The sequence below is a fragment of the Prenolepis imparis genome, unplaced genomic scaffold, assembly GCF_030444845.1.
Source record: "Prenolepis imparis isolate NDT839.2.m4 unplaced genomic scaffold, iyPreImpa1.0 SCAF_7, whole genome shotgun sequence".
Lineage (NCBI taxonomy): Eukaryota > Metazoa > Arthropoda > Insecta > Hymenoptera > Formicidae > Prenolepis > Prenolepis imparis.
Window position 1 is genome coordinate 15,944,417 of NW_028141165.1, and position 67,752 is coordinate 16,012,168.

Genomic DNA, 67,752 nt, shown 5'->3' on the forward strand with positions numbered 1-67,752 from the left:
AAGCAGTGGTATCAACGCAGAGTACTAAACGCGTTAAATGCAAAGCGCACGTTACTCGATGCGGATGACAATAGTCTGCGACGATGACAACAAGCAGTGGTATCAACGCAGAGTACTCAATCACGGCGTTGCCGAACGTGAACGCGTACATACATTACATGTGATAATAATATGTATAATTTTTAAGTTATTAAAAAAAACATATTATAACGTATTATAATACGTTGTTTTTCTTTTTTTTTTTTTTTTTAATAACAACATTATTTACTGTTTTGCCTTTTTTTCGCAAGCGAGACATAAGAAAAATTAATTTTAGGTTTTTGCGAACAAGATGTTCCACGTATGAATGTGTTGGTTGCTCTGAAAAGAGCGAGTTGTTTTTTGGCCGCTCTGAAAAGAGCGGAATTTTAGTTTCAAAAAAATTTATAATAAGTGCTCAAAATGACCACCATCGATTCTAACGCAAATATCGGATTTTTTAAAAGAAGTCTCCTATTAGTAATGGAGAACGTCCAAAGAAATCTATTAAAACGCCTGAGAGCTTGCGTTAGAATCGATGGTGGTCATTTTGAGCACTTATTATAAATTTTTTGAAACTAAAAATCCGCTCTTTTTAGAGCGACCAAAGTCAATCCGCTCTTTTCAGAGCGACCAAAAAACAACTGGCTCTTTTCATAGCGACCAACACATTCATACGTGTAACATCTTGTTCGCAAAAACATAAAATTAATTTTTCTCATGTCCCGCTTGCGAAAAATAGCAAAACAGTAGATAATGTTAAGTTATTAAAAAAAGAAGTATAACGTATAATACGTTATAATGTTTTTTTTAAATAACTTATAAATTATACATATTATTATCACATGTAATGTATGTACATGTACACGTTCACGTTCGGCAACGCCGTGATTGTTATCGTCGCGTCGCGTCGCGTCGCGTCATCGCGTCACGTCGCGTCACCGCAGTCTATTGTCATCGTCGCAGACTATTGTCATCCGCATCGAGTAATGTGCGCTTTGCATTTAACGCGTTTTTTGTGAGTGATTTTAATAATCAATCAGTAGTAACCGAGATTGTGATTAACTGTTACAATCGATAAATATATTCTTTATTTTCGATCAAGTGCGTGAGTGTATTCGTTCTAAATGTGGATACAATTTCTGAAAGAAGAAAAATTTGTTTATTATTCGGTGTGTCAGATGGGAATGTCTCTGTGGAAGTGTTAACAGTCGTGCAACAATTATTCATCAGAGTAAAAGTCATCAAACACCTCTACAAGGTAAGAATAAAAGTGAGTAAGTGAGAGAGAGAGAGAGAGAGAGAGAGAGAGAGAGAGAGAGAGAGAGAGAGAGAGTGTGTGTGTGTGTGTGTACGCACACACGCAAAACACAGACATACACACAAACACATCGCGTGTAGCAAACAGCTGATCGCAGCGAGCGCCTCACACAGTCGCCCGCGTCGGATAATGAGTTGCGCCGCTCCTGCCTACCGCCCGTACTCGTGCCGTAATTCGCTAAATATTTCTTTTAATAATTTGAAAACTAAGCTTCGGATCAAATTTTGGCAAAGGAAAAATTGTCTTAGAATTCAGTCAGGAATACGACATTTTAAGGACAAACGGTTGTTTTGAATCACCCTGTATAGTTCATAAATATTTTGGATTTTTATTTCAGATGAACTGTATGGCTGAAATGTTGTCAACGCGACCACCAACTTTTTTTTTGGAACGCTGACTTTCGAGCTCTGAACAATGAATATATGGGCTCCAAATTAATTAGAAAAGATTATTTCTATTTTTTAAATACATTTAATAAAATATTCAGAAAGTCACAGAAAGATTCGTTGTACAATTTCTTTGAAAAAAATTTCTAAAAACACCTTTACTTTTTGAGTGGTTACCCTGGTGTACCCTTCTTAATAGTGAGAAAATATTTTTTATTTCTTATTTGTTGTAATTAATAACCATCGATAATTTTTTTTTATTATTTATTGAATCATTAATCAATAATTTATATAGATTTATATAGACTATATATAGATTTGTAACTTTAATATAGTGAGAAAATATTATTTCTCATTTGCTTGTATTACTTTAAAGGCGCTCTTTCACACAATTATGTTATTATCATAGCATCATTATATTGCATTATTACTATAGCAAAGTTTTCTTCCTTTATTACGATTACGTATTTACCTTATCTATAATAGCCGTTTGAATATAAATTGTATCCAGGAAATCATGCCTGAAGGCCATCGCATTTTCGATATTTCTTTTATAAAATAAAATCTACAGAATATTTAATAATTATGCGCGAGGAATAGAGTGCAATTTAAAAATTGGAAACTCATAAAATCTCGTCAGCGTGAGTTAATGATTCAATTCTTCAAATTCCAAATGTGCAATTATGAAGCCAACATCTGATCAGGAGTGGAATTACGTGCACAATCGAATTCGATCAGTCGACTTCTAATGCGTTTCTGCTCTACAGTTTTCTTAGTTCATGCTTATTTATCATTGGATTTTTGACAAGAAAACTGTAGAGCAGAAACGCATTAGAAGTCGACTGTTCGAATTCGATTGTGCACGTAATTCCACTCCTAAATCTACAGAGCCGAAAACATTAAATATTAATAAGGCTGCTGTAACAGGAACTATTAAGGCCTGTGTCCACGATACTAGAAATCGGTCCGAGTTCTCGATTCAAGTTCTCGAATAGAAATAGTTATACTTTGACGACTCTAGATGGCTTATAGTCGAATATGTAAAAAAATAAAGAAAAAATTATTAAAAGTTATAAAAATTACATTTCTATTATCCAATGTCATGTTCACCAACATTTATTAGCTATTTATAAAGTAATAATGTTGACAACAAGAAATTAAATTGATATAAACCTAGCAACTAGTATGGAAAAATGGGACGCGACGCATTTTTTCATCCGAGCTTTCTATTCGAGTTTTGCATTCAAGTTCGGTGTGTCCACGATCCGAGTTTTAGTAACTTTTTCTCGGTCCGAGAACTCGGACCGAATTCTCGGATCGTGGACACAGGATTTTACAGTTGGAATTGGTTTTATCCTTCTGGAAGAGAGCTATGTCCCACATAACATCGAAGTCTTGTAGATATCTAAAAGATATCTTATTAAAGAAATCTTTATGATATTTCTAAAAGACATCTAGAAGACATCTTTTAGATGTCTAAAGAGATTTTGTTGAAGATGTCTTTGTAGAATTTCTAAAAGATATCTATACGTGTTCGAAAAGACGTCTTAAAAGATATCTTTAACATGTTTGTAATAGACCTATTAAAGATATCTAAATGATTTCTCTTAAAATATGTCTTGAAGACATTATTAAAAGATATCTATTATACATCTTAAAGATATCTCAAACATATTAAGATTTTTAAGAAACATGCATATATATATATATATATATATATATATTAATTAAAACCAATGTTTTAAAACAAGTGTTATATGTTATATAATTTAATAATTACACGGGATTACGTTTTCTAAAAGTATATTTTTCGACTCCAAAAGTTCGCATCTAACTTAATCTAACCTAACCTAACCTAACCTTGCGACCGACAGATGTTCGCAGCACGACTGAGCCGATTCCGACGCAAGGAACATCACCCGATGCACAGGAGTGAGACGACGGCTAATGACCAAGCCGATTCCGATGCAAGGACCATCACCCGAAGCACAGGAGTGAGACGACGGCTAACGACTAGCCTAACTAGATTGTACATAGTAGCATTAAGTTAGTAAATAAGTTGTATATAAAATAATGCGTAAGATATAAAAAGTATTAAACGACGTTTGGAAGAAATGATAATCGTAGCCGAAAACTAGCCGACGCGAGTGGCGAGATATAAAATAAACGACTAGGGTTAATTGGAATACTTTTCTTTTATATGTTTATTCCCGCTTCCAAGCCGACAGACAGCGAACCGATAATTTTTATTTCAGCGCAGAACCAGTTCACGCGGAGAGCGCAATTGCATCGGACAGCTGATTCACTTTTATTTTCCGAATTATATTAGATTCTACGTGCCGATAGTTGGCGAGTTATTTTATTTTATTCTATGTTAAAAGATTCGACCCGATCGAAATATTTATATTATATGAAAAGGAAAAATGTAAAGAAAAAAGATTTTGACACTTGTACAGATCCGAGAAAGATAAATTCAGTCAATTCACACATGGGTAGTTCAGATCGCGAAAGTCATCGTAAGGTGAGAAGCCTAAATCGCGAGAGAAAGCATAATATCCGCTGAAAATGAAAAACAGAGCATAACATATGTGAATTGATAGTTTATCTGAAGCGAGCGAGCGAGTTGAATAAGCGAGGGCCAGGGTCTAGAGCGCGGACCATAACGAGAGGCCCGACGCGCTATTGGTGCGCTGCAGCTACGCGCGCGGATTGGCTGACGGACACATGGTGGGGAGACATAGTATAAGTACCGACGCTTGGAGAGCTCGAGAGCTCTTTCGGCTGCAGATCTCGACGACGTAAAACCTGCGCAAGTCGAATAACGGATATATATATACACGTCAACTCACTGCGTATAACAAACTCGTCCGAACAAGTATCGTGACGCGACGCGAAAAAGTGAATGACTGTAATCCTGAACGATCGCATGTCCGAATAACCTCACACGAGGTCAATCACGCGAAACCACGCGAGAGCTCCGTCGAAACGCACGCGCGTAATAAAAACACGGTAAGGCAAGTTCCGCGAACCAACGCGAACGCGACCAATACTCGTGACGCGAGTTTCTGTGCACACGACGTAACGAATATTGAATAGTGTAAACTATCTCAATAAATATAATTCAGTGTCATTTGGAACATAGTGTTAATCACTTACCTATGTAAAATCCATCAATCCCTGCGAGTGATTCGTGATCCTGTTTTCTGACGACCCGACGGATGATCCAGAGGCGGCGAGCGGTGAACCCTAGCTGACCTTGTCTAACGGCGACCTGAAACATAAAAGGAGGATTAGTAAAGCAGAGGAGACACGTGATACGTTACTGGAGACGTACAACAACCACTAACCTTGGTATTTAAATAGGTTAAAATACCTGGCGACCTCGACAAAGGCGAAAGCGCAGCAACCTGTCTGATCGGTGAGTCTTGCATGCTTCCAGTGTGTGTTACGAGTTCGGTCACAACCTAACCTAACCTTTCTTTTTATTTCTCGCTGGCGGACACACAATATATGTCTAAGGTGTTGTGCTTTCCGATTCACGCATGATGCGTGAATAAATGACAAAAGTGTGTTATTATGTGGAAAAGTGATGTAATGTGTAAAACTGTGCGAGTGTTCACAATGTGCTAAGCTCGAGTAGGATATCTTCTAATTGTGCGGATCAATTATCTCTGCGAGGAACGACTTTCCTAAGATGAGTAGTGTGTGACTTCGATTGTTCCTTTTCTTTTAATTAAATTTTTATTGAATGCTACATGAAATTATAAAGAATATTTTTATAATATATTCATGTAATATTTATTACATACATAAAATAATTTATTTTAAACTACATTATTCTGTTACATATTTGAGGTTATGTAGTTGTAATATTTTCTTTTCAGTGATAAGAATGATGAGGAAACTAGGATATTCGACTTCTTCGAGTTATTATTTAGCACAACTGCCATTTGATCCAAAAACAGGTCATACTATTTATGCTACTTATAAGGGGCTGCACACAATAAAAGAAATAAGGAACAGAGTCTAAGAAACAGAAGACAAGAGCAGAGAATAAGGAACAATTCAATATGAAACATATGCAATGTAGTAACGCAGAAAAATTTTTTGGTCTATTTATTCCTGTTGCTTACTCCTTTTATTGTGCGCAGCCCCTAAAGACCACTCTTGTTATTACTATTTATTATACATATTATACATATTGTATAATATGTATAAACATAAAAAAATTTTAATAGGAAAAATGACTCTCTGGATAGCACTGTTTTCTTGCATCGAACCAATATTTGCTGCTCGTCATATTTAAAGATGTCTTTTATTATCCATCCTGGATGATATCCTAACATCGCTGTTACAAGGTATACATTTATTTCAATTCTTTTTATCTGTTTGAATTGTTTAAAATAATGTGATAATTTATGTTATTGTAATTTATTTAATTTATCTTATTTATTTGAATCCGTGGAAAAGACCTTGCACTTTCTCAAGTAGTTCTTTATATCTTCTCTCTATTCGCACCAAACAAGTTTGAACAGTATGTTATGGGTTATTCGTTCCAAATAGATTCAGATTTTAATAGTAACATAATGATTAAATTAGTTATTCTAATAATGATAATAATTAGAAAACTTATTTTTTCTAAAATACATCTTTAAGTTGATATACGTCAAGAATAACTTATATATGGTTTCACTTTAATATTAGATAAGAGATAAAATTAAGAGATGTTTTTCCTTTAAAAATTTTAATATAAAATTATAAATATAATGTGCAATAACAAACAACGTTAATATAAATTTTGCAGTTACATATAAAAAAATCTATTATACATTAATGTTTGTTGGTAGATTCAAAACATATTTACAATGTCATTTGATATTGACATGTCAGAGTTGATCGTTTTCATATTTTGTTGAGTCATTCGCTTTCGGTTACAGGATTTCCTTTGGATTAGAGGAACGGTACGACGAAAATCGTTCATTCTCAGTGCAATTATTCACATTTGCAGACTGTGAAGGAAATCTGCGATAGTATATTAATTAAAGCAAATATCAGCTGTAAATTCTGCGACGTAAGTATACGACGATATAAATATACAGTTTATATAGGATATTATAAGCCACTTTTTGAAGCATTTCTTACGTCTCTCAGATCACAATTTCTGTCACAAACAATGATAGCAAATTATTTGAACATCTTTAATCTTACTATTTGTTAGTTAATTAATATTATATTTATTGTTATCAAAACAATTTATTGTTATCAAAACAGTTACATATTTTAATTGAAATATTAATAATAATAATAATTTACATAAATTTTTCGATTATTTGATAACTCTTTAAAGAAGACATGGCTTATGATACATCCTGTATAATAAATATAAAATGTGTCTATTTTACAATGTGTGTCTATATTTACACTATATATTGTTATACTTATGTTTATATCTATATTTTTTCTATTTTCTTTTTTCTATTTTTTAAAAAGAATTTTTCCAATATTTTTTATATGCTATCATAACATAATAAAAGACACAAAAAATGTCCATCTTTCATGCTTTACTTAGAATAGCAATAAAATTTAGAATGTAACATCCGAAACTGTATTACTTATATTTAAACTAAAGTATTAAAAACACATTTTTTGTATCTCTTATTACATGTTATGATAGCAAATTTAAAAGTAAAAAATATTTAAAAAGTACTTTTTTTTACTTTTACGATATTTTATACTTTACTTGGTATTGCATAATAATAACGAATTATTTGTGCAAAGTAATATCGAATAATAACAATAATAATAAGAGTAATAATAATAATATATAATAATAATTATAATATAAACAATAAAATAGTAATAATAATAATAAAATAATAATTATAGTAAATAATAATAAAATATACTAAAAAATAATGAATAATAACAAATTATTTGTAAAAAGTAATTTTTGAAAATAAATAATTATAGATATAATAATTTTGGAAATAATGCCGAAAAGAAAAAGATACGAGGATTTGAGTCGGTTTCAACAATGGCGTCGGCGACAAGAAACAGATTGCACAATTAATATTACACATCCAAAAATTGAGATTCCTCAAGAAGGGCCCATTGACAACATTGTTTTTATAGAAAATAGTAATTCAAATAACAACGACGTGTCTGAAGATGTCGAAGAATATAGGACTGACTCTTATTCAAATTTTAAAGAACCTGATATAGAATTGGACAGAGAATTGACTGATAATAATCAATATTGTGAAGATGAAGAATCTGATATAGAATTGGACGAAGAATTGACTGACAATAATCAATATTATGAAGATTTGAATATTAATCCACAGAAAGAACTTCCATTACGAAACTTTCTACGGTCATGGAGTCTTGAGAATAATATTACTCATGTAGCTCTTACAAAATTGTTGAAAGGTCTCAGAGCTAATGGACATGAAAATCTTCCTTGTGATGCACGAACATTATTGGAAACTCCAATAACATCAATGATTAATCAATCTGGCACTTTTTATTATCATGGATTACAAAAAGCACTAAAAGATCATTTACAACAAACTAAACCTCTTTATAAACATCTTGAAAATCCAATTAAAATCAACTTAAGTATTGACGGATTACCCTTAGCAAAAAGTTCAAAATCACAATTTTGGCCACTTTTGGGACAAATTATTCACGCAGATTATCGGGAAAAACCATTTATTATTGGAGTATTCCATGGATACTGTAAACCAACCAACCCTGATGAAATTATTAATCAATTTATTGAAGAATATAATGACATTCAAGAAAAAGGATTTCAATATAGAAGAAACAAATACAAGGTTGTGGTAAATGCTATAATATGCGATGCTCCTGCTAAAGCATTCATGAAATTCATTAAAGGCCATACAGGATATTATGGATGTGACAAATGTGAAGAGGAAGGTGAGTGGAGGGATAATCGAATGTTATTTCTTAATGAAAATGCTCCATTACGCACGGATGAAAAATTTTTATTACGGTATAATGAAGACCATCATTTGAATGATTCACCTTTGGAAAAAATTGGATTGAAAATGATAACGCAGTTTCCCTTGGATTACATGCATCTCATTTGTCTCGGTGTCATGAAAAGACTTATAAAATTTTGGATCCATGGAATAAAGGGTATTAAATTACGTGCTTCTCAAATTCAGCAATTATCTGCAGATTTGAAACTGTTAATACCATACATACCCATGGAATTTTCCAGGAAACCAAGAGGTCTAGATGAATTGGATCGCTGGAAAGCGACGGAATTAAGATTATTTCTCTTATATACAGGTTTGGTCACTTTGTCGTCATATTTGCCAAATGATTATGTAAAACATTTTTATGTTCTACACTGTGCAATTTCCATTCTTTGCAATCCTGCCGATTGTATATATAATAATGAATATGCACATCAATTGCTAGTACATTTTGTACAAACATTTAAAATATTATACTCTGAATCTTACGTTACGTACAACATGCATAACTTGATTCACTTGCATGAGGATGTCAAGAATTATGGATGTTTAGATATGTTCAGTGCTTTCCCTTTTGAAAATTATTTTCAAGAATTGAAGCAAATGCTAAGAAAAAGTGCACAACCATTACAGCAGTTACACAGAAGATTAATGGAAAAATCTAAAAATGTAATAAATATTGAATATGAGGCTGAACAATATCCTATTTTTCAAAAAGCTAATAATGTTAAATTACCTTTTGGATGTACACATTTTCATCGAGTAGCAAAATTTAAGAATTTTACATTATCTTGTATAAAAGAAGCTGATTCTTATTGTTACATGGATGAAGATGTTCTTAAGATTGATTATATTGGCAAAAAAGATGGAGAACCAATTGTAATAGGAAAAATATTAAAAAATTCTAGCAATATTATTTCGTATCCATGTGATTCACAATATTTAAGAATTTATGTCGGAGATGAATGGTCTGACACTGAAATACATTCAATTAGCCAAATAAGTGCCAAGGCAATTCGACTTCCTTATAAAAACACATTTTGTATAATTCCTATTCTGCACACAAAAGATTAAAGTGTTATTACTATCGACATATAAAATTGACTATATTGATGGCAAATGGAATTGGAGCCATATGACTAAGGTAAAAAGTAGATCATATGAGGTCTCATTCTAATAGAGGCTGATTGGTAAATACTGCTAATTTTTTACCAACCAATTAGGCTTTATTAGAAATAGACGGAACTAACTTTATAGTATTTGCCTCTCACTCTATTCGTGCACTCCCCTCCCACTGCCATCAGTAGTTATATTTTATATAATTTTATAGACTTACTGTTTCCGATTATTCTTTTAAATACTTATCATAATTTAATCAATATTTATTATTTCAGATGTATAATATCATATTTTGGGACCACTATTGCCAGATCGTTCCTCACAATTGGGTGAGCTTAAAGGACAAAACATTTATATGTCCTGCATCAAAATGTAATATGACAAATGCAATAAAAAAAAAAATCAATCCTAGAAAGGACTGGAAACTTTATAAATATCGTAAAATATTGGGACCGTATGATACGTATGACACGGCTCGAGAAGTAGAAAAATCATGTATTGATATTTCTACTTCAGATGAAAATAAATTGGCCGCTTTAAACAAAGTTCAACAACTGCCTTCGAAACGTTTGATAACGCCGAAAACGTTTTATGATGATTCTGACGATTCTGACGCGCATAATGGTAAGTTTAGGATATCATTACAACAAATAAAAGTAATAGAAAATATATTAAAAGATATTTAAATAATAATATAGTGTAAAATAAATATATAAATTATTTTATAAATTAATTGATAAATCGTAAATTTATAAAATATAATTTTGTATTATATTGCAGCAAGTATTTCGAAAAAACGTAAACTTGAACGGCCTCCATCAAATTATAAAACGCATGACGATCAAGTTAAAAAGAGAAAATATTCTATTAAATCAGCAAATCCAGAGTCTGACATAAAGCATGTGAGTATTTTGAAAATTGAAAACGCTCAAAGATATTTTATTTAAATGTAATGTGCGTACATGTGGTATTAAGATCTATTTATATATATAAATTGATGTTTACTTTTAATCTTTCAGAAAAAGGAAACCTCATGCTTGCCAATAAAGCCATTTTTTAACAATATTCCTCCATCTCTAAAACATCATCCGTTTTCGATTGAAATTTTTCAAGATGAAAATAATGAAAGTGAGATAAATAATAATGCTCCTGATTTTAATGAAGGAATTGATAATGACAAAGAACATGAAAAATTTGACATTAACAAAAATGAAAAAATTTATGAGGAAAATGAAATCTGTGAGGAAAATGAGGAAATCAACGGGGAAAATGAGGAAATCAATGAGGAAAATGAGGAAATCAATGAGGAAAATGAGGAAATCAATGAGGAAAATGAAGACCTAAATAGAGGTTATATATAATAGTTTGTAAAGAAACTTTAAGGTTTCCTGAGTTGTCGTATGTTGAAATTGTGACATCAAAAGCGAAAAAAACACGCTGAAAATTCTTACGTCATTTCCAAATAAAAAGATATTAAAAATGTGTAAAATGTAAAAGATTTTAAAAGTGTATTAAAGCTCTCTAAAGTGATATTTTATCTTTTTATTTAGAAATGCTATAAGAATTTTCAACGCGTGCTTTCTCGCCTTTGATGTCACAATGTAACATAGCTGCGACAAATACCTAAGAGCCTTAATAAAAATTTAATAAAGAATTAAATAATTTTTGGATATATTTTTATTATTTGATATAGGAGCAGAGGTGAATGTAGAAATAAATAATGTGGACGAAAATATACATACAACTTTACGTAAGTGATATTTTTCTTTAAACATGATTAATATTAAAAAATTAAAACTGCAAATAATTTTAATAAGTAATATTTTTAATATTGTGGCATAATCTTTTTATATACTTATTATTACTTTCATAAAATATACTTATTATATAATATATTTATAACTTTCATAAAATATTTTTATTGTATAATTTATGAATTTATTATCTCTTTTTATTATAACATTAAAAATATAAAGCTTCATTTACAATAATTGGATAAAAAACTAATAAAATGAATATAAATAATTTTTTTATTTCAGATGCTTTACATGAAACAATAAATATTTTACGTGAAGACATTGAGCAATTTAAAACTGAAATGAGACGCGAAGCAAGTAGAAATAAAACAAAACTTCAAGAAATACTTACCATTTTAAGAGAACGATTTCCAAGAAATGAACAAAATGAAGAAATAACGATGGATTTAATGCCTGATTTTCCATTGACATCCGTTGAGGAATATATACAATTCGATGAAAGATTAAAAAATGATGAAGCAATTCGTAACTGCTTTGTAAGTATACTTTTTATATGTAAATGTTGAATCTGTTGAAATGAAATATCTTAGTCTATAATGTTTAAAAAAACTTGTAAAGTTTCAAGAAGTTTAAGATATTTTTGGAAATCCTTATAAATTTTATGAAATATATAAAATATTCTGGAAAATATAAGATGTGAGAATTTTTTTATAATAGAAATTACATTTAAATAAATAAATAATTAATGAAAAAAGGATAAGAAATAATAATACGAACAATAACGACAATTTTATAGCATATAATATATATATATCTATACTGAAAGTTAGTTTTCGCTGTTTTATTTATAATAAATAAATTTATAGTAAAATTAAAGTACAAGTGCAACAAATATTGAATAAATATGAATATAAATATACGTATATAAATAATAAATTTATGAAGATATCCAAGAAATATCTTAAATTTTTTAGACAAATTTTTTTTTAATTTATAGAATATAGAAGACTTATATTGAAAATAAGTTTATCACTAATAATATATGACAATATTCTTTGCAGTACAAGAAAATAAAGTATATTGGTGGTGATACGGTACAAAAAATGATTTCCAATATACTGACAACCTGCATTACATTTGAGGTAGGACACAAGTTATCTTGGACTGGTGCAAAAAATACTGTTGCAATTGAAAAGTCTACGTTTGCAAATACTATAGTTGGTAAGTGTACTTTAATACAAGATTATTTGTTTTTCAATTTTTATTTATTCGCATTATTTTGTTATTTATATTCTTTGTGATGTACGTGACACGTATAAAAATTATAACTTATTATTAACGATTTTTTAAATACTAATATTATATAAATATAGTGTATTTTACAATATATTTATTCACTAATATAAAAATGTGTATATATTATCCACAGGGGCTGTGATTAATATAAAAGAAAAAACACCTGATTGCTCCGTTGCATTGATTGTAAAACATATAAGAAATTGGTTGCAACATGCAGGTGATAAAATGCGATATCGGATGAAAAAGATGCAAGGAGAAGAAAGAAACAATGAAAATCAGCATTAATATTAGATAGTTTAAATATTAAGCCCCTTGCATAATATCAGGCAACAAGCAATAGGAACAGGAAATAAAAGATATTTACCATAAAGAGCAGAGAATAGATATTATTTTCTGCTCTTATTGGTGAATATCTTTTATTTCCTGTTCCTATTGCCTGTTATTGCCTGGCATTGTGCAAGGGGCTTTAGAGAGAGAAGGATATATATATATATAGACTTGTGTATTATATATATATATATACATATATATATATATAGATACACATATATATATATATAGATACACATATATATATTTCTATTAATAATATATATAATAATAATTAGTATTAATACGTAATAATATTTTGTATGTGTAATATTTCTATGTAGTTTTAAATATATATTTCCATGTTTTCACATTAAAATAGTGTTCAAGTTTTTTCAAGAAAACAATTTTAACATATATAGCATGACAATGTTAAGTTTATTAATTAAAAGTTGTTGCGAACAGTTATGCAGCAACTATTAATTAATAAACTTAACATTGTCATGCTATGTGTTATTTATTTTTCCAATATAAATTTAGATCTATTTAGATATCTTGAAGACATCTAGAAAATATTTTCCAAGACATCTAGAATATATCTTATAAGTTGTCTAAAACATAACTATTAGACTTCTTTTAGATATCTTGAAGACATCTATAGATATCTAAAAGATATCTGAAACTGTTGCATAAGACATCTTTTAGATTCCTAAAAGATATCTTTTGGTACAAAATGAAAGACATCTCAAGATATAGTAAGATATCTTTTAGGAATCTAAAAGATATCTTTTTGTCTATCTGGGGTGCAGCCATGAATATTCCATGCATGTCCGATAAACTTATATTAAATATCGAAAAAATTTAATCAATGGTTTTAAGAAAACAACCGTGGAAAATATAAAAATGACTAGCAAAGTTGAAAAGCAACTCGATCTCGAAAGAAAAGAAACAATAAACTGTATTCGGTATATAACTGTTGTAGCGGACAATAATTGGATGAAGACATCAACGCCTACGATTCTCTTTCCGGCGTTGATGTTACAATTGGTTACTGCACAAAAAAGATTCCTTCGTTGGTGTCCGCAATAAATTTTGCACGATATGTAATGTAGTGTAATGGAACAAAACTAAATCGAATCAAGAAATCATAAATGCTACAAAAATTTCAATCGTAACACAAGCTCCACAACATGGAGAGCGATACTATTATAAAAGGGTTTAAAAGTAACCTGGAAATGCATGGAATGATTTATAGAACTGCTATTAATGGTAATAGCAGCGTATATCAGACCATCGATGATAATAGAGACCATACCGCGAAGAAATGGTGACCGTGCAAATATTGAATATATCAATTACTTGTTTCGCAATCTATGCAAAAAGTTAAGACCCAGTAAGCAAAATATTAGCAGTATGTCGGCAGATTGGCAGCAAATTCAATCAGAGTATTGCGGCAGATTGACATCAACTGCGTCCGCATTGAGCTTGTGTTTTGTCAGCAGATTCTGCTAACCGAAGCTCCGCCCACCGCCGCTCTTTGTTCGCTGACGCAACGGTCCATGACAAAGAGATTCCGCGAAATATTAATTATATGCTTTCGCGAGTAACTAAAATAATAAAGATAACATAAATTATTTATTCTTAATATAATAAATTAATATTGCAAATATAATTAAATGCTAACATAAAATAAAGAAATACGCCTGTTGCGTGTCCTACGTCATCCCGGACGTCACAGTATAACTAAAATTATCGCAAATAACATAAAATAATAAAATACGCCGGTCGCGTGTCCTACGTCTTCCCGGACGTTACAGAATAAACTAATATTATCGCGAATAACATAAAATAACAAAATACGCCGGTTGCGTGTCCTACGTCTTCCCGGTCGTTATGGCATAAACTAAAATATCGCCCGCTGTGCGGAATGATAATTGTTGAGCGCGTTATAATTAAATAACATGTACTCGTCAAGAGTAAACTCTTGTAAATAATATCTTTTTCGCGAAACGCGAGTCCTGCGTTTGCACGGTTAGCTAAAATTAAGTTATATTTTACTCGGTGCTCGGAAACTATCGGTTTTGCACCTGCTACTACTAGAGAACTGAATATCGTTTGGGATAAAGTCCCCTTAAATATAATAATATCGTGAATCGCGATTCCTACGGTCATTATATATGTAAAAACAAAATTAAATATTGCTCCTTGAGCCAGAACTAAAAGAAATACTTGTGATTTCTCTGAAAGTGCACTAGGGTATAGCTTCTCAATATATAAGAAGTGTGGCGTATCTACACTTTCCGCTAGATTTGTTATTTTCTGCCTCGTTCGCGCTCTGGAATCTATTTGGATCGCGAAATAATCAATTACAGCCCATTATTACTAATTTCGCCGGTACTCGTTTTCCATGTTTTGCTGCTTGTATATTCGGAGTCCCCGTGTGCTCCGCCGAAGATTGGGCTGAAACCCCCGGTTTCAAGGTTATGCGTCGCCCTCCGATGCCTAGGATGGAACCGTGTGCAGACGAGCGTTGAAGGCGGAAACGCTGTGCAAGGGCTTCGGTAACCAGTGATACCTCAGAACCGGAATCGACTATCGCGCGCACCTGATGCATGGTTCCTTGACGGTCCAAGACATTGACGCGTGCGGTTGCTAGGAGCACTGTAGCTTCCTTCGTGTTGTGGCTTTGCACGTGGAAAGACGAGACGGTAGCGGACGATTTGGTTTCAGGCGCGTACGCGTCATGCGTCGACGAGTGGTGCCGCGCGTTGCATGCGACACAGGACTTCTTCGATTGGCAATCTGCGAGCTGATGTTTAACTAGGCAGTTGGGGTACAGATGATTGGATTCCACGAACGTCTTCTTTTCCGTCGGCTTCTTCCTTTGAAAGTCACTGCAGAACAGGATGTAGTGATCTCCTTGACAGAGAGGGCATCGACCTCCCTTCTTGATCGTCTTCTGCGTTACATGCGACCTTGCTGATTTCGTGGAAGCATTCGACTTGCTTCCGGATGCCTCGCTCGACTCGCCTTGTAGGATGCAACGCTTCCAGTGTGCGCATTCGATACTCGAGAAATGTCTTAAGTGTCTCGTACGACGGGGGATCGGATGTTTCGCCTATCGCAGTTTTCCAGTCCCGCCGCGAGCGCGAGTCGAGCATTTCGACTATGAGGTGCACGAGTAGATCCGTGCAATCCGTGATTGGGCGGTCGATGCTGCCTAGCGTTCCGACAGTATTCAACATCCAAAATACGTTTCAAGTCTCCAACTGATTCATTCTTCATTTTAGGTATTGCAAGGAAGGACGACAGACAGGACCTCACCAGAAGCCGTTTGTTTTCGTAGTGGTTGATCAACATGGACCACGCCCGGTCGAAATTTGCATCAGTCGTGGGTATGTTCCGGATCATCTTCTCGGCTTCCCCTTTCACACTGGATCTCAGGTAAAATAGCTGCTCCATGCTGGACACAGCTGGGTCGGTTACCACGAGCGATCGGAAAAGGTCGCGAAACGCCGGCCACTCCTCATACTTGCCGGAGAATGTTGGAAGCTGAATGCGAGGGAGCGTCCGCCGCGGAGGAGGAGGTGGATCTGGTCTCCGGCGGCGCCATTGCACTCTTGAGTGAGCTCAAACAGTCCCTGAGCGTGCCTCTTTGGACTGTAAATGCTTCTTCTACCAATCCGTAGTAGTCTGCTTTAATATAATCGCGCTTCGATACCAAATTCTAGTGAGTACTGCACAATTCCTCATGATTCTGTTCGAATTTGTTCCAATGCGCTTCCAAGGTTTGTAAGCGTGATTCGATCACTCCTACGGTGATTTTGGCAGTGCCTGACTTCTTCAAATATTCGTAGGCTCGGGCAATGCGACCATGGAGATCCTGTTGACTCCTCAACAAAGCGTCGGCATCCATGCTCATGGTGGACCGGCGACGCGACGGTGCAACCAACGGCGAAGCAACCGAACTGCAAGATGCACGCTCACGAGCACGTGAATGCACTGACTCCTATGAGAGCCCGTCGCGGAAGAGGACCGCTGGAGAATGGACACAACAGAAAAGATCCGGCTCGAAGGACCAGCAATGTTACATGAAGGGCAAGGTTGTTTGGACACCGCAAGTAAAGTATTGCACAATCTTGACACTACACGATATATTTCAGACAAAAAAGAAAGTACAAATATATATAATAAAAAAAGGACACAATTCGTATTATTAATAACTCGCAAATGCACCCGCGGTAGTTCGAAGTAAGCACCTTCGATTGAATATGAATATAATACGGCGCGACGACTTTCGATAGCGAATACGAAAACCAATCTGGCGCTGCTCTTTGCGCGCTCGTTGCTTTTATACGCGCGATTTTTCTAGACGTTTCTAGATAGGATTTAGCGCGATACGGTGAACGACGAGGTAACTTTTGGCATGTATTGTTGTTAAGATGCTAGATGTTTTGTTCGGTTTAATGACTCGAGTTGACAATTTTACTGTCGACAATTATTTACGACAGCCTTGAAGGTGACTGTCGAATCTAAACATGTGCGCAGGGCAATGCCGAATATTTTCATGTAACGATAATTGATTTTGTAATAATGCGCTCTCTTAGTTTCAAACATACAATCTGACAGCAATTTGCGAGCAGGACCTGCAGTTTCTTGTAATTTGAACATAAATATATTAATAAAATTGAATATTTTTTAATAAATATAACAGATGCATAAGATGTTATCAATTAATTATAATTTTCTTTTCATAAATATGACATTTAATGTATAACATATATGTTATATCGTAGTTATATCTCATATAACAAATGTTCAATTTAATTAAATTTTAATAATAAAATAAATTGTAAAAATAAATTAATTTTTAAAATTTAAGATATAATTATTTATATGAGAATTAAATTCTTGCTTTATGCTTTAAATGAATAGGAAATAAATCAATATAGGAAGTAAATGGATAATTTATCCTATTGATTCCAATCAGTTTAAAACTGATAGAAATGTACTTTTAATCCTTTAATAATAGGCCACGACTTTTGCAGACTTTATATGTATTTTTAACAGAAATTTGATTGCGAGAAAATACATCGCATAGCGGTAAGCGAAAGAACTATTAAATAACTGCAAAATGCAGATTCTGTTGTCAATTTGTCATCAGATTGTGCGCACGCAAACCTTGCTCGATTTCTGCCGCCAATCTGACATCAAACTACGTTGCGCAGATTCCCAACAGATCCTGCTCGGTTTCTGCCGCCAATCTGCTATGATAATTTTATACAAATCCTACTTGGTTTATGCTGCTGACTTGCTACCAAATTATGTCAGCAGGTTTTGTAACATTTCTGCCAACATTCTGCTATCATTATTTCATATAACAGATTTTGTATACAATCTGCAGTTTTTTTGCTAGCAAAAATATATAACAGACGTTTGGCAAAATCTGTTCAAACAGATATGGCTGTCTGGGGAGTTGTAGTATAGAGACAACTCAGCAAGAAATGCATAGAAAGCGTGATTTTGTCCAGCTACGAAATGTTGTAAAAAAACAATGTTTTGAAGATACAACAAGAAGTGATAAAAGTAATTCATTTACGAAAATAAGAAGAGCAATCTGACCATTATAAGGTTAGAAAATTACAAAAAGACATATTAAATATTCCTAATCATATATTTGATAAAAATAAACAATGTAAGAAACGCCGTCAAATATGTGATTATGATGAAACAAAAAACAATTATGTATTATTTCTCAAGTTGCAAAATATTTAGAAAAAGTATTATCGTAATGCAAAAACAGTGCTATTGTATATTTAAGCACTTATTCCGGTAGCTTGTTGCTAAAATTCACCAACAATCAGAGTCAACTCGATAAATTTCGCATTGTGTAATAGAAAATAAACATTTTGAGTTTGACATTGTCCGAACTAAATTACACGTTTCGTAAATATGTGCGTTGCGACATATCATATTAGTGCGTTGTATTAATGCTCTGTAAGTTATGTGTAAACGTGTTAGTGAGGAGAAAAAATGACAGCTCTCAAAAATTTAATATTTGAATGCGTAATTTTAGCCGCGAGTTTAGTGCTGATCATAAATGCTATTTTGTATTTATCGTAGCTGACGGAAAAAGGTCGCTTAATAATTACAATATTTCTACGAAATTAGCATGCTTGAGCCCCAATTTTTCACTCGGAATTTTATATAGATTGGGGCATTTCGGTGGTCTTGTTAAACATTGCCGCTGAAATAATACTTATGCGTGAAAGTTTCCAACACGATCATCGAAGGATATAGTTATTAGGTAATTATTTTATTCTATACTTTTGATGAGAAAATTGCAACCGTGATTATATTATAAAGTTAAATTTTCAATCGTTATTAATTATTCATAGCGAATAACACCCCTGTAAAACTGGCTTTCCTCACCCAAAGACGACAAGCGGAAGAAGAATCCAAGGCAGAATCTTCACGTAAGTTTACTCACAATAAAATTATATATTAATTATTTACAAAAAAATTGGAAATTCTTTATTCTCTCGTCGTCGATTTCAAAATTTCAAAACAAATTTCAAAATTAACTTTAACAAATTGTTTAATTTAGCAGCACCAAGTTTTTTTAAATTTTTTAATTTGTAATAATTTTTAATTTTTGTAAAAATTTTTAATTTTTCTATTAATTTTTAATTTTTTTGTGTTTGAATTATCCTTTTTTTTATTATTACGATTCTATATGGATTTGCAGTAGGTAATTTTTCATACAACTTTCAGCGTGAAGAGAAGTCTATATACGACTTTATATGGGTTTGCAACTTTAATTTTTCACTGGTACAAGTTTCTACTTTTACATGGCGCAATTTTTTTGATATTATTATTTTTCTTGTGCGATTCTACATGGGTTTGCAGTGGGTAATTTTTCATACGATTCTACATAGGTTTGCAATGAGTAATTTTTCGTACGATTCTACATGAGTTTGCAATGGGTAATTTTTCATTACTGGCGTGCCTATACTTGGCGTTTCTTTTTACCTTTTTTTAAAGGTAAATTTTTAGAAATTATATACAATACATCGCCCCGGTCAGTCGACCGGGTCAATTTTCATATCAGCTTTTTAACTCTTGACTTTGAGGAGCTTAGGCTCCCCTCATGCGTTTAATTGCATATAGTGTTCAGAGATGGGTTGGGGGGGGGGAGTGATTGTCCCCCGCTAATGAATTTATTTTTTATATTGCACCCCGGGGGCCTATCTCCCCAAGGAACATTAACTAATTTCAAAATTAACGACATACAATTAGGACATACGAAATTCATCGACAGTGTTAATTATATGCCGATGCGCTTATTCGAGTTACTGAAGACTTTCGGACTGGAGGATAAATCAGATAAAAATATTTTTTTCTTATTTATTTATTAGCACCGTCGAAAATAAATCATATTTGGACCATTACACGCCCTGCGTTATTATTCTCCTGAAAATATGAAGGCAGAAAAACGCGAACTTCATACTTGTACAATTTAATATCTGAGAAATCCGTCATTCCTTATCACTTTTTCTACATAAAATCTTTAATTTTTCTACGATTGTACCATTACATATCTGATTACTTTTAAAAATGCATCTAACTCATACAGAGAGAATTACTATATTCTTATGATGCGAGGGTATAATGATAAAATGAGATTCTACCAAGATGTCGCGAATCTCTTTAATAATACATCCTCATCGCGATCCAATTTCTAAAGTTGCTGTCTATCGAATAGTTTCGCGATTCGAAAGAACAAGTTCAGTTGCAGATGAAAGAAGATCCGGGAAATTAAAAACAGCAAGTAACGATGATGTAGCTTTGAAAGTTTTACAAAGTGTTATCGAAAATCCCCTTAAGCCTCCTTCGAAAATAGCTCAGTGCAATATAAGCCGAAAATCGGTCGCAGACATTTTGAAGAAACATGATTACCTCCCGTATAAAATGAGACTCGTTCAAGAACTGTCTGAGAATGATTTTGACAAAAGAATTAAATTTTGCGAGGAAATGATGAGACGATATGATGAGAACCATCAATTTTTTAATTGGATTTGTTTTTCTGACGAGGCCACCTTCGAGTTAAACGGATCTGTCAATCGTCAAAATTTAATATTGGGCTAACTATAATCCTCAATAGATGAGGGATTGTCACACTCAATATTCCCAGAAACTAAATGCTTGGGCTGAGATAATAGGTCATCATACATATTGTAGGGCCGTTTTTATTGAAGGGAATATAAATGCACACAATTACGTACACCTATTAAAAACCGAAGTCGTGCCACGTATGTCCAAAACATTACAGGAATTGCTTTTGAACATGTTTGGTTCCAGCAGGATGGGGCTCCAGCTCACTTTGCCGTAATGACTCGTGATTTTCTGAATGAAACATTTTCTAATAAATGAATTGGTAGAAGAGGTACAATCAAGTGGCTACCTAGATCACCAGACCTAACCCACTAGATTTATTGGGGATATTTGAAGAGCAAGATATACGAAACAAAACCTGCCAACATTGATGAATTATGAGCCAGAATATTAGACGTTTCGAATTTAATTGGACAGGAAATGCTAGAAAATGTACTGCAAAGAGTGCAAAGTATCTACATCCGTTTGGCACACTGTCAAGCAGTAAACAGACATCAATTTGAACACCTAATACATTAATTCTTTAATTACATCTAACACACACATACACACACACACACACACACACACACACACTCACACACACACACTCGTGCGCACAGAGAGGGTTTGGAGTCGTAAAATACCGGGGGACTGATGAACTTCGGGATTCTTATCTCTGGCTGTGCTGACACATACACATGCATGCGCGCGCGCACACACACACGCACACGCACACATACATACACGAGATGTAAATCCGACTGGGCAACCTCCACGTGATACATCTTGGGTAATGCGAATGTCGGCGGTACTGTAACTTTCAAGTTTTATAATTCAAAAAGTACTTAATAAAAAAATATTTTATTACAGCGTTTTGGAAACGTCTCGACTTCAATATATACAATAATCGCACAAGAGAAAGATCGAGAGTGGTAGATTGCAGATGCGAAATCTTTGCTGCGCGTGTCGAGTTGGAGCCGATGCACTGATTGTGAGATGTGTGGAGGGCTAAACTTCATGAGGCTTGTTTCGGAATTGTAGCGCCATTGTACTGAACTGCACGAAAAAAGTTATTATTCCTGGATGTAGGAATTTTATATTCCAATTGATGATAATGGAACATGTAGTTTATGTTACACTAATTTTAAATTAATTAAAGATTTATTTATTTAAAAACACATTTGAACCATGAGTACAAAGAAATTTCTACTTTAAATAATAATACGTGGAAAACAAATTTTCAAAAAATTAATAATACCAGAGCAGAATGCCTATTATGCAATAAAATTGTATGTGTTGTTTTAAAAATTTCTTCGTATGCTCAACAACATAGTAACTCTCACGGTGGACTAAAATAAAACCGCCGAACGGATAATGAGGAACAAGGATTACAGTGAGAAATTAAATCCCTACTTGGATCAACTGTCAAACTTGAACTGCCGAAATAATCAGTTGTCGATCGGAGCGATAGACCCTGGCCGGACCGAAGAGAATGGCGACTTTTGCAGCGGAAATCCCAGCGGTGACACGGCGAAACTTCTAGATATTGATTAAAACAGAAGCCTACGATGCAGTTTTGTGCATCAACCAATGCGAAACTATTTAGGAAAGGTATAACCAAAATCTAAACTTCTTTTATTTATATTTAATTAATCTTTTTCTTAAATTTATATTTTTGATTTATATTCTACATATATGCAATATATCCATAGGGACAATATTAGGCCTCAAAGGGGCATATGTAGAAGCTTGTGCAATCTTTCTCTTTCTCTCCTGAAAAACTAAAATTCAAACATTTTTTTAAATTCAATGCAACATTAGAAAATGTGAAATATGCATATTTTAAAGTATCAATTATTGCAAAAGCACTATTCGAGGAAGTTATAACAAAATCCTAATCTTCTTTTATTTAAATTTAATTAATCTTTTTTTAAATTGATCTTTTAATTAATTTAAAAAATTTTTTAAAATCTTTTTCCTAAATTGTATATATATTCTTGATTTATATTTTACATATATGCAAATTAAAAAAATGTGTGTATATGCATTGTGCGTACCATAGGAATATTGGGACTTATAATCAGAGGGACATGATTCACTAGAAACGGGTGAGAATCTGTCATATTTTGCCGATACTTTTGCCTTCGTTAAGATATAACGAATCAGATCCTTTTTTTGATGACGTAGACAACCAGCAGTTCCGAGGATAGTTAAATTAATGAGTTCTTTTGGTCAAATAGAATATCGAGAAATCTTCCAAAATCGAGAATATATATATTTCTATAGATATCATTACATCTCTTTCCTTTTTCACAAAAATGATTTCCAATGCAAATCTCAAAATGTATAATACGGACTCTGCATCATTATCAGGTATACCGCTTCAACAGCTCGAAATAGTAACTTTTTTGAAAAATCTTTCTTATAGTTAATCTACTTGTATATACACACATTATTATTTAATAATTTTAAAAAAAGATATTTTAACGGAGTACTGCAGTGAAATTATTTAATAGTAATTTTAAATTCATTAAAAAAAGGTACTTTGAAAAGAGCACAAAAAATTTCTGAGGCATTGAAATACCATGAGCCATCATGTAAAGATATATTTTGTCCGGATGTCCTTGGAAGGAACAGGAAGGAGCGACTAACAATTGCGGGCTATTTTGCGTGGAATACATCCGCAATTTAAATATTATACTATTAGAAGATTTATTTATAAAAAGAGAAAAAAAAATCCACAAATATAATTCTAATTCTGGTCGAGAAATTCTATAAAAATTCATAATTCTTTAGAAATACTTAAAAGTATCATTAAATAAACTCAATATTAGAGATCATATTGAGAAATAATTAAAAACCGTAACGAAAATATTGTATGTTGGTACATATGTATTAGAATCAGTTATATTAGCAATATATACAAAATTAACTTTAATTAGAAGAAAGCAGAAGCTTAACTCTTGTCGCAGAATGTTCTACAATTAAAGACAAATTAACTGCATTATGTGGCGAATTTAGACGTACAGCCTCATCTGAATATTATTTTTTTGAGTCTACATATCATCATAATGCAACTTCATTTGAACTTTTGGTAATGAATACAGAAGGAAAAGTAGTAAATAAATTATCATTAATAACAGATAGATCCATAAAATCTTGGTCGTGTAATACTTCAATTGTAAAATTTACAATTCGCTTTTAATTGACCATTATCAGAAGTTCCTCGAAACTGTAAATAGATGTACTTTAAAGAATGCACCAAAATTGATGTGTGCAAAGTATTCATACATATACTATAAAAACTTCAAATGCGAAATTGGATCATATGCGTAGCTGTCATATAGATTTAACATTTTGCAAAGGTATGTTTCTTTCAATTCAATTATTATATCGCCTCATTTTCCAAAAGTAAGATATATGAAGCGTTTAATTTATCAACTTACAGTTTTATTATCGAAAAACTGAATATTTAGACAAAGCATTAATTCATGCTGACATAAACACAATAAATAAAATTGTGACTTCTGCACAAGAAAAAGCAGATATATGTAAATATCAACAGACCAATACAATTTTGAGTAATAATGATATTATTTCTAAACATCATAAAGCATTTAAAGTCTCGACTAAACGCTCAGTAAACACACTACAACATATTTGCGAATCATGCGAGAGATTGTTATAAAAAAGATATTTCTAAAGTCAATAGTCTTCAAGAGCACAAATAGACATTCAAATTTGAAGAGATTTCATAACGTATGTACAACAATAAAAAGTTAATGCGTAATATATATGTAATTATTGTGTAAGCAACTTTTGAAAGGGCTTAATTTCTATATATTGCATCTCAAATAATCTTCTTAGATGAAGTGCACGAAGTAATATTATCTCTTAATACATTAAAAAAATTTTTATACGGAGAGTTAAAACATATGAAACTGTTTTTAAAATAAGAACTGTTATTAATAAGAAGTTGCCTCGAAAACAAATGGTTAAAGGTAAAAAAAGTTACAGGTAGAATATTTCATTTACCACATTTGTTACAGGAAATATTGAATAAATTATATCTTATATTGATCCATTAAATAATAATTATAAATTATGTGTATTAGTTAGAGGTATTTCGACAAAATAAAAAATTATTTGCGAAGGGACAATTAATGTTAAAAAAGTATTTGCCGTTTTAACGTAATTAAAGCACAACAATGATTTATTCTATCTTATATATTACATTGCCAAATGATCATAATAAATTATGTTTAGCAAAATTTAAAAAATTTAAATTTCCAATTGGAAGAAACAGAAAATAATACGGAAGCGATAGTAGCAGATGAACCTCAATTATTAAATAATTTGATAAAAAAAGACGAAAAATCCTTTTTTTAAAAAGATATGTAAAGTCGATTGCTCGAATATTTCGAAGTTTATTGTTGTCACTTTTCCGCGATGCTCATTGGCTGTCAAGATTCGCGTTGTGCGTTATATTCGTAGCATCGAGAGGCTGTTCGCGAGAATTAGCAGTTTGACAATTTGTTTAAAATTAAATCAAATAAAATAATATTAGTTTTAAATAATAGGTTATAATACTTTAAACTCAATTAATATTTTTGATAGTTATCAACTGATTTCTGTCAAAAAATATTAATCGCGGATAAAGTATTATAACATATTATTTCAAACATATTATTTTATTTTATTTTATTTTGAACAAACTGTTAAATTACTAACCCTCACGGTGACAGGCTCTCGATGTTACGAATGTAACGCACAATGCAAATCGAAACAGTCAATCAGTATCGCGGAAAAGATGCAACAATACTTGCGAGAATCGACTAAACATACACCTTTTTTAGAAAGGATGTTATAATATTTTAAATTCGATTAATATTTTTGACAATTATCAGTTGATTTTTGTCAAAAAATATTAATCGCGAATAAGATATTATAACATATTATTTGAAACATATTATTATTTTAATATTTTCAACATATTATATACATTCCCATTACCGCTATAGAAATGTTATAAAATAAACAATTTCTTACTCACCGATACGTACAATAGCAGAGTTGTAGTACACAGTACACATTGATCTGAAAATAAAATATTCAAATTATGTATATACATATGTGTGTATTATTTTAAAATTTAATTAGCAAATGAACGCTTTAACAGCTAATTTCCGTGAAAAAATATTAATCGAGTTTAAACAAACTTTACATTATTTTTCAAAAATATATATTTTTTTTAACATAAAACCGAAGAATTGCGTGCGCGCGTGTTGTTCTAGTGATAAAGAAGCTACATTGGAGGATCAACACAAGGCAATGTGTTTATCAGTAACAGGTTACTGACGAAGATTATGATTATTTCGAGCAATATACTATATATCCTTTATATGAAAAGAAAGCAAAATTACGACAATATTATATCAAATGTTAAAAATTAAGGATTTGCCTTTTTATACCTTTTATATCATTTATACCATTTATACCTTTTATACCATTTATATTATATGTATGTATATGTATCTATTTTATACCTAAAATAATTTTTAAAAAGAATTTCCTGTAAAAAATAATGTACCCCCAAAAAATGTAAAAATCAAAACTAAAATTAACCAACAACTAGCCAAGACATAGAAAATATTCAATTTCTAAAGCATTTTATAATTTTATAATAATATTTGTAATTTGAAATAATATTTGCAATTTGAAATTGTAATTTAAAATAATATTTCCCATAAAATCAATTTTGCTTATAAAAAACATTATGATAGATTCTTTTCAAAAAATTAAAATGCATTTTAAGGAAAAGAGGGAGAATTAACGAATATCACATGCCGATGAAAGAACCTTTAAACATGCGATAAATAGATCGTAAAGTGTGTGATATTAGGGAATTTTAAGGCGAATTTTATATGTAATATAATTACATACGAACATGATTTGTTGACATTTGCTACGCGAAAAACGCTTTGCTTGTCCACGGATTTTTTCGCATGTTAAAACATTACAGGAATTACACTCATTGTCAGTACTCATTGTCAGTATGAAAAATCTATCTATAATATACGTAACGTAAACTATAAATTTTCACTACTGGCAGTTTATATCGGAATGCCCATATATGCATGTACAATAAATTGTAATCAATTAAAGAATCATTTATGTTTATTTACTGAAAAAATAACTTTCCTGATTAATAAATCAAATTAATAAATTTGAAATTATAAATGTTATTAATTTAAAGCAAATTTCTTTACAACATATTTATTAATAACAATTAACAGAGTTATCATTAAAAATTAAAAATTAAATTAATTACCATAAAAAGCAATTTTGGGGTAAAAAGAGTGAATAAAAAAAATCTATTATATCTCCAATATAGCAATCGTAATAATTGCTTTATTTTTATTAAAATTATTAAATTATATTTTTCGAACTCAAATTATTTTTCTATACTATTAATTTACTACACAAAATAATTTGCTGCTATGATTAAATTTGATAATAAAAGAGTTTGTTCCATGAGCATACTGACACAATTGCTTTCATATATAACTTTCTGTCGAACAAATATCATATATAACTTTCTGTCCAACAAATCTGCTTAATTACTAATATTAAATTTAACTCACAAATAGCTTTGGTGAATCAACAATTTAATTTTTATGTTAATCGATGAATTTTTGTATAGAGCTTGTTCTCAAAGTAGAAAAATTAACAATTAATGACAAAAAAGCTGAAGGATTTGAAGAATATAAGTTGGTACAAAAATAATTTAAATAAAAATTGTACTTTAAAGAAAAATAATATAAAAAGCATCCAAAAAATAATAAACAAACATAATATATATTTTTTCCTAATAGTTTAAAATAAATTTTTGATAATTTATTTTCTCTTCTTTTCAGAAACTTACTTACAATTACTGTAATTATTGTACAGATAAGAGTTATAATTTAAAAAGATTTATGGAGACCATAAAAAAGACATGCAATAAAAAATAAATTAAACTTAAAATATTTAAAAAAAAATATTTTTGTACAAAATATTGAAATACACACAGATGATATATTTAATTATTTATCTTTTATATTTTATAATATAAGGAGCAATAATATCCTAAATAATTATCTCAAATAATATCTCTAAAATATGTTTTAATTGGAACACTGTATTAAGAGAATTATTTTTTTAAGGTAAACTTTCAAAATTTGAAAAACTACTTTTATTTCATTCAAACAAAACGCTATATTTCATTTTTACGTATATTAATTCTTCCAATTACATTCGACACATATTAAAATAGAACATTATCGAAAAATCAATAGTATTCTCAAGAGAGATTTTATTAGACAGATTTTATTTAATTTATACATTTGAAACAAAACCGTACTAATTTCTATTTACTTTTAAAAAATTTTATAATGATTTTATATTTAAAGCACATTTTTCTTTTTTCTATATATTAATAAATCTTTCCCATTGCTTATATACAAATGTTCTTTGTCATTATCGTAGTCAATTTAAGAGGATATAAAATATATAACAAATTAATATTATAACAATACAATTATGCTAATTGTTTAATAGCATAATATTATTTCTTCTTTTATCTTATTTTCTGATAAGAATTTGAATGATATTTTAGAATTATTTTCTTCTCACTTGAGAATTCTTCAGAGACATGCTAAAATTATTAACTATAATATATATTATCTCTGTACACCAAAATTTTATCAATATTAACATAAAATAACTTGATATTCTGATAAATAATATTTATCGAGTACTGACAGTATATACATAAAAATTACCAAAATCGTACAGAAATCATGAACATCATTCAGTATAATTTGCTAATATATTTGATTCTGCGATGAAGTTTTTTAACTAATTTTATTGCACTGTGATTTTCTATAGCCGCGCAAATAATTTAATTTTACTTCCCGCAAGTTCTACCAATAATCTTTGCGCCTAGAGTAAGTAAAAAACTTTTTTTATAAACATAATTTCATAGTTTATTGTATATAAATTTTATTGTAATTTATTGGTTACTCTTAAAAAAAACTTGAATTTATTATTAATTGAAGTGTTTTATAAATGAATATTCAAAATGTTCGATGATGTTCCGGAAATGTCCAAAGTTAACCGAAGATATTATCACGACGCAAAGTTGAAACCGATTTTATATGATAAAATACAGCTTACAATTTTTAAAATTTTGTGTATCTGTTCATAAATAATATGAACGCAAAAAAATGGTAGTTAAAGCAATTGAAAGGATGTTGTTCTTGTTTTATTCCATTCTGCAAAAAAAATCATAAAAATATACATGAAAAAATTTTCGTGGATGTCCCTTAAGACAAAACACGATAAAAATGGTTTCAATTCTACGACATGAATATAAGCTAACAAAATCAAAGTTATAATGTTGTCAAGATTATTTGAATGTAAGTGTATATGGAATAAGATATTAAACCTTTGAATACGACGCGCCACTAGTGGCTTTCCTCTAAACAATGTTTTGGGTCAAGACGTCACTACAATGACTTCCCTCTAAACGATTGTTTGGGACAAAACGTCACTAAAGTGGCTTCTTTTTATTATATATAATGTCGCTAAATATCTCATTATTGGAAACTTTACGTAAATTTTTGCTGTTATTATTATTATTATTATTATTGTTTAGTATTATTGTTATTATAAGTATTATTGTTATTATTATATTACTTAATATGCAAGATGAAAAAGTTCTCTATCAATATCTTTTTCCATTTCTGATTTGTATCGCTTATAATTTTTTAAAATTATATTTTGTCATCATAGAAATATTTTCATGTTTTATTTGTCTGCATTTGTTTTATAAAAAAAAAAAAAAAAAAAAAATATTCAACGACAGTATTAAGTATGATCGCCAAGAGTTCACAATTAAGATATACTTCCATTTCTTAATAGTATATTGATAAAATCTTTGAAGAAAATAATTATTTGTTTGTCGACTGTTTCGTCGTGGACGAAATTATATTCGCGCGTGGTGAGGAACGAGTGAAGCATAAATCGAAGGTGTAGTGAAAAGGAAAACACACGTTTATTAAAAAAAAAACACAAAAAAAATACAATCTGTAATTAGGCGCGATGACGCTTGAACCGAAGCGAGCGACTTCGGATCGAGTCGTCACCGGAAGTATTTCAGAGCGAGCGACTCTAAAAGATAGCGCGCGATAATTTTCACGATGAATTAGCGTTCTGTGAGCGACAGCAGGAATATCGGTTCTCTTGTCTAAAAGCGCGTCGTGTCCGTTTTCGGCAGAGGTATACAACGAACAGAACGAGGCCTTTTTCATCGTTCTTAACCGATCCCCTTTTTTCTATACGCGGCATGTTTACGTCAGCTGATTTGCTCTAGCACGGTTCTGTATCCGATTCTCTTTGGAGGACGCGTGGCCCTGTTTATCGCTTTCGTTTTATTTGTCTCTCGATATTGCTCGAATCGAATTACAAGGTTGACGCGGACAATACTAAACGCGAGTTGAGCTCATGATTTGACGAGACAGTTTTCCCGACAACTAAACCTGTAATGCGTGATTCCGCCTGAACATTCCGCCCGCCTCGTTTGGAACAATTCAAACGAAACTCGGGAAACGGAAAAAAAAACAAAATTACGATTGCAATGTAGCGAGAACGGGAGATGACTGACAATGAATTGAAATAACGAGACGCGACTTACGGAACATAAGACACTGATTTTACTCCAACCATGCAATTGACAGCGAGGTCTCATGCTTCGCATCCCTTGCTATCGTTGGGCTCGTGATCGTCATTCACCGGCAACGGAATGAGGCGGTTTACGGGTCGCGATAGGGTCGACGACGCGGTTCACACGGTCACGACGCGTACGTGGCCATCGTCTCCGGGGTGCGTAGCGGTGATGCGCGCCAATGGCCACTTGTTCGGCGGTGATGCTTCGTTTCGAAGCACGCAGAGTCGGCCGACCTTGAGAGCGGTGTCGGACTTCCACCACTTCGGACGGAAATTTAGCGAGTGCAGGTACTCTCGCGACCATCTTTCCCAGAAGTGCTCCCGCATCCTTTGCACCAACTGCCACCGCGTGAGTCTGTTCTCCGGGGTCGTCAAGAGTAACGGCTCCGGCACAGCGTTGAGTGCGGTCCCAATCAACAGGTGCCCCCGCCGGGGCGGTGATGTCGTCCGGGTCTTCGGACAATGCTGTGAGAAGCCGAGAGTTGAGGCATGCCTCCACTTGAGCGAGCAGCGTGGACATTTCCTCAAATGTCAAGGTTGTGTCGCCAAGCACCCGTCGAAGATGCCGTTTGAGCGCCTTGACTGCCGCCTCCCACAGTCCTCCGAAGTGCGGAGCTGCCGGGGGGTTGAACCGCCATCGAATGCGGTCGCTCGTCATCTCATTGGCGATGTGGCGTCCCTCCCTGTTGCTAGCGGTGAAGAGTGCTCGGAGTTGCCGGTCAGCCCCTACAAAATTCGTACCACAGTCGCTGTACATTGCTTCACAGAGCCCTCTGCGGGCGGTGAAACGGCGCAGCGCTGCGAGGAACGCGTCGGCCGTATAATCGGACGCCACGTCCAGGTGTACGGCCTTGGTACTCAGGCAGACAAACACTGCGATGAACGCCTTGTAACTCTTGTGCCCTCGCCCCTTGGTGGTCCTCAAGAATATCGGGCCAGCATAATCGATTCCGGTATGTTGGAAAGGTCTTGACGGAGTCACGCGAGGCCGGGGGAGATCACCCATCAGTGGCTGACTCGCTGCCGCCCGCCATCGAGTGCACGTCACGCAGCGATGGATGACCTCTTTGACTCGTGTCCTTCCCCTCGGAATCCAGAAGCGCTGGCGTAGTAGTCCTAGCGTCGACTGCACGCCTCCGTGCAGGGTCCAGTGATGGCTGGCCTTAATGACGAGCCTCGTCAGCTGAGACTCACTCGGCAGAATTGCTGGATGCTTCTCGTCATACGAGAGGCAGGCGTTCCTCAGCCGACCTCCTACCCTCAAGATGTCCTTGCCGTCTATGAAGGGGTTCAGCTTGAGAAGCGGGCTCCTTCTTGCTAGTTCCTTACCGCTTGCCAATGCGGCGAGATCGTCGGGGTATCCCCATGCCTGAACGACGCGGATCCATGCGTCTTCGGCATCTCGCAGTTCGTCCGCGGACAGTGTGAGGCTTCGCACTTGCCGTGAATTCAGCCATCTTCTACACCAGGCTGAAATGCGCAAAAGGCGATGCAAGGAAGAGTACCTCGTCAGCAGGATTGGCTCGTCCGGACGTTGTCGCGACGCTGCGTGGTGGCTCGTCCGTTGTTCCGGTAACTCCGCTGTGGTCTCCAATGCCGGACCGGCGGGCCATGGGCCTGGCGTCGTTGTCAGCCACGGCGGCCCCTTCCACCACAGGTCGTGCTTCGTCAAATCGCTCGGAGCGATGCCTCGCGATGCGCAGTCAGCTGGGTTGTCGATTCCAGGCGTGTGATACCAGCTCGCTTTGGATGTGATGCGTTGGATCTCCGCGACACGATTGGCCACGTACGTCTTCCAGCGCGATGGATGTCCTTGAATCCATGACAAGGTCACTGTGGAATCGGACCAGAGATGCGTGCCCGCGATTGGCAGCACGATGGCGGCTTGAAGATGTGCCGCAAGCGTCGCCAACAGAGCGGCTGCGCATAGTTCTAGTCTCGGCAGTGATACCTGTTTCACAGGAGCGACCTTGGATTTGGTGGCCACCAACGAGACCCTGGCCGTTCCATCGCGACCGACGGCTCGGATGTACAGCACGGCGGCGAACGCTCGTTCTGAGGCATCGGCGAAGCCGTGGAGCTCAATGTTGTCCTCTGGGCCATGTTCGAGCCAACGCGGGACCCGCACACTCTCAAGATTCCGGAGGTCTGCTTTGAATGCCGTCCAGAATTCCGCATCTCTCGTCGTCAACGGAGTGTCCCAGTCGAATCCCTGAAGCCAGACTGACTGGATCAGTATCTTCGCTCGGATGACCACTGGTGCGATCCATCCCAGAGGATCGAAGAGCTGCGCCGTGACAGACAGAACTGTCCTCTTCGTGGTCGGTTGCGGCTTGGATTGTCGGGTGACAAATGAAAATTGGTCCACGCCCGGATGCCACTGTAGTCCGAGCATGGAATGACTCTCTTGCGGGTCCCAGGCTCGGAGATCGGCACGCATTTGGTCTGCTGCGGGGACGTCCTTGAGGAGCTCCGGGTCAGTCGCGAACCATTTCTTCAGCGAGAAGCCGCCCGCCCTGCAGATCTCAACTAACTGCTGCTGGACTTCCTGTGCTTCTGGCAATGAATCAGCTCCGGCCAATATGTCGTCCACGTAGACGTCACTGCGCAGCACGGCTGATCCCAGTGGGTAACGCTCTTCCTCGTCTGCGGCTAATTGACGTAGCGAGCGGATCGCCAGGAATGGCGCGCACGCCAATCCATATGTGACCGTGTTCAACCGGTATTCTTGGATCGGCTCTGTCGTGTCGCGTCGCCAGACGATTCGCTGCAAATCGCGATCCGCAGGATGCACGAGGATCTGCCTATACATCTTCTCGATGTCCGTTGCCATGGCGTACTTGTGTCGTCGCCAGCGCGTCAAAACGTCTGGTAGAGTTGGCAGTAGGTTTGGCCCTATGCTCAGTTGGCTGTTGAGGGTGATACCGGTTGGCAAGGGCGAGAAACCGTTGAAAACCACGCGCAGTTTAGTCTTTCCATCGACGCTCTTCAAGACTCCGTGGTGTGGGAGATAGCACACGGCCTGTCGCGCAGTTTCACTCGAGTCTATCGGCGACATATGACCGAGCCCCTCGTAATCGTGCATGAACTCTCGATACATATCACGTAATTGATGATCACGCGCAAATCGGCCCTCCATGCCTGAGAGCAGCCGCATCACGGAAACTCGATTCCCGGTGAAACCCGTCGCGTCGTCGGTCAACGGGAGTCGCACTACGTAACGCCCGTGCTGATCCCGTGAATGCGTTCGCGCGAACAAGTCTTCGCACTCCCGTTCTGCTGATGTTAACGGTGGCGGATTGCGCGGCATTTCCTCCTGCTCCCAGAACTTCCTCACCATGTCTGTCAGCGTCTCGTCGACGACGCACGAATGGCTATGGGCGGCGGCCTTATCGTTCGCGTCCTCGATTGCGCCCGAGAGGATCCACCCAAGTGACGTGCGTTGCGCGACCGGCTCCCGCGGACCTCCTTTGATGACACCGGAATCGAGAATAGCGGCGTATACGTCTGCGCCGAGCAGAAGGTCCACCGGATCGGTGGCTTGAAACTCTGGATCGGCCAGCTCGAGTCCATGCAGGTGATTCCACGGCTCCTCCCTCATGGTCGTCACTCCAGTGTAAACAGTGAGACGCGGGAGAATTAGAGCCGATATGGTCATCGGCGACCCTGCGGCGCGAGGCAATACTCGAAGGGATACGCGCCCGTTCGCGGTGTCCGTCTGCGTTCCGCCGACGCCGAAGACTGTGACTGCGGCTGAGTTTCGGTGCAGACGCAACCGCTGCGTCAACGCCTCGGAAATCATCGAAGCCTCCGAGCCCTGGTCGATCAATGCCCGTACCGAATGCAAGCCGCCGAACTTGTCGGCGACTCAAACGCGCGCGGTGGCGAGGAGAACGGCTCCTCTTCCTAGGCGCGGCTGATGTGCCACGTGCGAGGTCGCAGTGACCCCGCGACAGGCGTCATGCAGCGAGGTGTGATGCCTGCCCCGGCAGACCGAGCAATTCTTCTTCGATTGGCATTCACCCACCTGATGTCTGCCAAGGCAATTGAGGCACAGCTGGGTGGTCTCGACGTGCTTCTTCCTCTCCTCCGCCGACTTCTCCTGGTAGCCGTCGCACAGCATTAAGAAGTGGTCTCTCTTGCATAGCGAGCATCTGCCGCGCCTCGCTTCCTGCTTCTGAGCGTGGTGAGATCGCGCAGATCGAGCGCCGCCGTCCCCTGGTTTGTTCGGCGTTGACTCTGGCTTCTGAGGGTGAAGGGCATCCAAGGTTTGGAGCCGTCTCTCCAGGAATCTCTTGAGTTCGACGTATGACGCTGGTTCCGATGTTCCCCCGATGACGTCCTCCCAGTCTCGACGCGACCGCGAGTCAAGGAGCTCCACCACCAGGTGGACGAACAGGTCCTCGCAATTTGAAATCGGCCGGTCGATGCTCTCGAGCGCGCCGACGGTGGAGATCACGCACTGCAGGATGCGCTTCAACTCGCTCGCCGACTCGCCCTTCATCTTGGGCAGCGTCGTGAATGCCGAGAAATACGACCGCACGAGAATTCTCTTGTTCTCGTAGTGATCGACGAGAATGTTCCAGGCCCGTCGGTAATTCTCCGATATAGTGGATAGATTGCGGACGAGCAACTCCGCTTCTCCCTTCAAGGACGCCTTCAAGTAGTGCAGTCTCTCCACGTCTGAAATGCTGGTGTCCTTCCCGATGACCGATCGGAAGAGGTCGCGGAACGGCGGCCAGTCGGCGTATTTGCCGGAGAATTGCGGCAATTGAATGCGCGGGAGAGTCGTGCGCTGTCGGACGGACGACGGCTCGGTAACCGTCGCTGCACTTCCGGTCGCTTGCACAGGCAGTGCGTTCCTTAGAGTCATGAGTCGCGTCTTCTGGTTTAGGTAGGTTTCCTCAGTGTGTCCCGCGAAGTCTCCCGTGACGTAATCGTGCGTCTTCAGCTTCTCCCAGAACGTAGAGCGGAGGTCGTCGTGCTGCCGGTCAAATTTCGCCCAGCAGTCTTCCAATCTCTTGAGGCGCGCATCGATGGCTGTGACCGTAACGTTCGCCTTTCCCAATTTGTTGAGATTTTCCACCGTGTTTGCGATGCGAACTTGCAACTCGTCTTGAGTGCAGATAAGGTAGTCCATATCCATACTCATGGTGTCGACTGAGAATTACTGTTCACTCGTTTACTGCACTTGCACAACACCGGATAAGCGATCCGGCTCGAAGGACCAGAATGTTTCGTCGTGGACGAAATTATATTCGCGCGTGGTGAGGAACGAGTGAAGCACAAATCGAAGGTGTAGTGAAAAGGAAAACACACGTTTATTAAAAAAAAAACACAAAAAAAATACAATCTGTAATTAGGCGCGATGACGCTTGAACCGAAGCGAGCGACTTCGGATCGAGTCTGTCGTCACCGGAAGTATCTCAGAACGAGCGACTCTAAAAGATAGCGCGCGATAATTTTCACGATGAATTCGCGTTCTGTGAGCGACAGCAGGAATATCGGTTCTCTTGTCTAAAAGCGCGTCGTGTCCGTTTTCGGCAGAGGTATACAACGAACAGAACGAGGCCTTTTTCATCGTTCTTAACCGATCCCCTTTTTTCTATACGCGGCATGTTTACGTCAGCTGATTTGCTCTAGCACGGTTCTGTATCCGATTCTCTTTGGAGGACGCGTGGCCCTGTTTATCGCTTTCGTTTTATTTGTCTCTCGATATTGCTCGAATCGAATTACAAGGTTGACGCGGACAATACTAAACGCGAGTTGAGCTCATGATTTGACGAGACAGTTTTCCCGACAACTAAACCTGTAATGCGTGATTCCGCCTGAACATCGACATATCATTATCAGGTATATATTATTGCTTTTGAGTTTGTAGTTGTATTAGTAGTATTATTTTTAATTATTTTATTTCTTTTAATTTTGTAGACTTGTTCGTCCTAATATGGTTATACTAAGTGTAATAAAAGAAAAATTATTAAGCGATACAAAATCAAAAATAGTGGGAGATATTGATAGAGAATGTTCGCATCTTGCATTAAATAATAGAAAAAATTTACATAAAGTACGAAGGCGAATATTGAATTCATCGGAATCGGAAAACGAAGTCGATAATTTAGATATTTAGAAGAAACAGAATGTGAGGAAATGAATAGATCACATACAAATTGCAATTAAGAATATTCAAATTTGATATGAATGGTTCTGGCATAAAATCTTATCTTTATTGGTTTTCCACTGCGTTAGATTATTTTCAATTATTTTTTTTCTGAAGAATTAGTCGCATTTATTGCAGTAAAAGCAAATATTTACTGTCACTATGCAATGAATAATAACATACGTTTTTTCTTAAATAGTTATGAAAAAGAAACTACAGTAAATAAAATTTTCTGTTTTTTTTTCCATTAAATTACTGATGTCGCGAGTAAAAAAATTACATTATACAGAATTCTAGTCAAAAGATAGATTGCGTACAGATATTTTTAATCAGATTATGTTTCGAGACAGATATATGTTTTTTTTATTAAAAATGTTACACTTTAATGACATTACAACAGTTAGTTCTGATCGATTGATAAAAATACATGAAGTTGTTAATAAACTCCGCGCATCTTTTAAAAATTATTTGTTTCCATTTCGTAATTTATGTATAGATGAAAGTTTATTGTTATTTAAAGGAAGATTAAGTTTTAAGCAGTATATATTCCGTCTAAACAGATTCGGCATAAAATCTTTCGTTTTGTACGATTGTAAAAGTGGACATATTCAAGCTTTTATTATTTATACAGGCTATAATTCTAATGTAATTCTAATGTAATTTTAATGTATCAAATAAAAAAGCACTTGGAATATCAGGCAAAATTGTACTTACATTATTAGAGTCATATTTAGGCAAAGAGCATATGTTATTTGTTGATAATTGGTATACTAGTCCGACATTGTTTAATTTGCTTCATAAAAATAATACAAATGCTTGAGGTATAGTAAAACAATGACGGAAATATTGTTATATGTATATGCCAAAATTGGAAGAAAAATTAAGAAAGGGTGAAATATATTTCCGCTCTACAAACAAGTTACTTGCAATCAAATGGCAAGATAAGCGAGAAGAATACATGTCTGTTATCGACTTATCATTACAATACATATTATCTACTTATCATTCAGCAGAGTTCGTACATATAACAAAAAGAGATTATCGAACAATACAAAAATATTGCAAAAATATTTCTTTGCAAAATTGCAACATTGCAGAAATGTTACAAAATGTTGCTGCAATAATTTTGTGGCGCAAAATTTGCAGAAATTGTAGTTTTATCAAAAGTAAAATTGTTGCTCAAATTTTTTGGCCCACGCCCAACGGACTCTTTATTAACAGGGATTTGAATTTTTATCATTTGGGCCGTCGCGTCCAACTTCAAACGCTGATAAATTTCAGTAGACTACGATTTATAAAATAAGATGTGGTTTTGAAAAGTTTTTTTTACATACTTTAATTTTGTAAAATCAGTTTTTTGAGGAAGTAAAAATTTATTTAAGATTTTCAAAAAAATAAAATAGAAATCAATTTTTTCTCAAATTTAGACATCTTCGATTTCCTTCAAAAAAATCTTTAAAAAAAGTAGAAATTTTCCCCTTTAAAACGAGTCCAGGATCAAGATGGGCAAGCGTTTAGTTTTCAAGATACAGTCCGTTTTAGGACCGAGCACATCACCTACGAGCAGTGGGTGTACGCTCGCTTGAACGAAAAATAGGAGTTCCCATTTTAAAAATTCCAGTTGACCTTCAAATGACCTCTAAACTTGATCTCAAGGTCAAGTTCAAGATAAACATCAAGTCCCTTTTTTTAACCCTACAACTTTTGTCTGGGGTGTTTTCCCCCTAGAACATGATTAAAGTTATTGATAGATTCTTCTGTCCTATACAATTTGACCCTTAAAGGTCATCTTAACCCATGACTTAAGTACCTTTCTGAACGTAAAATTTCCCGCTCTTTCCGAATCCGGGGTAAAAAATGGGGGTTTCTATTTAAAAAATTCCAGTTGACCTTCGAATGACCTCAAAACTTGATCTCAAGGTCAAGTTCTAAGTCACCATCAAGTCCCTTTTCTTTAACCCTACAACTTTTGTCTGGGATGTTTTCTTCTTAGAATTCGATTATTCTGAGTTATTCAGGGGTTCCGGTCTTTTTTGAACACCCTGTATACACACACACACACAGACGTTTTCTACATTATTGGAACATTTTAGTTTTTTTATTATTTACCTTTTTATTTTTTTTTATTTTTTACTATTCTTTATTTTACATGTAAAACCAACAAATTTTTTAATAAATGGATGTGATATATGTATATACATATATATGTTTCTTAATTTTACTACAAGATAAGGAAAGATAAAAAAGAATAAATAGAAATCTTCTATTGATGTGAAAAGTGCGTGTGTAGTGCATGAAGTTCGTCTGTATAGTAATTAATAAGAAATTCGTCATTCTTTTTTTACAGAAGTCTTATAGCAATAAAGTTTCCATAACAACAAAATAACACATATGAATATTTGTGCATCTAATGTTGACTCATTTTGGTGATGTGAACGTATACAGTTCCAATAAAAGTATATTGTAAAAGAACGATTTCTAAGTTAACGTGTGTAACGCATATGAGCGAGAAGAGTACGTCCTTATCACAATTAATTTTTGATGTTTTTGATTGACTGTCTTGAATCTACGACGAGTTTTATTGGTCAGCTGACGTGACGATACATATATATATATAATGTTTCTTTATATCAGAAGTTGGGATTGTCGGAATAAACAGACCAAATCAGTTTCTCTGTAAATAAGAGTTTTTATATTATAACTGATATTACTATTTACTATATATGTACAAAATTTACAAGTTACCTGTAAATAAGAGAAACGACAATTAAGGTCAATTATTCGTCTCTCTTTCACAACTCTGCTTTTACCGACTATATTGTTTATAATGGATTATCTTTATATTACTTATTCTAGCACGTGCTCTTTCTTATCTTTCTTCTATCTATCTATATCTCTCTATCTCTTTTTACTTAGCTGTCGATTACTTCTATACTCGACGAGACATCTAACAGGTGTCCTAGAAGCGCGCGCGGGGCATACTAAGCGCGCTAAATTTAAAGAGAGTATATTCTCTTTACATCTCCCCTCTTCGAGATGAAAATTGCACAAATTTTCAATCATCCTCGTCTTCTAACATTGGAATCAGTTTTGTCACATGGAACAGGCTTGTATCTTGATTTCTTTTTTCAGTTTTTATTTTATAGATTGAGTTTGAAATTTTTTCTTCTATTGTGAATGGTCCGATTCTTAGTTCTTCCAGCTTTTTCCTATTGAGTTTGTTCCCATTCTCTATGAATACCATATCTCCCACGTTGAATTCATGTTGTTTTCTATTTTTGTCAAATATATTTTTATTATACTTATGTGATCTCAGTGTTCGTTCCAATGCTAACTTCTTATCTTTTATCCAGTCTTCTCCGTTTTTCTTTCTTCTTAATTCTTCTGGTATGTTGCTGGTGTCTGTGCCATGTAATAGATATTCTGGTGTAAATCCTGTGATTGTATGTTCTAGTCTATTATACTTATTCACGCATTCTCTCGCTATCGATGTCCATGCTCTCTTCTTCTCCTCTTCGTTTATTTTACATCTTATTTTGTTTACTAGCGTTTGGTTTAGCCTTTCATTTAAACCATTAGAAAATGGTGCATTTATTGCAGTAAAAATTAATTGTACTTTTTTCTTTTTTAAATAATTTTTAAATTCTCTCGAATTTATTCCAGGGTATTGATCCGTTAAGATTGTTCCGATCTTTTCTATTTCTAGCACCGTTTGGACTAATTTTATAAAATCATTGGCATTTTGAGTCTTTGATGTTAAAATAAACGCATATCTCGTGAAATGGTCGACGAGTAAATGTATATATTTTTTTGTCGATCTGGTGCTTCCAAATCCTCCAATTGTATCTATGGACATAATTTCGAATGCTTTGGTTGCTGGTCCTAATTGTGACATTGAGCCGAATTTGTGTTGTCCTCTTGATTTATTCTTAATACAAATGTCACATTTTTTACATATTTTTTTTATATTCTCCACTAAATTTTTAGCAGTATAGTATGGGTTTATTTTCATTCTTGTTTGTGTTATCCCTGTGTGACACCATTCCTTGTGTATTTTCTTAATTAACTCAATACTGAACTTTTCAGATAGTATGATTTTTTTTTTTTTTTTTACTTTTTTGTAATATATTCCATTCTCTTTATTAATTTTTCTTTTTTTTTTTGTAATAATGTGTTATTCGTCTGATCTAATTTTATTTCATCTATCTCAATAAGATTTACCGTTTTTAATAAGTCTTCTTCTTCTTCTATATTTGATTCTAGCACAGGGTTTCTGCTTAAGCAGTCCGCTTCTGTATTATCTTTCCCTGGGACGTATATAATTTTAAAATCGTATTGAGATAGGTAGTGGGTTAGATCGCCTAATTCTTCGTCTGTTCGTGCTCTTATATTCATATTTTCTAGTGGTTTGTGATCAGAGTGTATTTCGAAGTATCTCCCTATCAACCAGTGTTGCCAGTACTTTATTGCCTCTTTTATAGCTAAACATTCAAGATATATTGCTTTTTTTTTTTTTTGTGTTTCATTGAATTTCTTTGAGAAGTAGGCCACCGGTTTTTCCTTTCCATCATCTTGTGTTTGTTTTAATATTGCGCCTATGCCTTCAATTGATGCATCTGTATATATCTTGATTGGAAGGTCTTTGTCGAATATCTCTAACACTGGTTGGGTACATAGCATTTCTTTTATCTTTCCGAAAGCTTTTTCGCAATCCTCTGTCCATATAAATTTTACATTCTTCCTTAATAGTTGATGCAATGGATCTAATAATATTGAGCTCTTTTCTATATATTCGTGGTAAAAGTTTATTTTTCCCAGAAATTGTCTGATCTGCTTTTGCGTGGTAGGAGTCGGAAAATTTTTTATTGATGTTATGTTATCTTTCAATGGTGTAACTGTGTTTTCTCCTATTACATGTCCTAAATATCTAACTGAACTAGCAGCAAACGTACATTTCTTAAATTTTAACCTAAATCCTTCTTTTTTTATTGCATCTAATACTTTTTCAATGTGATCTAGATGTTCTTCAAACGTCGGTGAGTGAATTAGGATATCATCTATATAGTTTACTGAAACTTCGATTAGTCCATGTTTTCTTAGTATGTTAGTCAGAATTCGTTGACATATAGCTGGAGACGTTTTTAAGCCAAACGGTAGACATGTCCACTGAAAGTGACCATCTTGCGTTACAAATCCCGTTTTTCTTCTATCTTCAGTTCTTAGTGGTATTGACCAAAAAGCTGAGTTTATGTCCAGCGTCGTGAAATATTTACAGTTTCTGGCTCTTATTATTATATCATCTATTAAAGGAAATGGTTGTGCTTGAGGGACAACGTTTTTGTTTAAATCTCTGAAGTCTATGCACATACGTGTCTTTCCTTCATTTTTCTTATATGCTAGCGTGACAGGTGCAGCAAAAGGGCTATAAGATTCTTCGATTAAATTCTTCTCTAGTAATTTGGCTATTTGTTTTTCTATTTCTTTTTTGTCATTTATATTACATCTATATGGTCTTTTACTGCAGTATTTCTCCACTATTAAATCAATTCTAGCTTCATACTCATTAACAGTTCCAACATCGTATTTGTCTTTTGCAAACACTGATTTGTTGTTATCTATTAATCTTTCTATCTTAATCTTTTTATTTCTATTTAAGTGTTCTATCTTTGTTTGGAATTCCCCTGTTTCCACATGTTCATTAAAATTAACCGAACCATTTATAGCTTTACTCTTTATTTCACTTAAAATTATCTTTGGTTTTTCTATCTCTTTTTCTATTTTCTGTGAAACTTCTAAATTTTCATTCAACCTCAACTTGAACATGGGAATTAAATCTAATCCTACTATGAAATCTTCGAAATCCTCTCTTTCAACTATGTATACATCTACTTCCTTTTCTATATTAAATATTTTTATTCTTATTCTTACCAATCCATTTGTATGATTCACACCATTGACAGACTTTAAGAATATTTTGTTTACATCTTCTCTATTCTCTCTTATCTTTATCCACTTCGAGTTTATTAAGGAGACCTGAGAACCCGGGTCATATGTTCCCATTATCTCCATCTTATTCTCAACTAGCATCTTAAGTTTGATCAATGGTGTGACTATTCGTTTTTTGTTTTTGTACTTAGATCTGCTTCTATTACTGAATTGCTCCCTATAGCTTTGGGTTTCTCTTTTTTTTCTAGTTTAAACCAGCATTTCTCTTCTGGGTGGTATCTTACACCTTTACCCATATCCTCACATGTCTTACATGGTTTTTTTTCTTCATTTCTAGCTTTGTGTTCTGGTTTACTTTCTTTTTTAAATATTTTCTTTTTATCCGTTATTCCTTCGAGCTTTTGTAATTCCTTAATTAAATCTTTCGTATTTTCCATTTCGTTCCTGTCAATTTTCTCTCTAATAAATTCTGGCAAACCAAATGCAATCCTATCTATCATTGTGTCAGCGTCCATGTCCTTATTTATTTCTAATAAAAGTCGTTCTTTCTTTATCGCATATTGTACTAGTGAACCTTCTTTGTACTTAAAATAATGAGCATATGTTCTGCTACTCCATCCTTTACCTGAAAAGGTTTCTATTAATACCTGTTTCCATCCATGCCAATCGTTTTTATGTTCTCCTTTTATTATTGTAGAAGTGTACCAGTCTTGGCACGTCCCATCCAAAAATAATCTCAATAATTCGATTTTGGTTTCGTCTTTTTCTATTTTAAATCTTGCACATTCTTTTTCAAATGTGTCTAACCATTGTCTAACATTAGATGTTTTATAATTAAATTTTTCTAATACAAATTTATCTACAATATGTTTTAAGTTTTTTTCCTCTTCTTTCTTTTCTGATTTTTCAATTAATTTTTCCAGTATCTTTGCCAAGTCTGAGTGTTCTTTAATATTCTCTTGAAATATTTGTTTTAAATATTTTCCTCCAAACTGGATATTTCCTTCATCATCCAAATATATCTTTTGCAATTTTTCTGACAGCGTTATCCATATTTTCAACTCGTCGTACCTTTTTCCTAGTGACTCTCTTACCTTTTTGAAAGCATTCGTATTTTTTAATTCCTCATGAAAATCTGCATAGATGAATTCATCTGGTATAGCATATTTTTCTCCTTGTTCTGTACCAATTGAGGTTATGGCTATCACTGTAGTTTTACTGTCCTTTGGGGAAGCCACCGCCCTGAACTCAAATTTTAATTTCATTTTGTGACGAAAATTGTCGTTTTATAATGTTTCTTTATATCAGAAGTTGGGATTGTCGGAATAAACAGACCAAATCAGTTTCTCTGTAAATAAGAGTTTTTATATTATAACTGATATTACTATTTACTATATATGTACAAAATTTACAAGTTACCTGTAAATAAGAGAAACGACAATTAAGGTCAATTATTCGTCTCTCTTTCACAACTCTGCTTTTACCGACTATATTGTTTATAATGGATTATCTTTATATTACTTATTCTAGCACGTGCTCTTTCTTATCTTTCTTCTATCTATCTATATCTCTCTATCTCTTTTTACTTAGCTGTCGATTACTTCTATACTCGACGAGACATCTAACAGGTGTCCTAGAAGCGCGCGCGGGGCATACTAAGCGCGCTAAATTTAAAGAGAGTATATTCTCTTTACATATATATAATTAAATTTATAAAATTAAGTAATAAATATATTAAACGTGTATTTAAAAAATTGATTTTAATATTTGCAGTAATTGATCACATCTTGTGCACAAGTTGGACTACATAAGTATTCTTATTGGACAAACATCTGGTATTACTTATAAGTCGTATAATATTGTCAAAAAATAATTCAAAGCAAATTCAAGGTAAATATGTTGAATAAATATATTAATATATTATATTTATATAAAATAATTAATATATTATTAATATATTAATATAAAATATACTAATTCTTAAATTTAATAATACTAAAGATAAGAATAAAGTTCCGAAAACCGACTGCCTCCGATTTCGATAAAATTTTGTGAAAAGCTTCCTGTTAGCTTAAAATGGATGCCTGTAAAGGGAATTTTGGCGACTCCTATAAAAAAAGTCATTTTTTAACAAAAAATATAATCTAACTCAAACCTATGTCCCAGGGATGAATCAGAACTTTGCTTTATCTTGTAAACCACGTTTCGCGCTGAAAGCAGGGGGCGATGGGGATGAACCTCGCTTTGCGTGAAAAGTTGCAAACCCATGTCGAATTTCGCAAATATAGACCTCATTTCGCGCTGAAAGCAGAGAGTGATGAGGGTGGACCTTGTTTTGCTTGGAAAGTTGCAAACCCATGTGGAACCTCGCTTCACGTGCAAAAGTGTATGCGTGGACACAGTGGGTTCCGCCCCCCTGCGGGGGGCTCCACTACCAAAAAACTAGACACATAGGTTTGCGTTGAACCTCGCTTCGCGTGGAAATTTGCAAACCCATGTGAAACCTCGCTTCGCGTGGAAAAGTGTATGCGTGGACACAGTGGGTTCCGCCCCCCTGCGGGGGGCCCCACTACCAAAAAACTAGACACATAGGTCTGGGTGGAACCTCGCTTCGCGTGGAAGGATGATTTAATTGTTAATAACAATTTAATAAACCATAAACAAAACTTAAAACTTTTCGGAGTATACGAGGTGTGTTCAAAAAGTATCGCGAATTTTGAATTTTCGCGGGTTACGTATATTCGAATTTCGATTTTTTTGTGGCGTTATGTTGGTACTCATGTCTCTCACTTATGCCGACAAGCTCGGCCATTTTGAATGTTCACTTAATTGTTGACAGCTGCTTTGCTTGCACGTGTTTTGGATCGTCTTCGATTTTTACCTATTCAAAAAAATGGATCAAAGAACCTGTATCAAATTTTGTGTGAAAAACGAAATTAAGTGCGCGGATGCATTCCGAATGTTGACTGTGGCATACGGAGAAGCTACCTTGGACCGAAGCAACGTTTATCGGTGGTACAAAATGTTCTCAGAAGGCCGAGAAGATGTGAACGACGAAGAGCGTGCCGGACGCCCGAGCACTTCAACAACAGACGAAAAAATTAATGAAGTGGAGAAAATGGTATTGGCCAATCGTCGAATCACCGTTAGAGAAGTTGCTGAGGACCTAGACATATCGATTGGCTCGTGCCATTCGATTTTTATCAATGATTTGGGCATGAGACGGGTCGCCGCGAAATTCGTACCAAAATTGCTCAATTGCGACCAAAAACAGCATCGCATGAACATTGCTAATGAGATGTTGGACTCTGTCCGCGACGACCCAAATTTGCTCCAGAGGGTCATAACTGGTGACGAATCGTGGGTTTATGGTTATGACGTGGAAACCAAAGCTCAATCATCTCAATGGAAGCTGCCGCACGAACCAAGACCGAAAAAAGCGCGCCAAGTTCGGTCGAATGTGAAAGTTTTGCTTACAGTTTTCTTCGATTGCAGGGGCGTGGTGCATCATGAGTTCTTGCCACAGGGTAGAACGGTCAATAAGGAATATTACCTGCAAGTTATGCGCAATTTGCGCGAAGCAATCCGCCAGAAACGCCCGGATTTGTGGAAGAACAAAAATTGGCTTTTGCACCACGATAACGCCCCTGCTCACACATCGTTGCTTGTGCGCGACTTTTTGGCCAAAAACAACACACTAATGATGCCGCAGCCACCGTATTCCCCAGATCTGGCCCCCTGTGACTTTTTCTTGTTCCCTAAACTGAAGAGGCCCATGAAAGGACGACGTTACGCTACGCTTGACGAGATAAAGACGGCATCGAAGGAGGAGCTGAACAAGATAAAAAAAAATGATTTTTTGAAGTGCTTCGAAGATTGGAAAAACCGTTGGCACAAGTGTATAATATCTCATGGGGATTACTTTGAAGGGGACAAAATAGATATTCATGAATAAATAAATAATTTTTGAAAAAACACAAAATTCGCGATACTTTTTGAACACACCTCGTATTCAGAACAGTAACCTTAACATATTTTGTCAAGGTCAAGACAATCTCTCTCTCCTATTTACCTTATTATATTTTTGGGTGGACTTCCGAATACGACCCACGCCCGATTGCTATGAATTTTTGTAGAAACATTGTAAATGATGTCAAATGAATGTCCTTAAGTGGATTTTCACCGATACAAACATTTAATGCTAAAAATATTAAAATAATGTTCTGTATAAATTATTGTCTATTTACGATTTACAAATTACGAAAGACAATATGGCTGATCATTTGTGTGAGTTTCTGTGGAGGCGAAATGTAAAAAAACATAAATTAGATCCATTAAAAAAATTAATTGAAGACATTAAAGATGTATATTCTGGCTAAAAAAAGAATAATATAAATTGTTTCTTGTTGATGTTTTCGTTCTGATATTCTATTTTTGTATTTCTTAGGATTCTTTATATATGTATATTGTATATCTTAGGACGCTTTATATATATTTGGTATTAAATGTGTTATGTTATTTGAATATATCTTTCTTGATTGTCTATTGGAATTCACTGTGTTTAGGCATCCCAGGTGTCCCATTTTAAAGGATCCACTCAAATATCTCATTGTCAGAAACACTGCGTTAAATCGAAAAATGTTTCCTACAAAAGTTGTACGGTTTCGAGGGGGACATAACATAGTAATATTCATTTGAACTTGGGCGGCATCTCCAAGGTCAAGTGAAGGTGAGAATTTGAAGGTGAGAAGGTGAATTTTGAAGAAAATAAAAAAATGCTTCAGATAAAAGTTGTTCAAATTAATTAGTAGAAAAAGATGTTATAATAAAAAATATGGGTTTCCATTTAAAAAATTTATTCTTACCTTTACTTGACCTTGGAGACGCCGCCCAAATCATATGAATATTACTATGTTATGTCCCCCTCGAAACCCTACAACTTTTGTAGGAAACATTTTTTGATTTAACGCAGTGTTGAGATATTTGAGTGGGTCCTTTAAAATGGGACACCCGGTGTACTTTACAACGTGAAGCGAGGTCCACCCTGGCTACCGGCGGGGAGGGTGCGGGAGGGGGGCCGAAGGCCCCCTTGCACCCCCCCGTGTGTGTGTGTGTACCCATGTGAAAAGGCCCTATTCTATATAATTACCGACAATAATTTATATAGAAAGTTATTTTTAGCATTAAATATTTTTAGCATTAAATGTTTGTATCGGTGAAAATCCGCTTAAGGACAATCATTTGACATCATTTACAGTGTTTCTACAAAAATTTATGGCAATCGGGCGTGGGTCGTATTTGGAAGTTTATCCATATTTTTTACTATTTTTTGTTAAAAAATGACTTTTTTGTAGGAGTCGCCAAAATTCCCTTTACAGGCATCCATTTTAAGCTGAAAGGAAGCTTTTCACAAAATTTTATCTAAATCGGAGATAGTCAGTTTTCAGAACTACACCCAAAGATAATATTATAATATAAATGTACAATATACAGGATGTTTCATTTTAACAAGCTAATATCTCGAAATAACAGAGTTTTAGAAAAAAAATGTTTTAGATAAAAATTGTAGGGTTTTGAGAACGATATAAGATGGTATTATTGGTGTGACCTTGCATAATCGTTTGAAGATTACGTAAAAATCATCTTCAATTTTTTAAATAAAACATACAACCTACTTTTCATTGTATAGCTTATCTTGAGAGCATTCCAAAACACTATAATTTGTTATTGACTATTTTTCGAATTACACAGGAGCTTGAAAGTTATAATATTTTGACGAAGAATACAAAATATCTTATAAATTATTTAGTTCTAGGTAATCTTATCTTAATATTTTTATGCATAGAATAATAAGACGAATTCATTGGTGTAAAGAAAACATAGTTGCTTTTAAGAAAAAGTATAAAACTCGCAATATGCAGTCTTATATTTTTTCTTAAAAGTAATGTGTTTTCTGTACACCAATGGATTTATCTTATTATTCTATATAAAAGTATTAAGATAAGATTACTGAAAACTGAATGTTTCATAAGATATGTTGTATTCTTTGTCAAAATACTGTAACTTTGAAGCTCCTGTAACTCGATAAATAGTAAAAAAAAATTTTTTTATTATAATGTTTTGGAAAGCTCACGAGATAAGCTACAAGTATATGTAATAAAAAATAGGAAGTTTCATTTAAAAAAATTGAAGGTGATCTTTATATGACCTTCAAACGACTATGCAAAGTCAAACTAATAACACCATCTTATCTATACCCCTTGAAACCCTATAACTTTTGTCTAAAACATTTTTTTAAAAACCTTATCATTTCGAGATATTAGCCTGTTCTAATTAAAAAATGGGACATCCTGTATATATACAATTATATGAATATTATTATACATGTGTGAACAAATATAATCCTTAAAAATTTACCTTTTTTTAAAAAAAATGTAAAAAAGGGCGCCAAGTGCAGTATTTATATTTATTATTAATAATTGTTTACAATACATAAACAACTCATGTAGACGTAATTTTAAAATCTACAGCACATTGTCATCTATCAAGCATCTGTCATCATTTTCACACAATAAAAAGGTTATTGAATTACGGTCGCGATTCATAAAATCGATACGCGAGTGTCACTGATGTCATCTCTTGTCAAACGGTTTAGTCGTAAATTTTTCCGACGTTTTTTAATGAAAAATTCTAACATCAATATTTTACATGATGATATCTCCGTTCATGATATTTATAGAGTAATAATAAAGATCATTTTATTATATAATTTAATCCCAAGTTTTTGATTAAATTTAACAAGAACTCAATCGGTCAGCCGTTACTGAGGACCAATAATCTGAGGTGCTCTCAAATAAATGACTTGCGTAAAGATACACGGTCCGTCTCGTCGCTACGCCTGACTTGGTGCGAAACACTACTGTGTCTCTTGATTTATAATATTGTACATTTATCTGTTTGTATGTTTTTATGAACGGTTACTTATTTTTCAAGTGATGAGTGCTAATTAATACATACTATGCATATAATTATTTTAGATAAATCAAAGGAACGGAAAGTTGATACTAAAGGATATATTTCTTTTCTTTTTTTGTCAATTCATATATATATATGTATATATATGTTTAAATCAACATATAATTAAATATTTGACACATAATTTTGTAAAAAAATTAATTTAAAGTTAATTTAAAAGGTTTAGGAAAAGTAATGATCATTAAAAGAAGATACTTTTGGCAATTGTTTATCTGTCCATATTTATTGTTTATTTATTAATTCTTAAAATAAAAATTAAATAATTTATTAATATTAATTATTTATTAATATTAATATTAATATTAATATTTATTTAATATTAATTATTTAATATTTATTTAATATTAATTAATTTATCAATTTATTTATTAATTTATTAATATTAATTTTTTTTTATAATATTTTAGTTATTTTATTTTTATAATTATATATTGTACATCATTTTATGCAACCTATTTTAATGTTTGATATTTATATCTTGCATGTTAATTTATAGAACGTTGAATAATAAACAAGATGTTATTATTTCAAATAAAAATAATGAAATAGAGATGATTACTTTTGCGATAGATGAGATGTTAGAATCAATTAAACTTGAGGATTCCACTGTGTAAACTTTTTTATTTATTTTAATTCATATAATAAAAAATACACACGCATTTATATTTATTTATCTGCACATTTTACTTTTTAAAAAATAAATATTGTATCTCAGTAGTTAATAAATTCTAATCCATTATTTATATAATGTATATAAGTGTGTGTGTGCGTACATATAGGTGTCTCACAACCTCCGTACAATATTTTATTAGTGTGTTCTAGAGATAAAAAATAGAATAAAAAATTCTAATACAAAAATGTTGAGGCTGCAACAGTTTTTGAGTTATAAGCGATCAAAATTTGCTAATGATATACATGCACTGAATTACACATGCATACGCGTACCGATTTGTCATCTATTATTGGTTTTATTATTTTTAAAATACTAGAACACACAAGCGCGCGCTTCGCGCGCGCCATTGCTCATTTTATATGAAAAATGTAATAATAAAATAATATAATAATGTATTTTATATATAATATAATTATATAAATTATATAATTAAATAAAATTTTATATATAAATAAACGTTTTCTAATATTTAAAATATAAAATTTATTTATAAAAGTTTACACATGAACATTTTGAAAAAGTAATAAGTACTTTATACATTAAATATAATTGTTACTTTTACTATAATAATAAAATAATATAATAAGATATTAATAATTGATTATTATAGAATAACCAGAAATCAGTATTAATATATACAGATGTACGCATGCATGCACATACACACACACATATATATATAAATTTAAATGTATATAGTACTCGTTTTTGATATTATATAATTTATTATTATAATTGAAGATCAGGAACCTTAACAGATTTTTTATTAATTCTCAATTTTCAGGATTGTAATTTAAATAAAGAATTAAATTGTTTATATATATATATATGTATATACAGGGTGTCCGGTAATAGTCGCATCAACCGTCGTGTGCAGGTAGAGCTAGTTAAACCGAGTAGAAAAGTCCTCTATCATTTTGCGATATTCTCAATAATAAGAGAGAAATAAATTAAAGAAAATCAGCCAATTCGCGCGATGATAAGCGTGCGGCGAGAAGAGACAGCCCACTCGGGGGTCCAGAGTTAGCGCTACTCGTATGGAGTTACTGTCTTTTGTAAAGCGCTCCTCCCCGCTTCATCGCGCGCTTAGCAACCGTGTAACATTATACTGTTTCTTTTCGCCGCATGCTTAGTAACGACATAAAACTGGGCTGTCTCTTCTCGCCGTCGTCACGCGAATTGGCCGATCTTTATTAATTAATATCTCTCTTATTATTGAGAATATCGCAAAATGGTAGAGGACTTTTTTACTCGGTTTAACTAGCTCTACCTGCACACGACGGTTGATGCGACTATTACCGGACACCCTGTATATAAATTAGAGTTAATTATATATTTTATATTATAATTATATTATAAATTAATTTTAATATATGTCTTCTTAAAAAATGGATTTAATTTAAAAAAATTTTTTTAAATAAATTTTTTAGCTTTATAAATTAAGAATAAATATACTGTAGGCATTTTATATAATTCTCGCGAGAGAAAGATCGAGTCTTTAACCGGCAGTATTATGTTATTCGACTTTGTATCTCTGTGTGTCCTTGTATTATTTATTTTTGCGTCCGTTTATTTTGAGAGCTGTATCTCCGTGAGGATATTGTCTTCCTCAGGAGAAGTAACGAGACATCCACCTCTATCCCGATTCTATTAAATAATTCTAATTGGCCCGTCGGTTCGGGGTGGGGAAGGTTTAAGGACCTTACGTATAAAACGCGTTGATTTTCGGGGAACGCTCTCTTTTTCCAAGCTCCGATAATACAGCAGAGATACTATACGAAGAAATCAGCGATCTAAAGGAAGCGACACATCTTTTGCCGTTAACGAAGCTACTACATATATCCGATACCGAACACGCAATAAACATATCTCAATATCGTAAAGATATTTAATTAATACGTTGACAATCCCGACCTTTCCTGACATATATAATTATTCGGAGGATTTCCATCTACCGCCTACAATACTTTTTAAATCTTTTTATAATTAATTATACTTGATTGGATGGGATTTTACAATTAATTATACTTGATTGTATGGGTTTTTTATTTTTAATTTTTTTTAATATGCATGTTATTTAAAATTGATAACAGTGATATTTATTAAACATGTATCAAAATAAATACAGATTTTTATTACTTATTAAATATTAAAATAATAATATAAATAATTAAAAATAATAATAATAATTGATAAAAATAATAATTTTTTAATAAATCCATTGCATCGATAATTTTTTTGGAATTTGAGATGTATTCATTCTAGATGTTTTTATCTTTATTTCAATTTCCAAATATATGATAATTAATTAATCTGAAAAGCATGTAATATATAATATAAACATTTGTTTACAATACAATATAGAAAAATATATTTTGATGTTTGCATGTTTAACTATGTGTGTGCATGATTTATTTATCTAATCTTAATTTTTGCATTATAAATTATTAATTGCTATTTTAAATCACATATCAATATTATTATTTAGTTGCATAAAATTTTGTTGAAATTTATATCAATCAGATTTTAAAAATTAAAAATTAAAAAATAAAATTTCTTATATTAAAAAAACGCCTTAAATACAGTACACAAAAAAACGTATACCAAACATTAGGTTAACGATATCTTCGATATCCTTAAGAATTTATTTATTATTATGCAATAAAAATAGATCATGATAGAATAAAAAAAAGAATGAAAAAAATAAAAAGAATAATAATGAAGAGAAAAAAAGAAATAATAATTTTTATATAAAATAATTTATTTTCTAAATGTAGGAATTATATCTTGTTAATTAATCTCTTTAGGACCAGTTTTTCAATAATAATTTAAACTTAGATTAAAGTTTATATTCTGTTGTCACATGTGTCTGAACATAGTTCAAACTTTTATCTAACTATTACCTAAAAACCGGCCCTTAATATTTATGTTGCCTAGTAACAAATCTATGATTAATCAATATTTAATTTTAACGTTAAAATAGATAGACAAATAGCATAGATTCGTTAACATATAAATATTGTACAATAAATATTGATAAAATATAAGTACCAAGATATAATTCGTAAAGTTTTGAAAGAACGTTACGAGTTAATTTATAAGGTATCTAAAATCTATCTATCTATCATATTATAAGGTATGTAAAATATTTTATTTAGTTCTCTCTCTCTTATTTCATTCTCTCTCTCCCTCCCTCCCTTCCACTCTCTCTCTCTCTCTCTCTCTCTCTCTCTCTCTCTCTCTCTCTCTCTCTCTCTCTCTCTCTCTCTCTCTCTCTCTCTCTCTCTCTCTCTCTCTCTCTCTCTCTCTCTCTCTCTCTCTCTCTCTCTCTCTCTCTCTCTCTCTCTCTCTCTCTCTCTCTCTCTCTCTCTCTCTCTCTCTCTCTCTCTCTCTCTCTCTCTCTCTCTCTCTCTCTCTCTCTCTCTCTCTCTCTCTCTCTCTCTCTCTCTCTCTCTCTTTTCATTACTTTCCTTTTTATTCTCTCTTCTTTCTTCTATTTCTTTTTCATTTCACTTTTTTCCTTTTTCTCTCTCTCGTTACTTTTTCTTCCTTTTATTTTCTCTTATTATATCGTGTTTAAATTTCTTCTGTTGTATCACAATTTGATAAAAATTTTAATAATTTAATATTTTGTTAACCTACTAATGTTTGGTGTGTGTTTGTTCATTCTGTGTTTAAAGCATTTATTTTATTAAAATATGAGTAATTTTAGTAAATTATTTTATTTTTTATTTTCGATATCTGATTAAAATAAAATTCAGTAATATTTCATACAGTTAAATTGTGACATTAATAAATTATTCGAAAAGCAATTGATAATTTATAGTGTATAAAAGATCAGATAAATAATTTGCATAATAAAATAATTTGCATAATATTTTTTATTCTATTGTATAATACATGTATATATTGTATGTCATGTACTTCTCATAATCATTAATTATCTTATATTTTAAAAATAAAATATAGATGGACATTTCTGCAAGCAGCAGTACATCTCAAAATGTAGATAAATTGATAGACTTAAATAATATAAACGTAATGGAATTATTAACAACAAATGAAGTTTTGGAGAACGTTCAAATGTATGATTCGACTTTGTAAGTATGAAAAAGAAAAAAATTGTAAATTAATTTGTATTTTTAAAATAATTAATATTTAATTTCTTATATTGTTATTTTTTTAGTTTTTATTGACACGTCATATTTCAATATTTTTTATTATCAAATTGAGGGCCATTTCGAAAACGTATTATATTTTCAAGCCCGCTATTTCATTTTTTAATTAGTTTCAGTCATTTAAAGCGAAAATTAATTTTTTTCAAATTTTAGGACCCAATGTAGATATCAATATGTTAGGTATTGATACTTCATATTTCAATATTTTTTATTATTAATCTGAGGACCATTTCAAAAACGTATTCCCATATTTTGAAACCCGATCTTTCATTTTTTAATTAGTTTCAGTCATTTAAAGCGTTAATTATTTTTTCCAAATTTTTGGATCTAATGTACAAATCAATATTTAGGTATTGACACGTCATATTTCTTTTTTTTTTATTATCAATCGGAGGACCATTTTAAGGACGTATTGCCATATTTTGAAGCCCGCTCTTTCATTTTTTAATTAGTTTCAGTCATTTAAGGTGATAATTAATTTTTCAAAATTTTAGGACCCAATGTACGAATTAATATGTTAGGTATGGACACGTCATATTTCAATATTTCTTTTTATCAATCTGAGGACCATTTTAAGGACGTATTCCCATATTTTGAAGCCTGCTCTTTCATTTTTTAATAAATTTCAATCATTTAGAGCGTTTATTAATTCTTCTAAATTTTAGGACCCAAAAAACGAATCAATATGTTAGGTATTGACACTTCATATTTCAATATTTTCTAATATCAATCTGAGGACCATTTCGAGGACGTATTTCCATATTTTTAAACTCGCTCTTTCATTTTTTAATTATTTTCAGTCATTTAAAGCGAAAATTAATTTTTTCAAATTTTAGGACCCAATGTAGGAATCAATATGTTAGGTATTGACACTTCATATTTCAGTATTTTTTATTATCAATCTGAGGACCATTTCGAAAACGTATACCCATATTTTGAAACCCGATCTTTTATTTTTTAATTAGTTTGTCATTTAAAGCGATTATTATTTGTTCCAATTTTTTTGGACCCAATGTACGAATCAATATGTTATCAATATGTTTTTATTAATAGCGAAATTATTGGCTACGTGGATGGCATAGAATCTCCACGATATGTAGGCACAAAGCAACAATATAAATTTTTTAAGTTTTATTTAAATAATGGGAGAGGAAAAAGAATTCAAATTGTTTCATGGAATGATGACATTGATTATATTCAACATCATATAACTGTAAATCATGTGAGTATTTTTTACTATTTTTCTTATTTACGAAAAAAAACATTAGTTACATTAGCAAAATTTTAGCTAATATAATTAATATAATTATATAATTGTTCATAAAATAAACTCATAAAGTTATAAAAAATCAACACTATTTTTTAATTAAAATAATGAAGTTGATATCTTTCTTAATTTTCTTTTAAAAATTAATTTTTGCGTATTAATTTTGTAATATGAAATTTCTTAGACTCAATTGCACCAATGTTATTTTAGCTTTAAGTGAGACTTGAATATGTATCTATCTTTAGCCTTCTTTTTAAATAAATAAAGATATTACATATTTAAGTCTTGCTTAAAGCCAAAGTAACGTTGATACAATCGGGCTTTAAATATTTAATTTTACAATGTTTTCTAAATTCTCAATAAGAAAAATATTATAAAAGAATAAATTAGAATACATAAATAAATAATTAAATAATAATAATAATATAATAATAATAATAATAATGATAATGATAATAATAATAATAATAATAATAATAATATAACAGATTATTCATTTGGACGGTGTGCAAGTGCGTCCGCCTAAAATGGCACAATTTAATAATGGCAACGTGCCATATGAATTATTAAAGTCTAATACAATCGTATCAAATATGGGAATATTTGATCCAATTAGTTCTTTAGATACAATACCTGAATCAGTCGAATTTTGTGATGTATTAAATACTACAAATCGTATTAGTAAGTATTCTTTCATTATATTTGTAATAAATTTTTTATCATTTTTACCTATTATACTATACAATTTGTAATAAGTTAATTTTTTATCTTATCTTTTATATATTATTTTATACATTATTATTTGTTTTTCTACAAAATATATAGCTGTTATATACCCATACAGCACATAAACGTTAAAATAACATCTCAGAAACGTTACTCTGTAATATTGCAATATTGCATCAACGTTGTAAAATGTAGATGCAATGTTGAAAATATATTACAGAAATGTCTAATGTCCGCTGAATTGCAATGTCGTGTAGACGTTGCAATTCAATATTCAAAAAACATTGTTAAATATTGATTGGCTACGTTCAGCAAACATTGGCTGTATTCAGCAGAACATTTTTTTACAATTGTTAAAAATTTTCTTTGTTGAGATTAGATTTCTGCAGATCTAAAAAAATTATCCAATTTTAGTTCAGAAATTTGTTATAGCCCGAACTATAACCAGTAGTTATTAGAAATTAGAATTTACTGAATATCTTTATAGAATACTGTAAAACATTTTTGCTTATAAAAGAGCGCTCTCGACAAACGCTCGTCGCGTGAAAACGCTAACGCAGCGAGACACGCGCGAAGCACCGGAAACCGCGAGATGCAAGCGAAGACCAGGGACTTCGACCTGCTTCGCTTGCAATTAGACCAAAAACGCGTGAGTATTGTTAACCAATCAGAGACCTGTTTCCAAGGGCCTCTCCCGAAAGAAATCCAAGAAACAAAGAGGATATAGGACGGAGAGCCCGCCCGCGAAGGCAGTCTCGAATAAAACTCCTAAACATCAAGACGGAGTCTCGAATAAAACTCCTAAACATCAAGACGGAGTCTCGAATACAATTCCTAAACATCAAGACGTGGTCGCTAATAAGAATCCGGAACATCAGGACGAGACTCACTAATAAAAAATCTGAATCATTAAGAGAATTACTAATAAACGCTCGTTAGCCAAACATCGAATGTTACGCGACTATATATATATATATATATATATATATATTTAAAGAAAGGTCGAGAAATAAAGTGAAACCAAATTTAATCAGAAATAAGAGTCGATTTAATCAAAAGAAGAGAATAATCCTCCTATCTTCCTACGACGTCCCGGTCGACCCGAGGATCCTCATCCTTAATTCGGCGCAACCCCAGTGCCTTGTTCGAGGCACACAACAAATTTAACACTTGTAAAATAAACGTTCTGCTAAACGCGGCCATTTTATTTATATACGTGGAATTTGTAATATAAAAAAAGTATACATTTCATAAAATATTAAATTTGCTTAAAGATATTTTTTTTTAAATACGATAATTTTTCACACTTTATTTATTAACTATTACATAAACTTTCATATATATGATGATTTCCCGAAACTACATATATGATGATTACGTATCGCTATAAATAAACAGATAGAGTTAGGTCAAATATTCGAAAGCCTGATAATTCTAATTCGATTCTAATATATTTGCATTTGAGCAAATGTATCGTTACGTCGAAATGATACGATCGATAATTTATTCCGATGCTACACTTCCTATGCATTGTATGTTTAAATCATCCCTGAGAAAAGTTTTATATGAGAATTCATGAAATAAAATAAAATAATACTTTATATAGTCTACATTAAATAATAATAAAAAAAATAATAACTAAAATCAACGAAGTAGCCAGCGTTAAATAGAATATAACAATAGCTGACAATTTATATTTGGAATCTTTTAAAATAAAATAAAATAATACTGTAGTCTTTCTACATAAAATAATAATAAAATTAATAAACAATAACTCAAATCAACGAAGTAGCCAGCGTTAAACGGATTATAACAGTAGCTGACAATTTAGACTTGAAATCTTTTAAAATAAAATAAAATAATACTGTAGTCTTTCTACCCATGAAATAATAATAAAACTAATAATAACTAAAACCACAAAGTAGCCAGCGTTAAATGGAATATAACAATAGCTGACAATTTAGACCTGGAATCTTTTTATTGCGTTGACACTAAATCCGAAAAATGTCAGTTCAAAAATAATAAACGTCAATACATCATTTTTCCATGCGATAGTCCAAGTGAGAAAATACCAAGAGCCACATCTCGTTTTGCATCGGAAGTGTGCGATCTCTCAACCACTTATTCGAAACGATTTATCTTTTGGAGAAACCATCGTTAGATTTGTCGCAGAACTAAACTTTTCCCAACAAGGTCAAAGGTCGAGTCTGTCGGATGGTTGGATACAAAGAAACGTATAGTATAGGCAGTCGGATTCTGTGGCCTTCGAACCTGCATTTTTTCGCTTCATTTACCATCTTTTATTCTATATACGCTGCTTTACGAATTGCTCGCTTTTCTCACTGCGCCGCAGGGATTATATGATGATGACAAAGTCGTGTTTTCTTCGATATGCTATTTCCTAAAACATATAGCAAGGAACTTCATAACTATACATATAAATATACATTATATATTTACATTTATACTATATACATTTATATTGTAATATATACATTTTGTTTATATGTGTACAAAAAATTGTATACATACTTTCTCTCTTGACGAGCTTTGGCCTGTACGAACCATTTTGCGATGATTCTAGCAATCTCTGTCTCAGTAACATTCTTGTAATGAACGCGAACAGTTTCTATTGTAAATTTAATAAATTATTAGCAAATTACTATCACTTTATAAGTTAACATAATCAAGAAAAAGTTAAGTCTTCAAAATCTAAAACAGTACAACACTTACTAAGTATGATTTTGTACAAAATCAAATCCTGAAAAGCCTTTTTCTTTCTCGCTCCGACTAAGCTGTACATTTGAGCCAAAGGATTAGTTATCAACTTTTTTAATACATTAATGGTGCAAGAATGCACATCGACACCTCCTAAGCCTTTTAATGTATGTATCTATGATATAAAATAAATAATTTAAGAAATGTTCAAAGTGTTCTTCGCATCAAGATTAATAATATTTCAGAATTTTTAAATTAAATGAATTTAGAAAATAATAACATACCATGCTTTCAAAAAATTCCTTTTTCTCCAATTTTTCTTCTAAAATATTCAGTGCAAATTCGTCGCGTAAAGGTAATTCTATTTCTTCATCGTCGAGGATGCTATCTTCCTCACGTCTGTCAAAAGGAAAACGGCATTGCTCTTCATGAACCTCCAACTTTTTGTCCACCATATTTATTTTATGTAGAATAATGTTCAATTTGCGAAGAATTGATGTGGAGATTTCTGTACGAAGATCTGCACAAGGAAAAATAAATTTTAAGTTCTTTATATGCACACACATAGAAAAGTAGGCTATATTGCTTTTTAACTATGCTTAGTTGATTAAAGATTTACCTGTGTTACTACATGATGGAGATTGTTGTTCCATACAAATATCAGATTGTATGCTACTGGCAGGAGTATTCTTCTTTGTATTGTATTTATTAAAATCATAAAGCGATGAATCTACTATAGGAGTATTATTGCTTCCAAGTTTATTGCTTTCAAGTTTATTGTCAAATATCTGTTTCTTTGCTTTCTTTTCCGGTACTACATTCCGTGTAGTCTGTCGCTGTTCCTTTTCAACTTGTATTGTGGGTAAAAGCGGAATTTCTTTACAGGTTATTTCTTGGCTTGTACATGATTCATTTTCAGAATCAGAAGTGTAGTATTTTCTCTTTGCCCTCTCACGTCTACGCAATTTTTTTTCATTATCATCTTTCTCAGAAGTATCAATATCCGAAAACTGTTCAGCGAGTTTTAGTTTTTGCCTACCGGATGCATATGTATCTGAAATAATATAGTATCTAATGAAATAAGTCTGTATGCTGTATATTATTAATATTGAACATAAAGGTGTTGTGAAAAATAGATTAGAAAAAAAAATAAATTCCTCTAGTGGAAAAAATTTTTGTGATATTTCTAATAACTCATAACCATTTTTATACCTTTTTATCTGTCAATAATAAGAAAGTACATATTGTAATATTTGAAATTAAAAAATCTTACATATTCAACGCGAGATGCCTGTTAAGTTCGGACGGATGGTTGGTTCAGGCAGTATTTATTGCATCCTTTATTTTACAATACGAATACTTAATATAAAGTTTAAAAGACAAACACATTTTCTGTACAAACTCTTTTTTCGAAACATTAATTTTAGTGACATTTTTTCACTGATGTCATGGGGAAAGGGTAAATATAAAGATAATTATAAAAACAACATAATTATCATTATACAAAAAACATAAGGACATTTACCAACAATTTAAGCTGTAAATTGAAAGAAATATAATATATAGTACCTGCTGTACCGAAAATTCGTAATATATTATATGATGACCACTTGCAAGTGTCCGGATGTTCTTCATTAAAAATGGCCTGATTAATTTTTTCTTGTTTTGTGTAATTTGGCCAAAAACATCTTTTATTATCGTCAAAAATCCATAACGTAGGAGCAAGTTGAATCCCGTCCTCAAACTCTATTATCGAGAATCTTCTCATCTTTCGATTCAATGTATAAATAAAAATACTGTAATAAAAACCACAAATATTATAATTAGAATATACTATATTATATTACAGGTAATAAAGGATAATGAATCGAAAAATAGATATTTGTATATGTATATCATGGATGCAAAGGAAAAATAAGAAGTAGATATATATATATATATAAATTATTTAAAATTAATGTGTTTATATTTAATAATATGAATTCTGTATACCTATAGTTTGAAATATTTAATACTGGAACAGTTTGAGCCACACTTTGGCATTTTATAATTACAAATATCTTGAAATTAGGTTAAAATTATAAAAGCTAATTATATTAATATTTTTAAAAAAATCTTGCATGCAAGCGAACAAGCGCATATGTGTCAAGATTATTATTATCTTTATTATGTCAGGGTATGTAGTAATGGAAGAATGATTAGTTTATTCTTGTAGCGCATTAACCATAATTTGCCTGCTATTTCTGATATAGGATATACACATAATGTTACGTCTTTTGTCACGATTGTGATATGAAGCATGCTTGATGTTAATGGAGATGAATATACGTTTTCTATCGGTTAACTTTGCTCCAATTACGTAAACTCTATCATCATAGCTTTCTATAATGTTAGAAATTACTATAGCCGTACCATCCTTTAAAATGCAGGCATTATTTCTCTTATCCTTACAACGTATCGCATATAAATCGTTAAAACATTGTTTGTATTGAACTTTTACTCTAATTCCATCACAGAGTGGTCCATCAAAATGCACATTCTTAAATGAAAACTCATATCTTTGCGAAGGCTGTTTACTTGTTCTCTCGTAATCTATTACCATTTTTTCTTCATGCCTTCGTGCTAATTGTTGAAGGGGTTTTTCATTTTTTCTTAGATGCCTTTTTATAGTTGACATGTAACTTTCGAAGCGAAATGTACTAAACATGTCTAAAGGACCAAACTTTTCAACATCTGTGCATATGTGCAACATATTATGTACGTTATAAGTAACATATTCTTTACCGCAGATAATAGAAAACGATAGAACAAAATGTTCTAATAAGTTCCGTGCATCAACCAAATATTGCGTAACCAGAATAGGACTGACAAGAATTGTAATAGCAACATGTAGCGTAAGAAAGTGAACATACATATCCTTCGATAAGTGATCTTTTAATACAATTGCTCCAGTATACAGTAAAAACTGTCTGTATTCAGTTGCTTTCCATTGTAGAGCATGTTTAAGACCTCGTGGTTTTCGAACAAAATCATTCGGACATCTTTTTTGAAATGATTGTAGTATTTGCGACATTTTCGTAATTGAATAAGAGCTTAATCGTATATTATTGGGTCCTTTTAACCAAAGCCACAATAACTTTTTCATCACCCCTAGGCAAACCAAATGCATATAGTCTAACGGTGTGTTTGTTACCAATCCAAAATTAGGAATTTTATTTAAAATAGATTTTCCAGTTTGATGATCTTTGTATTCTTCATTCGCAAACTCGTTGTCAGTTCTTAGGGCATTCTGTAATGTTCCCGGAAAGCAAACTTTTGACTTAACCCACTCCCCTCGAATAGTGCATTTTCGACAAGAATAGTAACCAGTATGCTGTTTAACTGATAAAACATATGCTGCAGCAGGAGCGTCACAAATTAAAGCAGAAATACAAACTTTAACTAGTACATTATTATATAAAAAACCGTCTCGGCTTAGTTCGACAGCTTCATCAACGAATGGTCGTAAAAATTCTTCAGCATGCGTTGGTTTATCTTTTCCGCAAAAACATCCAACAATATTAATCTGTTTCGAAACATTATCTGAGCATAAAATTGGCCAAAAATTTAAGCCTTCAATATTTTTTGACAATGGCAATCCATCAATATTAATTAAAAGACAAACAGTTTCGTTGTTTGTAATCTTTTTACGGTTCTTTAATAATACTTCGGTTGCTCTCTTCAAACCAAAATGATAATAATGGCCTCCACTTATAGGCACAATATTTGTCCTTCTAGGCGTATGTAACAAGCTTCTGCTATCTTTTGAAAAGCTGCAACTCGTATGTTTATTTAAGATTAGTAATAGTGCCTTGACAGTATTATGGGGAACATTAAATTCAATAGCCCATTCTTGGATGTCACGTTTAAATTCATTTTCATTGTCTACAGGATTTCTTTCATGTTTTTTTGTAGATAAAGAAATATCCAAGCTATTTGCACTGCCTTTGCTATAATTTGTATCGTTGCTACTGTTACTATTATTGTTGCTAAACATCATGTTACGGTTGTCGTCATATTGAACCGATTCATTCATCTCCTCTTCTAGATTAACCGATTCACGCACATTCATCTCCTCTTCTAAATTAATATTATCTCTCATCTCTCTGAATATAAAAATATACACATAATTAATACAAATATTACTAATAAAACTAAAAGAATTTTATATCAACAATTAAAAATAGTAATCTGGCTATCAATAATATTGATTTACATTATCATTAAACTGATTTATAATAATTGTCAATTAATGAAAGCAGTGTTTCAGAATTGTAACTTCTGTTTATACAATAATTCAAATGCACATAAGTAATAAAAAGCACATAATCTAATGGTACATGTTACTAAAACAAAGTTGAAAAAACTGTAGACTAACATTAATGTGTTCTATATAATTTAAAAAAAGTTCCTATTTAAAATTATTTTCCGTATACTTTAAGAATCTCGAAACCGAGATCAATGTACAAATTAAAATTCATAAGTCTCATCATAAACTTCATAGAACAATGCTTTCTTAATATTACATGTAATTGTATAATTAAAAGAATCAAAAGTTATGTAAGTTTCATATTCCAAAATGTTCGATTGTACATTCTATAAGCACGTAAACCATTAAACGTGAACTTCAATGTATTTAAGATTGTATAATATTTTATTTGATATCATTAAAAAGTAAATTCAAAAATTGTAGTAAAAATATGAAATGAATTAGTTATTGGATCAAAAAACTAGAAAGTGACCCTTGTAACAATGTACAATTGATATACAAGGTAGGTATATTAAATGTTACAAGCTATTTTATTTTTCTCACAATCTATTATAGATAGTTATCTATTACAAATAGGGACAAAATTGTTTGTGGATCTTTCAGGATTCATTGGAATCTTTTATATTATGGGATACTGCTACCGAATTTGCAGAAGAACGGATGGATTAGCCCTCATTTTTTAAATAAAATGTTATAATGTTTGAACTTTTGTTTAAAAAATGGGGGCTAATCTCCATTCCGTTCTTTTGCAAATCCGGCAGCGATATCTCATATATATTATATAACAGATTCCAATGAGTCCTAGAAGATACAGAAGAAATTTTATTGCTATCTGTAATAAATTCCGAAAATGTAGCTTGTAAAACTTTATGTGGCTCATCCTGTATATCATGGCATATGTAATACATACTGTACAGTTACTTCTTTTCCGTTGTGCATATCAGGCCAATGTGAGCATCCCGGTATATTTGATGACAATAACATGCAATCGAACTGAGTTTCCTGAGCGATTAAACGTCTCAAGTGCCGTTCTGAATATTTTTTATACTTTTTCTTCCATGGAGCCATTATATGTCTTTCCTATTTAAAGATAAATGAAGGAATGTATATATAACAACAAATATATATAGTTATCAATTATAATTTATTATTTAGCTCAAATAATAATACTTACCTATGATCTTATAGAATACACAGTAATAAACATTTGGGTATCTGATTATTTACTTTCCACCAGTAGTTTTCGAATTGAATGTTGATCTGTATATAGAAAACACACACACGCACACACACAAAAACCAATAGAATATCAGAAGTACGAAGAGATTTAAAAAAACATTCAATAAATTAACATATAGAACATATTATAATGACCAAGCAAAATGCTTTTTTAGCAATCATGCAAATCATTTATACTTATTTGTTACGTTGTATTATAAAATTGTATGTTAAAATTAGATGATTAACTCATTATAAAAAACGTAAATTTAAGTGATAGACATAAATTAAATAAACTAATTATATTTAAAGACCAATATAATAATAGGTATATATATTTGTCATGGAAGATTCTAATATAGGTTTCAGAATGAGTATAAACAATACATGTTTTATTTATAGAGCTGAAACCCTAAATAGAGAATCTGGGATTATACATATGTTATTTAGTTCAAGAAAAAGACCATAAAACAAATATTTTGATTTTAACGAATTCTCAGAATATTTGTAAAGCGCTGAAGAATATAACAATTTTGATGCTTATCAAGGCAAACATATGTATAGAATATAGAATAAGAGAAAGAATAATAGTTCACAATCCAAGGAAAAAGGAACGTGTAAAAAATCATACTACATTTAAAAAAAGCGCCTACTAATCTTTCAGCAAAAAATGAAAAGTAGCTAATCCATGCATAAATAATTATACATATACAATACATATAACCTCAAAAATTAAAACCGATTAACTTTGCATCCGCAGAAAGATAATCAACAATATAATTAAGACATAAATTTAAACATAAAATATAAATACCTGCTTTTAATTCTTTCCTGACGCCGCAGTGACAGTATTAATTTAATCGACTTTATTTGTTGCACTCACAATGCAACACAATCAGTGATGCGGTACTGCGCAAGTATTCACTAAGTTTATATATATATATATATATATATATGTATATATATATATCGCACGCGACAGAAAAACGAAATACCGCGTATGTATGAGCGCACGCGACAGACACAGTGCATCGACGGACGGAAAAGTTGTTTTTCTTGCCCAGGGATTTGATTCTTGAATTCATTCGCAAGAGAAACGTATACGCAAATTCGGCTCTTACAGAAAAGTTGCAAGTTGATTGGCTATCGCATAGCTTTTAGCCAATCAACTTGCAACTTTTCTGTAAGAGCCGAATTTGCGCATACGTTTCTCTTGCGAATGAATTCAAGAATCGAGCCCCAGAACTCGCGTGACTATATTCTATGCCCAATGAAAAGATTATTATTATATATATAGGAGTATGCGCAATCGCGCAGAAACATATGTACGTACAAGCGCTACACATATCATATAATTTGTTCAATGTTGCTTCAACGTTGTAGCAATATAAAGAATCAATGTAGAAGACTTAACATAGATTCAACGTTGTAGCAATATAAAGAATCTCAATGTAGAAGACTCAACATAGATTCAACGTTGAAAAAATATTTATATTTCAATATTCAACATTGCAACATATCAACAACGTTATATCAACATTCTGTGCTGTATGGGATAGCTGTTATATATTGCTGTTTTTTTAAAATCTATATAGCTATTAATTGCAAATTACATACTTTTTTAAAACAAAAACAACGTGTTTTCTTTATATTAATTAATTTCTTTCATTATTTTGTGTATAAAGATATTAAAGTAAGATCATCGGTAAATAATTACTTTATGAGATATTTCATAATTTATGTAATATTATTTCAAATTATAGTATAAAATATCTTGTAAACTGTTTATTTTTTCATCCTACCATTATAATTTTTTTATACAAATATTGCAGAAAAAAATTAATTTATTGTATATATTTTAAAAAAATATGGTTTCTTTTAAAAAATTTAAAATGATCTTGCCCTGATCTTGACAACGTCAGCTAAGAAATATAAAAATGTTTTTAAAACTTTATTATAATTATATTATAAATAATAAAATTTAATTTTATTCTATTTTTTCTAATTAATTGTATACTTTACAGTCTTAAAAGGATATGTGAAAACAAATTTTCAAAAAACGATAGATAAATTAAATAAAATTATTGGATGTGGTGCTATAACAGATGGTGTGTATAAATTAGAAATACGCATTATGAATTTTACAGACGAAGATTACATTGAATATGACATTAAAAAAGGGGATCATTTTGAAGTAATCGGGATTATGCAAGTAACAAGTAAAAACATTTTTTATATATTATTATACATGTTTTTAATTATTAAATCTATAACTAATAATAAGAATTTTAAATAATTATTAATATATTTAAATAATTACTAATAATATAATTAAATAATTTCTCTCTCTCTCTCTCTAGTACTCTGCGTTGATACCACTGCTT

At 32.8% G+C, this 67,752-nt stretch overlaps 7 protein-coding genes across 7 annotated transcripts in view; 3 read left to right on the forward strand and 4 right to left on the reverse strand.

Moving 5' to 3' along the window:
- The first annotated feature begins 5,207 nt into the window (after nucleotides 1-5,207).
- LOC145938557 (uncharacterized) lies at nucleotides 5,208-9,122 on the forward strand. Its single transcript, XM_083042274.1, has 4 exons — nucleotides 5,208-6,083; nucleotides 6,573-6,796; nucleotides 7,696-8,886; nucleotides 8,972-9,122. Exons 3-4 carry the CDS (start codon nucleotides 7,716-7,718, stop codon nucleotides 8,986-8,988), a joined length of 1,188 nt encoding a protein of 395 aa, XP_082898400.1. The 5' UTR covers nucleotides 5,208-6,083; nucleotides 6,573-6,796; nucleotides 7,696-7,715; the 3' UTR covers nucleotides 8,989-9,122.
- Nucleotides 8,993-13,390, forward strand: LOC145938267 (uncharacterized; the record flags this gene model as incomplete). Its single annotated transcript, XM_083041760.1, has 9 exons — nucleotides 8,993-9,042; nucleotides 10,124-10,177; nucleotides 10,261-10,472; nucleotides 10,629-10,750; nucleotides 10,868-11,198; nucleotides 11,542-11,598; nucleotides 11,888-12,141; nucleotides 12,667-12,826; nucleotides 13,035-13,390. Coding segments are annotated over 9 exons (1,395 nt in total), but the record flags the coding sequence as incomplete, so codon positions are not given.
- Nucleotides 13,391-31,196: 17,806 nt separating this feature from the next.
- Nucleotides 31,197-34,940, reverse strand: LOC145938268 (uncharacterized). Its single transcript, XM_083041761.1, has one exon. The coding sequence runs from the start codon at nucleotides 34,938-34,940 to the stop codon at nucleotides 31,197-31,199; it is 3,744 nt and encodes a 1,247-aa protein (XP_082897887.1).
- A 66-nt stretch (nucleotides 34,941-35,006) lies between these two features.
- On the reverse strand, nucleotides 35,007-36,290 carry LOC145938269 (uncharacterized). The gene has a single exon (XM_083041762.1). The coding sequence runs from the start codon at nucleotides 36,288-36,290 to the stop codon at nucleotides 35,007-35,009; it is 1,284 nt and encodes a 427-aa protein (XP_082897888.1).
- Nucleotides 36,291-43,312: 7,022 nt separating this feature from the next.
- On the reverse strand, nucleotides 43,313-44,727 carry LOC145938907 (uncharacterized). Its single transcript, XM_083042791.1, has 2 exons — nucleotides 44,664-44,727; nucleotides 43,313-44,592 (listed from the first exon to the last, which is right to left on the reverse strand). Exon 2 carries the CDS (start codon nucleotides 44,507-44,509, stop codon nucleotides 43,409-43,411), a length of 1,101 nt encoding a protein of 366 aa, XP_082898917.1. The 5' UTR covers nucleotides 44,510-44,592; nucleotides 44,664-44,727; the 3' UTR covers nucleotides 43,313-43,408.
- Nucleotides 44,728-54,993: 10,266 nt separating this feature from the next.
- The window catches only part of LOC145938271 (uncharacterized), a 13,111-nt gene continuing 352 nt past the window's right edge, over nucleotides 54,994-67,752 (forward strand). The window contains exons 1-4 of the mRNA XM_083041763.1: nucleotides 54,994-55,052; nucleotides 56,184-56,352; nucleotides 56,886-57,078; nucleotides 67,393-67,587. Of these exons, the coding sequence (XP_082897889.1) occupies nucleotides 54,994-55,052; nucleotides 56,184-56,352; nucleotides 56,886-57,078; nucleotides 67,393-67,587 (616 nt within the window). The remainder of the gene's footprint in view (nucleotides 55,053-56,183; nucleotides 56,353-56,885; nucleotides 57,079-67,392; nucleotides 67,588-67,752) is intronic.
- Nucleotides 59,518-61,609, reverse strand: LOC145938133 (uncharacterized). Its single transcript, XM_083041534.1, has 6 exons — nucleotides 61,411-61,609; nucleotides 60,473-60,895; nucleotides 60,126-60,361; nucleotides 59,857-60,016; nucleotides 59,656-59,752; nucleotides 59,518-59,524 (listed from the first exon to the last, which is right to left on the reverse strand). The coding sequence occupies exons 1-6, from the start codon at nucleotides 61,607-61,609 to the stop codon at nucleotides 59,518-59,520; spliced, it is 1,122 nt and encodes a 373-aa protein (XP_082897660.1).

Bases quoted from the DNA above. Each gene is read 5' to 3' on its own strand.
- LOC145938557 (XM_083042274.1), top strand. From the start codon at position 7,716: ATGCCGAAAAGAAAAAGATACGAGGATTTGAGTCGGTTTCAACAATGG.
- LOC145938268 (XM_083041761.1), bottom strand. From the start codon at position 34,940: ATGATTTCCGAGGCGTTGACGCAGCGGTTGCGTCTGCACCGAAACTCA.
- LOC145938269 (XM_083041762.1), bottom strand. From the start codon at position 36,290: ATGAGTATGGATATGGACTACCTTATCTGCACTCAAGACGAGTTGCAA.
- LOC145938907 (XM_083042791.1), bottom strand. From the start codon at position 44,509: ATGAAATTAAAATTTGAGTTCAGGGCGGTGGCTTCCCCAAAGGACAGT.
- LOC145938133 (XM_083041534.1), bottom strand. From the start codon at position 61,609: ATGAGAAGATTCTCGATAATAGAGTTTGAGGACGGGATTCAACTTGCT. The intron at 60,362-60,472 runs GTAGTAACACAG...TTCCTTGTGCAG, and splicing joins GGAACAACAATCTCCATCAT to ATCTTCGTACAGAAATCTCC. The intron at 60,017-60,125 runs GTATGTTATTAT...TTTATATCATAG, and splicing joins AGGAATTTTTTGAAAGCATG to ATACATACATTAAAAGGCTT.